Consider the following 72,089-nt stretch of genomic DNA (forward strand, 5'->3'; position numbering starts at 1 on the left):
CTTCTGGATTCCCGATACTAGGGCGGCATGCAGCAAAAAGTCCCCGCTCGCGAGACCCCAAACTGTCTGCAGCTCTTGAAATGGTAACAGGGCGCCTTCCCTATATAGGTCCCCGATCACGTGGAGTCCGCACTCCTCCCAACCCTCCAGCGCCAACCAGTCCCCACCATGCGGCAGGGCTGTGCACATGCCGAGGGGGATCTTCGGTGCATATGGTGTTGAAACTCCCGCCCGCCTCTGGCTGCGCAACCAGCATTGCCTGAGAGTATGCTCTTCAAGCGTTAATTGGTCCAGCCGAAGCTTTTGCTGCAATACTATGAAGGATAGCACGTGACGAGGGATCACCCTGCCCTGCGGCCCGTCCGGCTCTCTGAATTCGCGCGCCACCGCCTGAGTTAACCACTGCAGCTGCGCCGCCAGGTAATACCATTCAAAATACGGGTCTGCCACCCCCCCTCTGCTCGTGGCCGCATCAAAGTGGCTAACGCCACCCGCCGTCTGCCTGAACCCCAGATGAACTCAGTCACCACGGACCGTAGCGTCCTAAAAAAGGACGCCGGGATCCATACCGGCAGGGTACGGAAAGAATACAGCAACCGTGGCAAAACAACCATCTTCAGCAGTGCTATTCTCCCCGCCACTGACAGCGGTAGGGTCCGCCAGAATCCCATGCTCCCTCTCACACCTCTCAGCGCAGCTCCTATGTTCCCCTCGAAAAGATCAGAATGGGCATGGTAGACGCGAACCCCCAGGTACGGTAGGCACTCGGCTTCCTAGCGCAAATCCTCCAGCTCCGAAAGTGGAGGGCTGTGCGGCGTCAAGGGGAACAGGCAGGTCTTAGTCCAGTTAACCTGCATCCCCGATAGCCAGCCAAACTCCCGCAGTAGAGCCCGAGCCCCCAGCACAGAACCCTCCGCATCAGCCAAATACAATAAGAGGTCATCAACATAGAGAGAGATATAATGAGTCTCACCGCGTCAATAGGATCCCCTCATAATGCCGACCTTGGTGGGCCTGCGCCGCCAGCAGTTCGATTGCCAGAGCAAATAGGAGAGGTGAAAGAGAACATCCCTGTCGGGTACCTCTCTCCACCTGGCACACCGCCGACACGGAGCGCCCCGTACGAACCCTGGCCGTTGCAGAACTATACAACAGCTGAGTCCAGCGTATAAAACCATCTCCCAGTCCAAAGCTCCGCATCACCTGGAACAATTAGGGCCACTCCACACTGTCGAATGCCTTTTCATTGTCCACCGACAGCACCACCGTCCCAGGCAAGTCCTACCCTCTCTCCCCCATAATCCGTACCAGCTGCCGTATACACGCGGCAGTGTTCCGGGTCGGGATAAAGCCCGATTGATCTGGGTGCATGAGCGTTGTCATATGATCCGAAAGCCGCGCAGCCAGGATCCTGCTCAGCACCTTGTAATCCACCGTTAGCATGGAGAGGGGGCGGTATGCCTTCACGGACGTGGATGCCCCACCCTTCTTCAGCAGAGGCACTATAATCGCCTCTCTTGTAGACGATGGCAATCTGCCCAACTCCCATGCCTCTCCATACATTATATGTAACTGCGGTGCTAGGACGTCAATGTACGCCGCATAAAATTCCACCGGCAAACCGTCCCCTCCCGGCGACTTTCTCCTAGCCATGTGCTTTACAGCCACCCTGATCTCGCTCAACGCGATAGCGGCGCCCAGCGCGTCCCCTTGTGCCAGATCTAAGCGTGTCAAGCACGCCTCCTCCAAGAAAGCATCCAATCCCTCGGGCTGCTCCCGCAGTCGGCTCCGGTACAACGAAGCATAATACTCCAGAAAGCAGTCATTGACCTCTTTCTGGGTGTATACCAGGCCCCCCGCTGGTGTACCCAATGACAGTACCAGGGTTCCCCTAGCTGCTGGGTTGGCCAGCCAGGCCAGCATCATGCTCACCTTGTCCCTCTCAGCGTGCGCGCGGACCATGTATTCCTTATATTCTAAACAGTGGAGCCATTCCACCTGCGGAGCCACCCGTTCACGCACCTCCAGCACCCTCTCCTGGCTGGCCGTGGCCGCGTGACCATCCTTCTCTGCCTGGCGCAGGCTGTTCTCCTCCCATTCTATATCGCAGAGCAGAGTTCGACGTGCCCTTGCGGCGGTCGAAATACACAACCCCCGTACCACAACTTTGAAGGCATCCCACTCCTGCGCTCTAGATGACGCCGTTCCCGAATTTTCCCTAAAGTAATTCTCAACGCCTTCCCCAATCTCCGCCCGAAACACCGGGTCCTCCAGGGCCAGTGGGTTCAGTCGCCACGTGGGGACCGCCTGACGTTGACGCGACCAGAGAACCGTGATCATGCAGGGGTTATGATCTGATATAGTTTTCGCCAGATACTCACTGTGGTGCGTGAGCTCCTGTGCCCCCGGCGTGCACAGAATACCATCAAGTCGCGCATGAAGGTCATGGGGAGTGGAATAAAATGAGTAATCCCTGTCTGTAGGGTTGTGCGTTCGCCATGCATCCACAAGGCCCCACTGTTCCTGCCAGTCCCGCCGCGCCCTAGACGTTCTCCACACCACCGACTGGGCCAACGGCGGGTGTGACAGGTCCAAGTCCGCATCTGCAACAGAGTTGAAGTCCCCTCCCACGAACACCGTGCCGACCAGGGCGGCCGCCAACCTCCTCGATAACCTCGAGAAAAAGGCAGCCTGTTCAGAGTTTGGGGCGTAGACACTGCAAAGCGTGACATCCCGGCCATCCAGGCGGCCCAACATTGCCACAAAGCGCCCCTCCGAATCCACAATCGTGGACTTGGGCTGGAAGGGGATCCCCGCGCGCACCCAGATCAGGGCCCCCCCTAGCAAAAGTGTAAAATAGCTGCCCCCTCCATCTCAGCTGCAGCGCCTGCCCTCCTGCCTGCGTGAGGTGTGTCTCTTGTAAAAAGGCCACCTGTATCCCCCTGCGGACCAAGTAGGCATGCACCTTGTAACGCTTCCTCATGGAGTTCCTCCCTCGCACATTCCAGGTAAGACATTTTAGTTCAAGTCGGGTCGCCATAATCAAGCATACCACACCACTCGTACCCACTCATCACAGCGGGCACACTGACATCCCCCCGAACCCAAAACAACCCCAACAAACCCTCAGCCCACCTCGCCCCAGAACAGGCTCCAAACAGTCATCACCCATCCAAACCCAAATCCCCGCTGCCGGGGAAACTCTGATAACAACTAGAGACTCACAAGATATGTGAGGTAGAAGGGGTGACCTTACGCCAACCGTTCCGGACAGTGATCACTCCATCTCAGCACGCCAGCCAGATCACGGTCATGCAAACCATCTCACCCCGGTAGCATCGCGCCCCCCGCCCCTTTCCATTCGCAGGTGCCGCCTCCGGAACACAGCAGGCATCCTACCCGCTTACGTGGGCCCCCCAGCAACAGACCCAAACATCCCCCCCAGCAGCAGCAGAATTAACAGACCCCCTTACTGTATACCATGCGAAGTCCAGCAGGGTCAGGCATCAATCAGGTCATCGGCAGTTCGTGGAGTGACCTGTGGAAGGCCACCAGAGTCCCTTCCAGATTCACCTGACCCCCCTTCATCTGATCCACGTTGCGAGTCTGAGTCCCCCACCGGAATCGCCGCCACCGCTCCAGAAATAGCGGACACCGCCTGCAGAGCGGCTTGCCTCTCCAACTCCGTCTGCGAGGCAGATGGGGACCGCCTATCCAGAGTGCGCTTTCTGTTACGTCGGCTCCTGCGTGGCTTCGGTTGGGCCTCGGCCCTCCCTTCCCCTTTGCCAACGCCATCAGTTCCTGCTCGGTACAGCTCCAACCACAGGCCTCCTACGGCGTGTCACAGAAGGACGCCACCCCATCCACCATCACCTTCAGGCTGTCCGGGAATAAGAGGGAGTACTGGGGAGCCCATTTTAGAGCTCTCCCTAGCGAGAGACACTAGGGCTGCGAGCGTTTTTAACTGGAACCTATTTGCTGGCATATTTACGAGTGAATCTGTGTTTTAAAGCTGCTAAAAGATCGTTTTAGGAATTTTCACTTGGGGGTTTCTAAATAGAATTTTAAACTGGGGAATTAATGTAGGCACACTAATATTTCTTCAACACGCTGGTTTTCCTTTTCTCTGCCTCGCCCAGCCGTCTTGTGTGATTTGCTGTTGGCGGCGGTGGGCGCCATTTTAGGTGGGCTGGGGGTGCGCTCTAGTCGCGCCGCCCTCCCAGGCTATTTAGAGCTGCTTATTGAAGCCCTCGCTGCCCATTTTAGAGCTCTCCCTAGCGAGAGACACTAGGGCTGCGAGCGTTTTTAACTGGAACCTATTTGCTGGCATATTTACGAGTGAATCTGTGTTTTAAAGCTGCTAAAAGATCGTTTTAGGAATTTTCACTTGGGGGTTTCTAAATAGAATTTTAAACTGGGGAATTAATGTAGGCACACTAACATTTCTTCAACACGCTGGTTTTCCTTTTCTCTGCCTCGCCCAGCCGTCTTGTGTGATTTGCTGTTGGCGGCGGTGGGCGCCATTTTAGGTAGGGCTGGGGGTGCACTCTAGTCGCGCCGCCCTCCCGCCCTCCCCGGCTATTTAGAGCTGCTTATTGAAGCCCTCGCTGCCCATTTTAGAGGTCTCCCTAGCGAGAGACACTAGGGTTGCGAGCGTTTTTAACTGGAACCTATTTGCTGGCATATTTACGAGTGAATCTGTGTTTTAAAGCTGCTAAAAGATTGTTTTAGGAATTTTCACTTGGGGGTTTCTAAATACAATTTTAAACTGGGGAATTTATGTAGGCACACTAACATTTCTTCAACACGCTGGTTTTCCTTTTCTCTGCCTCGCCCAGCCGTCTTGTGTGATTTGCTGTTGGCGGCTGTGGGCGCCATTTTAGGTAGGGCTGGGGGTGCGCTCTAGTCGCGCCGCCCTCCCGCCCTCCTCCACCCTACATAATGTGTGTACCGGCCAGACGGCGCAGCGGGCTGGCGCAGCGGGCGCGCCGGATGCGCGCCGAAGCCGCGCCTAAGCCAAGCCCGTCTGCGCCCGTCCGCGACCGGACTCGGCCCAGGGCCCTCACCCCTGGCCCGGAGTGTAGACTCACCTGGAGTAGGAGTGAACTAGTAAGTTTTTCCTCTAATGTGTGTACCCCCGGTCACCATAGCGTAAGGGTAGGGGAGAACGAAGGGTGTAGTCATTGCCAATTCCGCTTCAGAACAGCGCTAGCAGACACCAGGGCCAGCAATTTTTCGCTGTCCTGCGGCCTCATTAATGTGAGGTCGCTTAGCTGTCATAAGCATGATATATATGACCTTCTCAGTGATAAACACCCTGATCTGCTGTTTATCACTGAAACGTGGCTTGATGCCAACTCTGATCCCGATATCATTCAGGCCCTACCAGATGACTATCAGATGGTGCGCCTGGACAGACCAGTAGGCAGAGCAGGCGGAATTGCGATCGCTTTTAAACAGCAATGGGCCTGCAAATTAGAACTAGTCAATCTGGCAGGATGTGAGGCGGGTGTTTTCACCATAACAATCGACGGAAGCATGACTATAAAGGGCCTACTAGTCTATCGCTCACCGGGACCTATGTCCAGATTTAAAGGCAATCTTTTAGAGTGGGTCACAGAAACAGCGATAAGGAGGGACAAGTTTCTGCTGTTGGGAGACTTAAATATACACCTGCAAGACTCATTAGACAGAGGAGCGGTGGAGTTCCGGGAAGAACTTCACACCCTACAGCTAGAGCTAAAAGGGCAGCTTCCAACACATAATCGTGGGCATCTGCTAGACCCTATATTTGCTAACTGGGAGGATGTTTTAGCCGCTCCCCCGGTGCCCCTGCCCTGGACAGATCACTTTTTTGTACCATTTATTATTCACTTGCCCAAGTACAAAGTTAGCGCTCCCACCCCTCTTAACTACCCTCGTCGCAGGTGGGCAAGATTCTCCCTGATAGAGTTTAATAAGGCTCTTACCGCGGAAGGGCCCCCAGGAGGCAACGACGTGGCAATGGCAAATAAATTGCTCAATGACCGCATTACGGCTGCTCTGGACTGCACTGCCCCACTGGGTCAGCCAATCAAAGGTGTTCGCAGACAAAGAACTGCCCCCTGGTTCAGCGAGGTGCTTCGCTGCGCTAAAAGGGATTGTAAACGAGCAGAAAGACAATTGAGAGTGGCATATGATGACCGGTTGAAAGAGGCCTATCTTATTAAGAGGCGTACCTATCATAACAAAATCCGGATAGAGAAAACCACATACTATGCTGACAGAATCCACGGGGGCGGAAAATTCCGCCAGGGAACTGTTCAGCATATATAAGTCCCTATCCACCCCAAAAAAACCTTCACTCAAGACGAAGACCACTCAGTAACAGCATGCAACCGCATTGCTAATTACTTTGGAGACAAAGTGTCTAAGATTTACTCTGCTTTTCCCGACATACCTCCTGCAGAGGAAGAGCCTGCTGACTCAGCAGGAGAGGAAGCCGATCAAAACTCGCTACTCCAGTTTACTATCCCCTTACCGGAGGATTTAGGTAAAATTTGTAGATCTGTTAAATCCGGCTCTCCTCGAGATCCTGCATCTCCAAAAAGGCTGAGTGACAGTCTGGAGACACTTGAACCCTACATCAGGCATTTGCTAGATGTCTCCTTCCGATCCTGCTCTATACCTGAGGATTGGAAACAGGCCGTGGTGCTTCCCCTCCGCAAGAAGCCCAACATTAGCCTTGAGAAGCTGGACAATTTACGCCCCATTTCTCTGCTGCCTTATTTCTCTAAGGTAGCGGAGAAGGTGGTAAATAAACAGCTAATGAAACATGTGGAGGAAAGCAACCTTCTTCACCCTACCCAATTTGGGTTTCGGCCTCGTCACTCCACGGAGTCCGCCCTTCTCAGGGCTACCGAAACCCTGAGGCAAGGTGCTGACGAGGGACAAACCATGGCTTTAATCCTCTTAGACCTCAGCGCAGCGTTCGACACTGTAGCTCATTCCATCTTGCTACAGTGTCTGAACAAAGGTGGGGGGAAAGGGGCAGCGCTGAAATGGATTTATTCATTTCTTGTAGGCCGAGGCTTCCAAGTGAGGCAAGGTGACCATTATTCCGAGCGAATCGTTTCGGACCAGGGGGTGCCGCAGGGCTCATCCCTGAGTCCAACACTTTTTAATCTTTATGTCGACCCAATTGCCACCTTGGTAGAGAGTCATGGCCTCCGAATGGTGTCTTATGCCGACGACACGCAGTTGGTCGTCTCCCTGTCGCGCGCACCCGGTCTTTCGGCGGACATCTTCAGAGCTTGCATGCAAGATCTAGCTTCCTGGATGTCCGCCAATTGCCTCAAGCTTAACGGAGGCAAGACCGAGGTGCTGGTCGTGGGGGGAGGACAATCGGCGTGGACGTCGGCATGGTGGCCACCTTGCCTAGGTCCAATTCCCACTCCGTGCCAGAAAGCAAAGAACTTGGGCATCTGGTTTGATTCTGACCTGACCTTTGGCACCCAGATCAATCAGGTGGTAGGATCATGCTTCGGGACACTCAAAAGTCTCAGGAAGGCATTGAAGTTTTTACCTATAAGAGCCCGTCAAACCCTGGTGCATGCACTAGTCACATCAAAGATGGACTACGGCAATCTTCTCTATTTAGGGACTCTGGAGAAGAATTTGAGCCGCCTGCAGGTTCTACAGAATGCCGCTGCCCGGCTAGTGCTTAGACTTTCCCGAAGAGCCGCATCTTCAGCGGCTCTCCGGTCCTTGCATTGGCTCCCGATTAGAAGCAGGGTAGAATTCAAAGCACTATGCACGTGCCATCTGATCATCAATGGGAGGTCTCCTCTCCCTTTGAAAGAACTGTTGACGTCTTACGAGCCGTCCCGCTCTCTAAGATCCTCCGGCTCAGGACTCCTGGTTATTCCTAAGGTGTCTAGAGCACGGATGGGCGGAAGATCCTTTAGGTACCTTGCAGCTTCCAGATGGAATAAACTACCCATAGCATTGCGACTAGAACCATCAGAACTAATATTTAGGGCCAAGCTTAAAACTGCACTATTCAAACAGTAAGGTATTCCACTTTTGTAGGTTCCAGTAAGTATCTGCTCCTCAGCGCGGGGACACGCCTCTTGGCGTCACCAAGCGCTTTACAAAACTCCCTAAATAGAAATAGAAATACTGCACCCCCTCCTCACGGAGGGCCCTTTTGACCGACAGGAACGAAAAGCGATTCCGCTGCACCTCCTGGGAATAGTCAGGATAAAGGGAGACGGAGGCATTATCCACCTTGTACGGGCCAGATGTCCGGGCCCGCGGCAGGATGATGTCCCGGTCCTTAAAATGCAGCAACCTCGCAACCACCGGCCGAGGTGGGCGGCCCGGGGCCAACGGGCGTGCCGGGATCCGGTGAGCCCTTTCCAGAGTGTAAAAGTGCGTCAGCCCCTCTGGTACAACCACATCTCGCAGCCAGGCTTCCAGGTATGAGACCATGTCGTCCCCTTCAACTTTCTCGGGCAGGCCCACCACCCGTATGTTGTTGCACCTGTTGCGCCCCTCCGCATCCTCGGCTCTCCTCTCCAGCTGCCGCACCCTGCGCGTGAGGGCTTCCACCGCTGCGTCCGTCGCCTTCTGGGCCGGCTCAAGTTGTTCCAGCACCAGTTCCGCACTCTTTACATGGTCCTTCAGCTTATCATGGTCCGCCCTTAACAATCCAAGGCCCATCGATACCTGTGAGATGTCATGATGTAGAGCTTCCCTCGTATCAGAGATAGCCTTAAGTATCTGGGCCATCTGCTGCTGTTGCAGCCCAACATTTGAGCTTCCGGGAGGGCCCTGCTCCTGGCTCTCAAGGGAGTCCTCACATGGTCCGCCTGTGCCGTCCCCGTTGCCTTGCGCGGCTTCCCCATCCTTTAATCCACCAGTGCCGACTGCAGTGGCCCAGTACCCTCAGTTGGCAGAGGTGCTCAAGCCGCCACCACTCGCCTGCTTTTCGAGGCCAAGTGTTCACCTCCAGGTGCCTGTCCTGCGCATCTCAATGGCCCCCATCGTTGGGCCCCCAAGCGCCTCTCAGTCAGTGAAGGAGTCCCGCCCGTGGCCGTCTCCGGCTGCCACCCGGGCCAGCCATCAGATGCGTTGCACTCTCAGGCAAGGGCGTCCCCCGACCACCACCAGCGCGGTTCCAGGACGTCTTCACAGCAAAATCGGCCTACTCTCAGGATTACGGGCCATAGAGCAGGGCTGAGGAGGCCACCACCATGGCACCTCGTGCCCCGTCTGCCGTGCTGCTAGCTCTGCTTTTCGTGGTCGTCCCCCACCTCCGACAGTCCCCCGAGCACTAGGCCCGGTGTGCTAGGCCCAACTAGCACTGAAGATCTCCGCCCCGGGCAGGCCCGCCGCAGCCCTCGCACTCCCTCCTCAGTGGCCGGCAACAGGCGATGACGGCAGATTGCAGTCCACTACTCAGGGCCCCCACAATGGGCATACCTCCAGGCCACCGCCGCCAGTGCTCATGCAGGCCTCGACGGCCCTCAGCCCCTCTCCGCAGTGTCACCCAGGGCTGGTTCCCGCGGGGTCCGGGAGCACCTCCGCTGCCCCAGGGATTACACGCCCTCCAGAACTCAGCCCGCTCCGCAGAGGCCCCGACTCCCAGCCACCGCGGCAGTCGTCCACCGGTCCGGTTCCCCTCTCCTCTCAAAACGCTCCCCCACCAATCTCGCCATTGGGTGTGGTTGGTAGAAGTCATGTAGAATGTTCAGTTAATGGTTACACGCTATGGAACAAAACTTTGTAATGCCAAGCTCTGTGTGTGGCATAATCACTTACATGCTCCGAGGTTGGGGAGGATGCCACAGTAGTGACATACACCAAATCACCCTTTGATCAAGTATCTTCCTCAAATCCCACAGACAGCTAACCTCCATGAGGTGAGCACTCCTAGTTTGCGCCATCAGTCTGCTCTTGTGAGTAGCCAAGACCGACTTTTGCCAGTCCACTATGTAAGTCACAGCCATTATTGTATCTAAAGCCATTACCTGAGGCCTTCAACTGTTTTCCATTGCAATAAAGTGTTCCTGGTAACCAGTTTATGTGGTTAACTTGTTGAACAATATCTGCCCCAAGAATTTCCCCTGCCAATCCAGCAACGTTTTTTCTGGTGATTCCTGAATTCACTATTTATTTCAGTTCACTCATATTGCTAGAACACTGCTGAACAGTTCCAGTAGTCACCCTGAATGCCTACCTTTGAAGGCTGCATTGCTTCATTTTACCTGAAAGTCTGTGACCTTCAGTTGCGCCACCGTTTGGAGAAATGTACTTTGGAATGGAAGGGATTGCAAATGATGGTCCATTCTGGAGGCCAGTATTTTTTTGCCTCACTAGTTTGCTTTAGAGAGACATGGAATCTTGGCAGCTCCCAGTTTTCAGGCTCTAGTGGACTGTCTGAGTGCAGGCACTCTCTGATTGCTGCTATTAGTGATGTGCTGATATCTGTCCCATTCTATTTCTTTATTTCCTCTGTCCCTTTAAGTAATTTCTCTACATGTTATTTATGTTTGAATTTCTATCTTTAATCTGTTACTATGGTGCATGGAGATTCCATGTTCCATGCAGCAGAAGCTGTGAAGATTACTTGTCGTGTAGTTGGATGTGCTGTGCTGCCTTCAAATAAACTACAAGTTAGTTTTTACGATTTGTATTGGTCTACATCCTTACAATATCTTTGGTGCTTTCAGTCGTCCCCATACTTGCTTGTTTGGTGTTTGAGCCTTAGATACAACTCTATTTGTATGCCACATAGGCCACTTGTCATATATTTTGGTCATGGGAGTTTTCTGGATACTGTGGGCTATCAGAGGGTTTCTCAGAGCAAGAGCCTCCCTCCTCTCTTTCATCTGCTGCTTCTCCACAACATAAGTGCATTTGAATTTACTGGTGATAGTTCCTTTATTGTCCTGCTTAACGTCATTAGAGTGATCTTCAGGTGTGGGCATGTTGGGTGTGGTTGTTGAATTCAAAGGAGAGGCAATTCTATAGTTTTTTTCTTGAGGTGGCAGCATCTTGACTACCTATTAGGTCAGGAGTCTTCCAAGTTAACTTTCCTTTTTATTTTAATGAATTTGAGTGTGCAGCATGACATAGCGTTTGTAGCTATATTGCAATTTGATTGAAATATGACTTCTAATGTGTTTTCATTGCCCTAGATTCTACTTCACCCTATCCCAAGATTAGAGTCTTTCTAATGCTTTTGATCTGGACATCTGTTTTTCACATCTACTAAGTCACAGCCGGTGCAGGTCAGAAAGTGGGGTGGGGTGGGGCTCTGCGGCAATCGCAGTGTAAGTGGTTTTCTTTTATTTTTATTTTATTTTCCCTATTCTGCCATCTGTCGACTCCCCCCACTCGCCCGCCCCACCACTCGTACCTGTGCAGGCCGCAACTGCATCTACTGTGGCTGTAGTCTATAGATATGGTCTTGTCATATGTGCTCCTTTAAGTAATATGTGGTTTTGCCAAAATGACATAACTGTCACACTTAAAGACAGCTATGTGTGTATAGGCACCCTACATAGTGCCCAATATTACAGATATGGGAAGTGGTAGCAAAGCATCAAATGTTCTAATATTTAGTTCAGAGAGGTCAGTAATGCGATTTATTTGTTCCTACCATTCACAAATAATTGAGGTAATGTAATGATTAAAGTTCTTTCTTTTGTAATAGTTATTCACAATCAACCTGCAAACAACATGTTGTTTGATTTCATAGTTCGTAGCACTCTCGCTCAAAAATAATGATCTTTGTTTTGCTAGCATTGCTTACAAGGTCGTTCTTCGTGTGATACATTTCCAATGCATTGAGTGGTTTTTGCAGGCCAACCTTCGTGGGATCCAGAAGCACTAAATCATCCACATGTTGCATGAGATGGATTTCCTGTTATCTATTTTTGGGGTGACTAAGGTCACACCTGCATGGGCCAGGCCTAAGTCAGCAGTGTACAGATTGAATAGGAGTGGGGCCAAAACACAGCCCTGTTTTAGCCCTCGGTCAGTGGCTATTTTAGCTCTTGCTGTCTTGCCTGTAAGCTTGACCCTTACCAAATCTTTCTACAGAGGGACCTGATGGCATGCAATAGTATGGGACAGATGTTCCACCTGTCTAGTTTCTGCCAGAGAATGTCCCATACAACTCTGTCAAAGGCTCCAGAGTAATCAATAAAACAGGGAAAAAAGAGGGTTGTTGCTTGATGTATTAGGTATGAGAGGGCGACAAGTTTGTCCACTGTTCACCCTCCTGCTCAAAACCCTGTTTGGTAGAGGGGCAGCAGCAGTGGATGCCCAAGTTGCTAACTCCTGCAATAAAGTGCCGACATTGGTTTGCCCTAAGTGTTTCAGGAGTGCTGTTAAGCGATAAAACTGTGGGTTGGTGTTGTCTTCTTTCTGAAAAATGAGTTGCAACAAGGATCCCTTCCATGCCTCTGGAACATCTTCAAAGAGCGTGCAATCGGTATAAAAATAAGTGAGTACCGAGGCCCCAAACTGCGTGTCCTCTCTTAATAATGACCCAGTAGTCTATTGGAACAGGGGGCTCTGTCCCATCTGATCACTTGGGATGTAGTACTCTTTTGAGGCCGTAGGTGTCTCCATATCTGATGCCTGATCACCCATCCTCAAAGCTGAGCTATTGTCATGTAGGTTGTCTGAGGGCTCATTGTAGACAGACTTGACATGCGCAATGCATTCTCCTGCAGAGACCGAGCTCCGTCCGTTGCAGGTCCCATGGCAGAGAGTGTTAAGGTATTGCTAGAATCGTTGGAATTGATTGGCAGGTAACAGGTCATAAATTTGAATCCACTTTACTGCCTGATCTTTTCTTCTGTGCTCCCATACAAGATGTTTGTGGTTCTTGGCAGCAGATTAAATTTTTGTGTGCTCTTTTTGTTTTGCCCTTATTACTGTGTGCTTTTTTAACTTTCTGGGGCTGGTCTAAACTCGTGAGTTGCATTGTTTTTACTGCAGTCAATGGTTTTCCTTGTAGAAGTGCACACAATTTCGATGGTATCTTGGACCAGCCCTTAATGGGTGTGGATGTTTCCTCAGAATATCTTGAATTGAGCTGGCCACTTGTCTGGTCCTGAGCCTGTAAGGCGTGATGGCAACAAGGGCCATGTTGGCTTCCCTTGGAGGACCGAGCCGTTGTGGTACCTTGTGAAATCTTGGATACATTCATATAGAGTGACCAGTGGCGGTTTGGTTTCCTTTACTTCAATTAGATGACAGGCCTTCTTAAGAGCTGTCAGTGATGCTATTTTCATTGTCTCTTTTTTCATTTGATTATTTTTCCCCTTAGTCAGTTTCAGTTTAAAATGCTTTATTCGGTTTATAAGACATAACCATATAAGCAAGACAAGTACATAACATTTCGATGAATGAATTATTAAAAAAAGTCATCAGTTAACATTAAGTTGATATTTCATTTATAAATATTTTTAACACGACATTTCATAAACAGTTTTCCATTTGATAATCAAAAAGCAATTTATCTCGCGTTAAAAACCCTGGAATACATTAAAATTTGTGTCATACAAATGTAAAAAAATCCAAGAAATTACCAAAAAATATACCCTAAATCAAAATGTACATACAATTTAGAATGTACAGACAGGTCAAATTTCATATAACACATTTCAAATAATATCAGATGACTATGGATTTCCTGGCAGCTGTACATTTCAATATATATGTCGCGACAAAAAAGCATGTGTCTGGGCTTTCCAAAGAACATAACAGGTTCATTGCTGTTTTTGTGGAACGAACATGGTTTTTCAAGAAGACAGGTTTTAAATAAAATTTCCTATATGAGGAATAAAATTTGCAAAATAATAAAAAGTGGCAGCAACTCTGTCTTGAAATGTTGTCACATGGGCATACAGAGTCTGATCGAGATTTCATTTTAGGAAAAGCTACTAGATGGTGTGCAATACCCAATCTTAAGCGCATTAAAACAAAACGGTGGGAGTTTCGAGTCACAATGGAGAGATAAGATTGAAAAACAATATTCAGTTGTAGGTCCGGGTAAAAGGCCACGCTCGATAACTTTCCAGACATCTTTTCACGGTTCTCCTTTTTAAATATGAGAAACCTTGTTTTTATTTCTTTTTGGGAGAATAGAACTACATTCTCAGGTTCAAGAAAAATATTACAATGAAACAAGAGATTATACCAGTTGTATATATATTTGAGCCAAGAAATACGGGATACATGGTCCAGTCTCAGGCAGTCGCGAATAATCTCTTTTGTGAACTGTGTTTCTGTTTTGGCCCAGATGGAGCGCCATAGCAGCAGGGGGCGTAGTGCAGCTATATCAGAGATATATTTGATTCCTACCTCCTTGTGTACTAATTCAGTGGATGACGAGGTAGGTGCACAAAGTAGCTTTTTTAGAAATTTATTTTCATCTCCCCGAAGAGTTGGATTGTGTTGGTGCCCCCATACACCAGCACCATATAAATCCGATGAGGTGCATCGTACGTTGTAGATTTGCCATCATATCTTTTATACTTCTGACCCCCAGTTTTGAGGAAAATCTAAAAATACTACTGGTATTCCTACTCATCTTTGAACTTATATTATCAAACTCATGTTGCCATTTACCATCCCCTGAGAAAGTAATCCCGAGATACCAAAAAGTTTTGACTTGTTGCATTTTAACCTTGTCAATGAAAAAACTCGATCTTGCTGTCTTGGCCTTACTCCCACAAGTCATCACAAAAGTCTTAGTTTTGTTCACCTTAAGTCTCCTACTTTCGATGAATATCATGAAATTATCAATAAGTAGTTGTAGGCCAATCTGTGTGCGTGATATTAAAACAGCGTCGCCCGCATATAATAATATAGGGACCGCCTTCCCTCCTATGTGTGGTGCATCCGCAGGAATCGGGCTCAAAGTTGAGTCGATCTGATTAATAAATAATGAAAATAAAAAAGGAGCTAAAACACAACCCTGTCGGATGCCTCTTGAAACTCTAAGGGAGGGGTACATTCAACAGAGGGTCCATAACGTACTTTACATGATAGTTTCTCGTAAAGCCTAGATAAAATGTGTATAATTTCATTGGGTGCGCCTAAGTCAATTAAAATGTGCCATAATATAGAGTGATCGACAAGATCAAAGGCACTGCTCAGATCCGCAAAGCAGAGAAACAGAGATCCATCCTTAGCAGTGGTATATTTGTTAATTATGAGATCCAGGTTAACACACTGCTCTAAGTCCCCAAGCCTTTTCTAAAACCATATTGCACTTTAGTTAAAATTGCATTTTCATCGGCCCAGGTTTCTAGCCTTTTCAACATTATCCTGCTCATGATTTTGATTGATGCATCCGAAAGGGAGATCGGGCGGTAGTTGCATGGTTCAGATTCTGATCCCTTCTTAAAAATGGACAGACTTGACGTGCGCAATGCATTCTCCTGCAGAGACCGAGCTCCCTCCGTTGCAGGTCCCATGGCAGAGAGTGTTAAGGTATTGCTAGAATTGTTGGAATTTATTGGCAGGTAACAGGTCACAAATTTGAATCCACTATACTGCCTGATCTTTTCTTCTGTGCTCCCATACAAGATGTTTGTGGTTCTTGGCAGCAGATTTAATTTTTGTGTGCTCTTTTTGTTTTGCCCTTATTACTGTGTGCTTTTTTAACTTTCTGGGGCTGGTCTAAACTCGTGAGTTGCATTGTTTTTACTGCAGTCAATGGTTTTCCTTGTAGAAGTGCACACAATTTCGATGGTATCTTGGACCAGCCCTTAATGGGTGTTGATGTTTCCTCAGAAGATCATGAATTGAGCTGGCCACTTGTCTGGTCCTGAGCCTGTAAGGCGTGATGGCAACAAGGGCCATGTTGGCTTCCCTTGGAGGACCGAGCTGTCGTGGTACCTTGTGAAATCTTGGGTACATTCATATAGAGTGACCAGTGGCGGGTTGGTTTCCTTTACTTCAATTAGATGACAGGCCTTCTTAAGAGCTGTCAGTGATGCTATTTTCATTGTCTCTTTTTTCATTTGCTTATGTTTTCCCCTTAGTCATTTCTTCACTCTTCGAGTGAGTGACAATGTTGTTGAGTGGGCAACCCCCGCCTCTTCGTTACCCTGGACCGCTTTATCTGTGCCCGACACTGCTCTTGGTTTTTTTATATGGCTGAGTGGGGCAGTTTGGGCAGTCAGTTCATCCTCTGTTTATTTGCCATTTTGTGATTTGCTGCTTGGACTGCAGTAGATATGTGTCCCTAGCTCCCTGTATATACGCTACTGAGGGGGCTCATAGGTTTACTCCCAGGTTTTTGTTGATTGATTTGCACTTTGTTGATGGTTTTCAACCCTGCGACCAATGTGGCAAGTACAGATAAAAGTGAGGCCAATGTGTCCTCAACATTAGAGCACAGTCAATCTGATGTTAAGTTAATTTTTTTTGTTGGCTTCATTGATTTTGTCAATCTTTTTAGCCATGTCCGCGATGGTGAGTGCAATTACTCAGGAGCGTTTCCATCTGTATTTCAAGCTTTTGTGACTGTCTTGTTAAAGCATTTGTGGATGCTGTAAAAGAGGCATTGGAGGACCTTATCAAGTTGTCATGGGCATAAAAAAGTTCGAATGGTAGGAGGGATGGACATTTTTAGAGATAGTCCAATGACTGGTGGGAGAGTGGATGCTAGGATTATATCATTGCAGTGGGAGAGAGGTCAAGGATTATGGAGGACCCTCGTGCTTGGGGTCTCCGGATGGCGCCTTGTCCTTACAGGAGTTTCCTTCCTTGCCTCCTTGCATATGAAACTTGCGGTGAAACTGAACAGGGACTGGCTCCTTATAATGTACTAGCCAGGCTGGATGGTCCTGACTGACTATCTCAGGTATGCCAGGAGGATCTGATGCAGTTAAGGAAAGTTCAATGGTTGAAGTTGGGCCACTAAGGTTGCCTAAGTTAGGGCATGAGAAGGTCCTTTTCCTTCCACTGGGGTCACCAGCTTCCCTAACATGCCTTGAGGTTAATTGCACTTGCTGTAGGGGGGCACATTTCAGGCTCAAAAATAAGTGCCAGGTCTCTCATCACCATTTGTCCTGTTAATGCCGCCTAAAACAGAACCAACTACTAGCCATGAAAGTGGGGAGAGGGTGTGGCTTAATGACCAGAGCTGCAGTCTTCAGAGAAGTGAAACCAGGTTCAAGTCGCGGTGTTGTCTCAATATCTAGTTATTCTGGGCAAATTACTTAATCTCCCCATGTCTACCATAAATGAATGTGTGCTTAACTAGTGCTCATGAAAAGTCCCAGTGTTGGTGATTAAGTGCTGGTGATAGAGCGCGCGAGGCCACCCGACCAATAGTTTTCGCCGTTTCCGGCGTCAGGGCCCATATACTTTTCAAATCACCATATACATCGATCGGGTGACTTCACGAGCTCTACCAGGTTGGTGTGTGTGTGTTCCCTGCTACCAAATTTCGGTGCACCCGACTTACCATCCACCGATGCGGGTACCTAATGACCACAATGAATCAGGGAGCTAGCTGTAAAGGAAAGGCAGCAAAATACAAACCCAACCAATAACATTCAAATACTGTTTAAATGACCACGGACAACTGGAAGTTTTAAAATGTTTATCTAAAGTTCATTATTTTCTTGCATGAGGTACAATAAAACAAGGCAATCAATAACCAAGATAACGTAAATCACATAAGCATAAAGAAATAATGACAGAGTAATCATCAAAGTACTAATAAAATGTAATGAGAAAAGATACTATGCAAGTCAGTATTATCTAAACAGGGATAGCCTAAGTGTGAGTGACTATAGGAGAGCTTATAATGAATAACACGCTTCACTTAAGGTGAAGGGGCCTTTGCACAATCTAGGCAACGAAGTTCTAGACCATATCAGGAAATGACACACTGCTATGCAAAATATAATTTCTAACAAATGAGAAGACATAGGAATAAACTTATGGAAAATATAAATGACTTTCAATAGTTGCGGAAAGGCATGGAAAATATAACATATGCAATGTTGAACTTTATTAAAGCAAAAGTTAGAAATTCAGAAGGTGCAAGAATTTCAAGAGGTTCAGAGCAATATTTACCTAGAAAGGTGTGGAAACCAAACCCTGGCCACGGGTCAGTTAAGGACAGGAAACCCTCAAGGAAGGATACCCCTCAAAGGACAGCAGGTGCAGAATGGACACCCAGGACAGGACAGGATACCCTCGGAAAAGGAATCAGGACAGGACCCTCAGGACAGGACAGCAAACCCTCAGGACAGGACCGGAACCCACAGTTCGGAAGCAACGCCTGCGCTCCACCCGCTCTGCAGCTATCGATCAAGACCCCGATTGGGTCAGCGAACTCCCAGCTAAGTGCTTTGCCAGCACTTTAAGGTTCAGTAAAACCTTAGTCTATGGTCAAATTCGGACAGAGTGCTCCGCAGCGCTCTGTATCTTCAGTCACCTATTGAGTACGATGGGTCAGTGACAGGTCAGCTAAACCAGACAAGTCGGACGGTTCACTAGGTGAACCCAGGGTAGATATACAGTTTGGGACAGTGTACCACCCCCCAATGTTGCAAAGTGTCAGAATCCCTCAATTTCGATTGGTCCTAAGGTAGGATTTGGGTAACACACCAATCACAATACACGATTTGAAGCCTTCATTAACATATTTGGGTACCGCCTAGCAGGTTTGGGGTTCCCATGAGAAGTTACACGGCAAACAGTAGCGCAACATTACAATGTATCATATAAGGAGCCACATTCGCTGTTCTCGCAGGGCAGAGGTGACTTTCTCAGGAGCATCTTGCCCATCACTGCCAACTGGCGGTGTTCCATCTGTCAAGGTCCCTCGTGCTGCCGAATGTCGCACAGGCGCAGAAGGGACCTCCAATATGGCTCTCCTCTCACTCAGACCCCCATTTCCCGCGGTACATGAAAAGTAAGCGAAAACAAATTAATACATAATAATGTCATTATGAAAACACATCACAGGGTTTGTACTTTTAACTCATCATCAAGAAATAAACTTATTGCATCTAAATGTTAGCTACATTGATACGGACACAAGAGCAGTGGCACGAGCAGTACCACATGATAAGCACAGCTATGAATTACGCATGCGCATAACTTTCCCTCCACTTCTGCAGACGCGTCAGGACACGTGAGTGTGGCTGACGCATGCGCAGTAACTAAAATACAAGCGGCGGCCATTTTAGAGGACATGGATTAAATTCATTAGAAATACACATAGGCAAGCGTCATAAACTTTACTCAAACTTAATATAAATGTTAGTAAGACGTACATTTATTACCTTGTTATACATAAACGAGGTTCTTGACTTCGGCAAGCCGCAAAATATGCGAAGCTTTGCTTCATCAATCCCCTCTTTGATGATATTTACTATCATCACAAAATATAATGGAACCAGATGCCAACTTTCTTTCACACCTTATAAAGTTCTATTTCTTCCAGCAGCCGTTCTAACTTTTCTCTCTCAGTTTTAGCAGGGTGAGAAGTCTTCACTTTTTTGTATATTTGATCATTCACTTCCTCTAATTCAATCTCATCCACACTTCGTTTCACTCCTCTTGCATTTACCTCGTGCTTTTTGGTGCGCTTGCGGCATTTACAGCATAAGAAAATGGAAAGTATAATAAGACCTATAATACCAATTGGCATCAGAATTTTGAATAATAAGCTTTTACCTATGCTAGCAAGCCAATGACCTACATTTGAGAGACCATCTACCAGTCTCTTCCAGGCACTATCAACCTCGAGTGGTTTGAGTTCCTTTGCCAAATTAGTAATGTTTTTCACATATCTTTTGATCTGTACACTTTTATCCGGAATATAAGTGCAACAATGTTGCGCCTTCAACATCCGGCAGACTCCGCCCTCTTTCGCTAATAAGGTGTCAAGAGCAAGTCGATTTTGTAAAACCATTGATCTGATCGCAACCATTTCGGTATTGACCAGCAGAAATCCATGAGCTGTTTCAGTAGACAGCACATCTACTATAGTAGACAATTTGCAAATTCTGTGAGTGTTCAGAACCACTCCCACTCCAGGTATCAGTGCACTGAAAATACTACCCATAATTTCACCTATACTTTCTCTTTTACTACGCACTAAGCCATTAGTATCTTCATTGCTTCCAGCTTTTCCATTCACATGGTATATTTTCGGGAAGACAATGCCAAAGTAGCAGCTTCCATACCAGTGATCCGGCAATTTGAAATAAGCCTTGTCCCCACAAATATAATAAATTCCAGGAAACACAGGCTCTGACCCATTTTTGAAACCCCAACCTCCAATTACCTTGTAATTATGTTCGCATTCACTGGAACCAATGAAAACATTATTATAATAGCTAGTCTTCTCGCGGTGAAGACATAGCTTGCCTTTCTTTTCAAAATCCAGCAACAGAGCAGGACCCGCTCCACCAGATGAGGTGCCTTCCATGTTCTCTGCCCACTTTGGCTTTTTCTGACTTTCGTCATTAGCCTTCTTTTGAATTTTAATTCTCCTTTTCTCTGCCATGTTCAGGAACATCTTTTCCTGCTCACGCAAAGAACAAGTCAAGTTATCTCTGTGTGCGTCTGCTATGTCAATGTTACCTATAGTCAGAAAGTAGTCTCCCATATATCTTATGGTGTCAGTTTTGGTATGTACAGGATTCAAGTTCCCACGTATAGGAAGTTCAGAAAAGATCACGTCATTGTTAGAGTAATAATACTGTAACGGTCCTCTTTTATAAAATAAACTAGCTAAAATGCTACAGGAGATTCCATATGTCAATGGCAGATGATGGTATGTCACGCCTTCAGCCACAGAAGTAGGTAGCTTCATGCAGACATAGCAATCTTCAATTTCCATAGTCTCTACATAGTGTATTAACAAGTTTGCGAAGACGTTTAAGTGTGTCCTGTTCTTCATTCCATGATAATGTAGTCCTCCCTCATCTGATGCTTCTAATTTCTGTTTTGTTTGTCTCAAAGCTCTCTCATGTCGTGCTACACTCTGTGTTGTTAGCTCCTCATTGTCAGTATTTACAACTTCAGTAGGGACAATGTTAGTATCTTTACTTACAGCAAAGGGAATGAAAATTGTTAATCCTATCCAGATAACTATCAGTACTACTACACTACATATACACACCTTGCAACACGTCTTAAAACGGCTGCAACTAGGTCTACCATTCACTGTTGAATCAGACATTTTGGCTCAGAAGGAGTGTTCTCACCCCTCTTTTTGGCTTTTTACACAACTAGCTTACTTTGTGCAAATTCACGGTGGTTCGTCTTCCTCTTCAGCTGAGTACTCTGGGACGGGTTCTCCGTCGCTCACGTCAGTTATATCAAGATCTTCAAGCTCCTCCAATACCAGTGTCCATTCAGGAGATTTGTACTTTTTGTTTTGTCTTTTTATTCGCTCACTCCTTCTTTTGGAAGAGTCTTCTTCTTGCTCTGCTATTCGAGCACTTCTTCTTGCTTCTGCACGTTTTTCTTCCACTGTCTTTATCCTTAGTCTCAATCTTTTTACAAACCTAGGTTCAAGGTTGTTTCTTTTCTTTAGTCTCTTAGTCGGTACTTGGACTTCACTTTCTTTTCTTATTCTCTTTTTCTCTTTATCTTGTGGTAATTCTTCTCCACTTTCTTCTCCTACTTCCCTTATCTGACTAGTTCCAGGGCTAGCATCAAATTCTTCTGCCTGGTTGCTAATCTGACCTTGTTCAGGAATATTTTGTTTTTGGCTTTCGATTGTCTCTGTTTCTGTTTCTGTTTCCTGAACCCGTTCTTTTAACCCTCTCTGATCCTGTTCAAGCACTTCGATCTCTTGATTTTCTTCTGCTCGAACTATCACTCTATTTCTAGTCTCTTCCTTATCTGCATCAGGTGTTCGCGGTGGTGTATCGAATACCTGCTCTGTCCCTGTCTGACCTTCTCCTTCCTCAGTTTTGATGTGAATCTCAAGCGGCTGAGGTTCTTCGCCTGTGCCTTGCTTTTCCTGACTAGTCCACTCTCTACCTTCACTAAGTCGTTCTCTTGTTCTGATAGGATCTTCGGTCAGATCAATCATCGGTATCCATTCTTCTGGCCATATGCTTGGCAGCTCGTCTTCAGCTACTCCTGGCTCAGTTTCCTGGACCTCTTCAGCAGGCTGGATTCTTGGCAGTTCGTAGTCAACTACTCCTGGGCCAACGTCTGCTGTTCCTGCAACCTGACTGGTGCTGGGCTGCTCGTTGTCAGTTGCTTCTGGTCTGGCTCCTTCAGGGTCCTCTGCTGGTTGCCCTTCTTCTTCAAATCCTTTGTCTGGCAATACCTTCTGGGTGTGTCCAGCGTGGATCCACTGGGGAACACCTGCGACTTTCACTGCTGTGGTTGTTACCAGGATTACTTGGCGTTTCTTTCCCCACCTTGGTGCCAGACAGCTTGATCGAGTGTGCTTCTTTATTTTGACCCAGTCTCCTGGAACCAAGCTGTGGAGAGGAGTCGTTGGATTGAGGATGCCGTCGTCTCCAATCTGGCGAGAGATAGAACGCACTTGGTCACCCAATCTTCTGCAGTATTCAAGCACCAAATCATCAGTAATACTCAACAGTTTGCTTCCTGGCACCCATGCTTGTCTCATCACTCTTCCCATAATGATTTCATGGGGACTTAGGCCTGTCTTGCGGTCAGGAACACTTCTCAGTCCCATCAGGACCAAGGGCAGGGCCTTCACCCAGGTCATGCCAGTTGCATCAGTCAGCTTTGCTAGTCTGTTTTTGATAGTTCCATTTACTTGTTCCACTATTCCAGAAGCCTCTGGGTGGTATGCACAATGGAGTTTCTGCCTTATTCCAAAGGCCTTACACAGTTCAGCCATTATGTCATTCTGGAAATGTCCACCCTTATCTGATTCAATAATGTATGGTATTCCGAATCTAGGTATCAGTTCTTTTAGTAAACACTTCGCTACTGTCAGTGCGTCACTTTGAGGAGTAGGGTAAGCTTCTACCCATTTTGAAAATACGCAAACAATGACAAGGACATATCGTTTCCCTTCACAACGGGGCATGGTGATGAAATCAACCTGTATCCTTATAAAGGGACCCCCTGATCTCCCAATCCTGCTCAGTTCAACCATTGTCCTCTTGCCTGGGTTCATCTGTTGACATGACAGGCACCTCTGGCAGAGGGACTCTGCTACCTTCCTGAACTTTTTACTGTACCAAGTCTGTTGAAATACCAGAATCATGGCATCCCTACCAATGTGTGATCCTTCATGTATTAATCTTGCCATTGTGCCAAGCAAGTGTCGGGGTAACACAGGCATACCAGTTGGGCCCAAAATCACACCATCCACACGTCTCGGTCTACACCCATCCTCCTTCCATTTCTCTCTTTCTTGCCATGGAGCCGATTCCTGCCACTCTCTCACTTCATCCCACGTAGGCACTTCTTCAAACACCTGAAGCTGGCAGCTGGTTCCTGGCCCCCCTCGTTTTGGATTTACAATATACCGATCTTTAGCACACCATTGGGCCACTCGATCAGCATAATCGTTTCCCAGTGATACTCTGTCCATGCTCCTTTGATGAGCAGCACATTTTACCACTGCCAGTTCTTTGGGTAACTGGATGGCCTCTAAAAGGTCATGAACAACCTTTGCATTCCGAATGGGAGTACCTGAGGAAGTCATGAATTCCCTTTGTAGCCATAATTGGCCAAAGTCATGCACAACGCCATAACAGTACTGACTGTCAGTATACACTGTTATGCGTAAGTCCTTCCCAATTTTGCAAGCCTTTATCATGGCTATCAATTCGGCTACTTGTGCAGACTTGATGTTATATAGGTAACCTGCTTCTTCAATTTTGGTGAAAGACACTACTGCATAAGCAGCACTCAAGCCTCCTAGTTCATGTCTTAGACAGGAACCATCCACAAATAGTTCTTTATCATGCTCAGGCAATGGTACTTCTTTTATGTCTGGGCGTGGTTTAGTACTGAACTCTGTCAGGTCAATACAATCATGTTCATCATCATCCCCACCTTCTATTTCCAAGGGGTCGGGGAGTAAGGTGGCAGGGTTCAGAATACCGCACCTAACAATGCTTACATTTGCTGCACCCACAAGAATCCTCTCGTATTTAGTCAGCCGACTAGGGGTGAGATACTGTGTTTTAGTTCGGGTCAATAGAATTACCACTCCATGTGAAACATACACGGTCACAGGATGTCCCATGACAATGGACTCGCTCTGTTCCAAACTTGCACAGGTAGCAGCTACTGCTTTCAGACAGCCTGGTAACCCAGCAGCTACTGGGTCCAATGTGGCAGAGAAATAAGCCACAGGCCTTCTGGTCGTGCCATGTTCTTGAGTCAGGACTGACAATGCGCAATTATCGCGAGTGTCACAGAAAAGGGCAAACTCTTTGGAATAATCTGGCATTCCCAACGCAGGGGCTGTACACAGACAGTTTTTCAGTCTTGTGAAAGCCATTAGACTTTCATCGTCCCACTCTACAACATCTGGCATTCCTCTCGTGGTCATTTTTATCAAGGGCCTGGCTAAAGCTGCAAATCCCAGAATCCACTGTCTGCAGTACCCTAATACCCCCAGGAACATTCTGACATCTTTTTGAGTACGGGGCAACTGCATCTTTTGAATTATTCTCACCCTTTCTGATGTGACTTTCCTGACACCCTTTTCTATCTGGTGTCCTAGATATTTTACTGATTTTGCACAGAACTGTAGTTTGTCAGGGGCCACTTTATGCCCTTTCTCACACAGATGATTTAGGAGGGCAATGGTGTCAACTACACAGTCCCTGTGACTTTTAGACGCCAGTAGAAGGTCGTCTATGTACTGTACTAACACAGAATTCCCAGGTAAGATCAAAGTCTCTAGACATTTTTTCAAGATCTGATTAAAGATAGAGGGGCTCTCTGTATACCCTTGAGGGACCCGGTTCCAACAATACACGTGACCCTCGAAGGCAAATGAGAAAAGAAATTTGCTGTCGGGGTGCAGGGGTATCGAAAAGAATGCATGACATAAATCAATCACAGTGAACCATTCAGCATCCCAAGGAATCTGGTACAATATCACTGCAGGGTTCGGGACAATAGGGCAGCAAGGAACTACAATTTTGTTAACCTTTCTCAGGTCCTGCACTACCCTATACTTGCCACTAGGCTTTTTGATGCCCATAATCGGTGAGTTACATGGGCTGCTCATCACTTCCTGTATGATGTCTCCTTCTAATAATTTTTGTATTTCCAGAGTGACACCTGCTTTCACTTCAGCATTCATTCGGTAGGGCCTAGTGTTAGGATATACTGCATTGTCCTTGATGGCTATCTGTATGGGGTCCACATCTTTCATCAAACCCACATCTTTTCCAGTGAAATCCCACACCTCTGGCTTTACGGCTTCCTGTAGTTCTTGGGGCAAGTCCTGCAGGGTCAATCTTTTAATTTCTGAGTCAGGTCTAAGCAACAATAATTTATAAATGCCGTCTTCATCTGGGGTCTGTATTTCAACACCTTTTGGTGTGCAAAAGATGGTACAGTTCATTTTGCACAGCAAATCACGACCCAGTAGATTCACTGGACTGGTGTCACAGACGACAAATCTATGCATCTGTTTAAAATTTCCAATTGAAATCTCCATTGGTTCGGTAACAGGAGTACTAATCAATTGATTAGATACACCCACTACTTGGATATTTTCTCCCGAGAGGGGTAGGTTTGGAACGTCCACTGTTCTTACAGTAGAACGGGTAGCGCCAGTGTCCAACAGAAAGGTGACATCATTTCCGTCAACCTTTCCTTCAATATATGGTCCAGCCTGGTCTACCGGCAAGGAAGCGCCAAGTACGCACTCCTCGTCCTCCCCTCTCAGGCCCCGTCAGTCCTGATCATTACAAAGGAAGGTATCATTCAGCAGATACTGCGAAGTTGCTGTATTTCTGTTCTCCCCACTTTCCCAAACCTCTATTTCTTCATCTTCTGCCTGTCTTCCCCTGTATACCTGCTTGGGTGCTCGAGGCACCTGAACTGTTTTTACCTGGGGTTGAGTCTTTCTTGGTCTTTCTTTCTGCGTCTGTGGGGTTAAATCAGGAGTTTTTTCATTAGCATCGACTAATTGAGGACACTCGTTTCGCCAGTGTCCAATTTCGCCGCACTGATGGCAGGGAAATTTCTTCATAGCCTCCTCCCTGCTAAATTTGGGCCGGGGCTTTCCTCCACCCCCTCCCCCAGGACCTTTGTTCTCAGCATTTTTAACCATGTTACTCAATTGTTTTTCCTGCTGTTCTGCGAGCTTCACCTGAGCCCACATAACCTTTTCCTTGAGGGCCTTTTTCTTTTCTGCCATCTCATCCTCGCAGTATTTAGCGTACCGCAGGACCTCATCCATTTTCTTAGTATGCCAACAAATTTTATTATCTTTTATCCACTGACAAATTTCAGGTCTTAAACCATTTACAAACCTGTAAATAAAGTGCGTCATATCCTTCAGGTCGATGTTATCAATACCGCTGTAGGTTTTAAATACCTGCAATAACCTCTCATAGAAGGAGTGCACTGTCTCGTCCCTTTCCTGTGTTGTTCTATCTATTTTTGTCCAATCAGTTTCCTTTGCGGGCACCTTTTCTTTCAAATGCTGAATTACCTGCTCATATTTTCGCATGACATCCTTTGATGGCTCTCCAGTTTCCTTGTTTCTGGGGTACTCTTCACTGGGCCAGTCTATGGCTATTTTACACTGGGTCCATAAATCTACTGGAACCACAATGTCGAAAAACCCATCCAGGTCTTTCCACAGACATTTCTGTACCTTCACGAACCTTTCCACCTGCCTGTACCAGTCAACTGGTTTCTCTCGTAATTTTGGAAAATCGTTCGTGAAGGACACAATATCCTGCCTAGACCAGGGGACATGCACATATTTCCCTCCTGGAACTTCGCGCATGGGGCATAACTGCTCAGGTTTTTCTACCTCTCTTAAAGCAAACTCAGGAGTCACTTGTCGGGAGCGAACCTCTTCTCTCTTTTTCGCCCACCTGCTTCTCCATCTTTCCACATCTCCCCATTTCTGCAGTACCCCCATTAATTCTTTAATCTGCAACTTCTTCCCTGCCACATTCAGGTGTTCTATATCTTTGTCTGAGAAGTCTGCTCTGTACGGTTTCTGTAAGGGCTTGGATTTTGAGATATCTACCCCCATACTTACTGCTGTTTCGGTCAGTTTTTCGTGGAGCACTCTGGTGTTCCTTGTAAAGCTTTTACATATGAACGACAATTCTTCTTCAGAGTAGGTATTCAATCGATCCAACCCCACATTTCCTGCCATTAATTCTTCTATTTCGACCCTCAGCTTGTAGAGGTCTAAAGGTTTTGTTTGCGGAGTCTGCTTCTCTAATTCACGACTCCAACTCTCAATTTCATCCGGAGTTACCAGAGAGACATTCCTAGTACCTGTTGCTGTTTCTAACTTAATTTCTTTTGTATTAAAAGGGTTATGCCTCTGCTGTATTCCCTTTCCAGTCTGTTTGTTTGGCAATTCCAAAAACGCAACTTCAGACTCGCACTCACTGGACTGATCATCTATGATGATCGGTTCCTGTCTAGGGGCTACCATGACTGAGGTCATAACTGGAGTAATCGGATTTCCTTGACCATTTCCGTATAACGGGACCACCGGTCCAATAGTTACTGGAATAGTCAATGCCTCAGGACTGGTATTTAACTGGGAAATTTTCTGAATTATTTCTGTTCTTTGTCTAGCTAGAGCCTCTTGCTCTTTTTCCACTAGTACCCTTCTTAAAGTTGTGTCATGTAATATCTGTGGGGTCAACGGAGGAGTAAAACTCGGGGCAGTAGGATGCGTTTCACTTGGTCCTCCCCCATAATTTGGTTTCGGGAATAAAGTTCCAGTATTAAAGGACCTGCGCTCTTCCCCATATGGAGGTTGAACAAAAGGCAGTCCTGAATTCGATGGTTTCTCTTCGCTTTCATACAAGGGTCTGGGAAAAAAGATTTTCGTACGTGAATATTTTTCTTCCTGGCTCGCGGGCACTTTGGGATATATATCCCTTGTTTCCGCCGGTTCGGGTTTTTCAGGATAGGGCAATACTTGACCACCCCCTCCCAGTCCCAGGGACCTGTCTTCTTCCTTTTGGAAGTGGCGTCGGGAAACATCTCCTACACTGGAAGGTCGGGTTCCCTCATTGTAAGGTGGCGGACTTCTGGTACAGATGTCATCTATTAGTTCATCATCTGAATCCCCCAGGGCCCCCCAATGCTTACATTTTTCAGTACTTTTCTCACCCGCTCCAATGTTATGACATGCCGGCATCATGGGAAACAGACCCTCAACAATCATGCTCTGCCTCCACTGTTTCATCCTTTTATCCCTGGATTCCTGTTTCTGCCTGGGGTACCACTTGGTCAAACCCTTGTCCATTCGGGGTCTTTCTCTTTCAAAAGCCTCAATCTCCCATTCCTCTAATGCCTCATACTGCGTTAGTCTCGGTCTGGGATGCAGTTCATTCATTCGGGTTCTTAAATTAAATAAGATCCTACCATTGAAAGTACCATCTAACGGAAAAGCCAATACTCCGTCATCTTTTGTGTACTTCACCCAATTCTCCAGCCACACACAGGTATTGTACCCTCGGTCAAACATCATGAATGAGGCGGGAGTATTGGGTGCTGGGACAAGAACACCTTCCCTAGATTTAATCGGTTTGTCCGTTTTAAAATAATTTTTCACCTTACTTACAAGGGACATTTTTCTCTTGGTTCCGTACATAATATCGTATCTATTAGTCTTCCACTGATCCCTTTCAAACCCTAGGTGCCTTGGATCAGGTCGAGTTCCTGTAGTCTGCGAGTGCCACATACGACTTCTGCGCTAAACTTTGTTTACAAACTACCTCCAATCAGAACGCGCTTCAGAAATTCGTGCAACCAATGGGTGCGCGACACTAAATAAGCTCCGCCAATGGGTGCGCGGCCCCTTCGTGAGACAGTTCCCACACTCCGGCGCTCACCCCTCCTTTACAATTCCAGCTCCGCTACCCGCCCGCTGCTTCTACCAATCCCAGCGCGGCACAGAGTGACGTCAGAGGCGCTTCGCGACTGACTCCCTCCCTTCACAAGGTAACGGAAACTTTCTTTCTTTTAAAGTGCTCAGTGCTTGGTTATTTTACAACGAATACACATTCGCCACAGTGCTCAAGTGTCTAGACAGAGAAAGAATTGTTTTACTGCAAGTAAACTACTTCCATTTACTTTTCACTCGCTGCGGGCAGATCTCTTCCGCCTACCCTTCACTCTAGCATCGGTGAACCTGTTATTCCCCTAAACTCATCCACTTCTTTCCGGGATATATTCCGAGTTTAAGGTTTCTCAGCGGACCCCTCTGCTTTCACGCTAGCTCCGAGGAACCTGCTACTCTTCCGATGTGACCCTTACTAGGTTACGCCACTATGGGAATTTTGCCAATGAACCCCGTTACTGTCATTTATTCACACATGTATTCAGAAAACCCTAGTTAGTGCTTCCCGGTTATCCTAACCTGCACCTAACTTTCCTCGAACCTGTGACCTCAGGACAATGGATTCTATTCACCACTTGCCCTTTCAATTCCCCGGGGAGTTCGGACAACACGAAACAATTCGGTTTACAAATGCATGGATTAGTACATATAACAATATAAGAACAAGAATAATAACAATACAAAAATTCATAAATTTCAGCAGCGTATTCACAAGAGAGTGATCAGTACCCTTAGAACAGCCGCTCTTATAGCAGCATTAATATAATAGCAGCTTCCGACTTAACTAGTCCAACTAATCCCTGCCTTACTCTCAACTAGTCCCTAACCATCCTCTAGCTACCAGAAAACTGATAGAGCGCGCGAGGCCACCCGACCAATAGTTTTCGCCGTTTCCGGCGTCAGGGCCCATATACTTTTCAAATCACCATATACATCGATCGGGTGACTTCACGAGCTCTACCAGGTTGGTGTGTGTGTGTTCCCTGCTACCAAATTTCGGTGCACCCGACTTACCATCCACCGATGCGGGTACCTAATGACCACAATGAATCAGGGAGCTAGCTGTAAAGGAAAGGCAGCAAAATACAAACCCAACCAATAACATTCAAATACTGTTTAAATGACCACGGACAACTGGAAGTTTTAAAATGTTTATCTAAAGTTCATTATTTTCTTGCATGAGGTACAATAAAACAAGGCAATCAATAACCAAGATAACGTAAATCACATAAGCATAAAGAAATAATGACAGAGTAATCATCAAAGTACTAATAAAATGTAATGAGAAAAGATACTATGCAAGTCAGTATTATCTAAACAGGGATAGCCTAAGTGTGAGTGACTATAGGAGAGCTTATAATGAATGACACGCTTCACTTAAGGTGAAGGGGCCTTTGCACAATCTAGGCAACGAAGTTCTAGACCATATCAGGAAATGACACACTGCTATGCAAAATATAATTTCTAACAAATGAGAAGACATAGGAATAAACTTATGGAAAATATAAATGACTTTCAATAGTTGCGGAAAGGCATGGAAAATATAACATATGCAATGTTGAACTTTATTAAAGCAAAAGTTAGAAATTCAGAAGGTGCAAGAATTTCAAGAGGTTCAGAGCAATATTTACCTAGAAAGGTGTGGAAACCAAACCCTGGCCACGGGTCAGTTAAGGACAGGAAACCCTCAAGGAAGGATACCCCTCAAAGGACAGCAGGTGCAGAATGGACACCCAGGACAGGACAGGATACCCTCGGAAAAGGAATCAGGACAGGACCCTCAGGACAGGACAGCAAACCCTCAGGACAGGACCGGAACCCACAGTTCGGAAGCAACGCCTGCGCTCCACCCGCTCTGCAGCTATCGATCAAGACCCCGATTGGGTCAGCGAACTCCCAGCTAAGTGCTTTGCCAGCACTTTAAGGTTCAGTAAAACCTTAGTCTATGGTCAAATTCGGACAGAGTGCTCCGCAGCGCTCTGTATCTTCAGTCACCTATTGAGTCGGACGGTTCACTAGGTGAACCCAGGGTAGATATACAGTTTGGGACAGTGTACCACCCCCCAATGTTGCAAAGTGTCAGAATCCCTCAATTTCGATTGGTCCTAAGGTAGGATTTGGGTAACACACCAATCACAATACACGATTTGAAGCCTTCATTAACATATTTGGGTACCGCCTAGCAGGTTTGGGGTTCCCATGAGAAGTTACACGGCAAACAGTAGCGCAACATTACAATGTATCATATAAGGAGCCACATTCGCTGTTCTCGCAGGGCAGAGGTGACTTTCTCAGGAGCATCTTGCCCATCACTGCCAACTGGCGGTGTTCCATCTGTCAAGGTCCCTCGTGCTGCCGAATGTCGCACAGGCGCAGAAGGGACCTCCAATATGGCTCTCCTCTCACTCAGACCCCCATTTCCCGCGGTACATGAAAAGTAAGCGAAAACAAATTAATACATAATAATGTCATTATGAAAACACATCACAGGGTTTGTACTTTTAACTCATCATCAAGAAATAAACTTATTGCATCTAAATGTTAGCTACATTGATACGGACACAAGAGCAGTGGCACGAGCAGTACCACATGATAAGCACAGCTATGAATTACGCATGCGCATAACTTTCCCTCCACTTCTGCAGACGCGTCAGGACACGTGAGTGTGGCTGACGCATGCGCAGTAACTAAAATACAAGCGGCGGCCATTTTAGAGGACACGGATTAAATTCATTAGAAATACACATAGGCAAGCGTCATAAACTTTACTCAAACTTAATATAAATGTTAGTAAGACGTACATTTATTACCTTGTTATACATAAACGAGGTTCTTGACTTCGGCAAGCCGCAAAATATGCGAAGCTTTGCTTCATCACTGGTGCTAAGCACCAGAAGCCACCAGCTGAAATTAAGCACTGCATCCATGTCCATTTTTTGAAGTAAGCTATAATCCATGTGCTTTTTTTGTTGTCATTTTTTGGCTTGCTCCTCCTTGAGGGCTCCACTGAAGTTGACCTTGTTGTCATCCGCACCTTTCTCATTCTGTCTTGCGCTTTAACTCCATTCAAGGGGCACCTTTCTTCACCTTTTTCTGCCCTTGTATGTTGTTGTTGCTACTTTCTGCGTTTTCTTCCTGGTCATCGCTAAAGACCCCTAGTATATGAAAATCCTATGGTATATTTTACAAAACCATGGGTGAAGTGCCCTGGCAGCCTTGGTTCTCCTGGTGGTTCTACTGGTGCTAGCTTTTCTTATGAGGGCTTAGAGGTGGGCCCCCAAAGCCCTTGATGTATTTCTTGTCACACTCATCCTAGAGCTTTGTGCTTTTTGTGTGACGTTCAGTTTACTCTTTGCTGACTGCTCCTCGGTTGGTCTTCTCATCTGAGTAGTCCAACAGACACTGGTCACAGGTAGTTTAGCTGTCCCTGTCTTATTGGCCCACCTCTTGCTTGTGTAGGGTGTTGATTCAGGGTATCACAGTAGCCTTGCTTCTAGTATTTAAGTATTCTTCTCGCAGATGACTTAATAACAGACCAAAGGGGTGCTGCCTCAACCCCTCATGCATAACTTGACAATTGTTAACTTGTGGGGGCTTGAGTACTCTAAGTAATGTTTGATGGCTGACATCAGAGACCAGAAGGGTGAAGGAGCGGGGAGCACACCCGAGCTACAACCGCACCCGCGCCTGGGCCAGGCCATTCCTGCAACTTGTGGCGTTGTGTCAAACTGTGTGGCATTATATACAGCAAAATGGCTTTGTGCACCTGCACGCAACCGTGACGAGAGGGGGCCATGCCTTCTACTTTTCTCTGTGTCACTGCCTCCATGAAGGGTGTTTGAAGAGGGCTGAACACTGGTGCCAGCGCTAACATTGAGCTTAGTTAGATGTGGGGACTGAGGGGAGGTGGTAGGAGGAGCACTCACCCCAGCCTTGTTACTGGTTGCAGGTTGCTGGACTTTGTTCACTAGCTTTCCTCTAGTGACAGATAGGCCCTGGCAGGCTGCACCCCCGCAACCAGGAACCAAAGCAAGAGTATGATAGTGGAGAGTGGGAACTGTGTCTCGCAATGGTCCAGGTGAAGGCAGCTGGATGATGGAACTGCCCATCCTAGCCAAAGCCCTGCTCCCAGTTCACCACGTCACAGGTCACACCCCTGCAACTGAGAGCTTAACAGGATCCTGAAAATGGAGAGCGGGAGCTGTGTGTCGGTTTAGCCCGAGGTGAGGCAGCTGGAGGGTGGTGCTGGCCAGGGTGACCACAGCCCTACTCCCGGTCAGCCTCTGCACAACAGCCGACGCCGTTGCTACCTCTCTTGGCACAGGAGACTCAACCGAAGGGCAGGGGAAGTGCAGGTTAACAATGTCCACTATATCCACACGGCAACGGCTGCCTCTACCCCCTTGCGGTTCTCCTCGTCCGCTCACATTCCCACACGTCTCCAGCAAGACTGGACATGACGTATTGGCATATTCAGCAAACAGCTAGAGCACAAATCTCAGAGTGTAATAACCCTATATATTTTTGGGTTACATTGACATATGGAAGTCGCACTTCACAAATGTACCCCTTTTGCAGTGACCAATGTTTTAAAAGCTGTCAGACAGCAAGGGCAACCATGTCTTGGATTCTACCTTTTCACTTGATAATGACTTTTAAGATATTCCTCAAATAGGAAACCTTTTTAAAGTTATTTTTGCCGCGTCCAAACTTTTCAATTCATCATCACTAATATTAAACTGTAGCCTTATTTGCCAAGGGTCAGCTCCAAATTTAAAAATATGTTTTCATCGACTGGACAGTGAGAAGGATGGTTGAATCTCAGTGGTAATTGTGCCACTGTGGACAGAAAACTACACCTGAAAGGTGCCAAGTGTATCCATAAGAGGGTCACAGATAAGAGCAAATGGTAAAAACCATCCATGGCATTCTTGTTGATCTTGGTTTAAGAGGAGCATTAATATTGAAGTAATTAGTAAGGCAGCTAACGCTCCCTAACATAAGGGTGTCTGAACTATGTTGTCTGTAGCTCATCTTTTAACTCATACATTTCTTGAGTTAATGAATATGCTATAGACATAGCAATGTAAGAGAAACTGGTTGCATAGATGGCTTCTGAGTCTCTGCATGGGTACAGGTGTTCATAATATGGCCCAGGGCCACCATATTCAATTTTCAATGTTAGTAGCTCCAAAGTCAAGTGAAATTTGGGCCTGATGAGCCTGAAACCTTTGATGGCGCATTGTTGTGTCACATGCACAAACCAGTTTAATAATCACCAATCAGGCTTCAGAAACTGCCTTTGCACTTAAATCATACTTAAGGCCGCTACCAATGACATCTGTTTGATCTTAGATGGAGAAAGTTCAGTGACACTCATCCTCCTTGATTTGCCAGCCACCATCAATACGGTTTTTCATTCTATTTTACTGAAAAGGGTTTTTGCTATTGGACTTAGAGACACACCACTCAGATGATTCCTTGACCTCTGGGTCCAAGGTAGCACTCTCCCCTGCAGCTCCAGCAGGGTTCGAGCCGGCACCGTAACGTTTCTTTTGGTATTTTCCTGATGGCTGCTATTGTTTTGCCCTGACTGCTGCTTATTGTTTGCTTATTGTTGCTTTTCTCTCTTCCTGCATTTACTGTGCCCCGCATCTCGTTGTATATACTTTCCCGCCGCTGCAACCCCTGATCAAGCCCCGCTCCTGCCTCCCCACCTCTACGCTCGACCCTATCACCTACTAAATGGCGACTGCTGCGCGGTCGTGCGCAGCGGGTGCACCTAAGGCAAGCCCGTCTATATTCATCCGTGACCCGACCGCAACCAGCGCCAGGAACCCTGGCTCTCCCAGACCCCACTGCTGCGACTCAGCCACCCTCCACGCTCTCAACGACTGCAGAAGATCATTGCCAACCACGACCTACGGGTAGTTCTCGTGCAGATCCTGCGGAAGATCCTTTACCATCGGCAAGGCTCCCACAGTCGCCGAAGGGCCACCTACTCCACGCTCCACCAGAACCCTGACATGCATACTTCTCAACTTGCGCTCCCTGCACTGACACGCCATCGAAATCTGGGCCCTAATTGACACCCTCTCGCCAATGTTGCATTCTTCACGGAAACCTGGACGACTGCAACCTCCGGCCCCGACATCGCCACGGCCATCCCAGACAGCTACAAGATCCAGAGAAAGGACCGCCCAGGATGAGGACTCGCCATCACACACAAGACCTCCCTCCAGCTCCCCACATCCAGCATGAGTGACCCCCACTCCAACACAGAACACCTCCACTTACAGATTCAGACCAGCCTGAGGACCACGCTACGCAGCACCCTCATCTACAGACCGCCAGGATCTCTCGCCCATCCTGCAACCACCATCGGCGAGCACCCCACACCATCACCTTCATTGACTACATTCTACTCAGGGACCTGAATTTCCACCTCGACAACAGCAATTACCCCGACTCCACCACTCTCCTCAAGAACCTCGCCAACCTAGGACTGAAGCAGCTTGTCAGCACACCCACCCACAGAGCCGGTCACACCCTTGACCCCAACTTCACGGGAGGTTCAAACACTCGTTTCAGCCACACCACCCAACCCCTCTGGACGGACCACCACTGCGTCCATTTTACCTTCAACACCACCACCGCACCCAAGCACCCCTTGCGCCTGCCGTGACGGAACTGGGGAAGGTCACTGAGGAACACCTGAACATCTCCCTCCTCCAAGACCCCTCAGTGCCACGACCGACACCAAATCCGCAGCCAGGGAATTTCACTGCTGGGTCTCCTAGTGCACCAACCTCTGCGCCACCCTGCCAAACAACGCCCTCTGAAGGCAGCCTGGTTCACCACAGAACTCGAAGAAGCCAGACGCTCCTGCAGCCTCCTAGAGAAAACCTGGTGGAATCAGAAGATCACAGAAACACAGAACAACCCCAAGAGTGCCCTGAAGGAATACCACCAGCGTATAGGAGACACCAAACGGACCTTCATATGAGACAAAGGGCCAGATGTAGGAGAGCAAATACCGGTCGGTAACGGCCGAATTCGGCCGTTACCGACCGGTATTTGGGATTTCAGATGTAGGGGCAATTATTTTACAGAATCTGTAAATTTACCGATTCTGTAAAATACTGAATCGGTAATTTTACTGATTCCGTTAATCCAAATGTATATGACACTCCTGAGAGTGCCACAGACCCTTAAGAGTCGTTATTTTACCACACAATCCTATTGTGTGGTAAAATACCAAATCCAGGTGTGCATGCACATCTGTGCATGCACACTGCAATGTTACACACAGACATGCCCTTAGGGCATGTATGTGTGCCACATGTCAAACATGCCTTTACTTGGGGTGCTAGAGGGTATCTAAGTGACACCCCCTGCACCCTTGCAACAATCGGTATTTACCGATTCGGTAAATACCGAATCGGTATTTCCCATTGATTCCTATGGGCTTCCTATGGAATCAATGGGAAATACCGATTCGGTATTTACCGAATCGGTAAATACCGAATGTTACCGATTCGGTAATTCAAATATAAAAATTACCTACATCTCCTTCCTTCATATTTACCGAATCATAAATACCGAATCGGTAAAATTCAGTATTTATGAGTCGGTAAATTGAAGTTACCTACATCTGGCCCAAAGTCAAGACCAATGCATCCAACATCAAGGAACTGTTCAACGTCATTCAGCAGTTCGCAAAACCCTCCTGCGAGACCAAGGACATCACACCCTCCCAGGATCTCTGCGACAAACTCAGCACCTACTTCTACCTGAAGATCAAGGCCCTCTATGACAACTTCAGCGAGCCAACACAAGACAGCACCCCACTACCCACCACAGCCAAGAAGCTGACCATCACATCCTGGGCCCCGGCGTCGGTCGAGCTCATCACCGCAACCATGAAGAAAACTCACTCAAGAGCCCCAACGGACCCCTGACCCCCTCACATCTTCCAAAGGGCCGCTGCTGTCATCGTACCCGAACTAGAATGGACAATCAACTCCTCCCTCAGATCCTGCAACTGCCCAGATGATTGGAAGCGTGCAGAGGTGAAACCCCTCCTCAAGAAACCAATGGCTGACCCATCGGACCTGAAGAACTACTGGCCCATCTCTCTCCTCCCCTTCATGGCCAAAGTCACAGAGAGACTCGTGAACGCCCAGCTGACCACCTTCATCGAAGAGAACTCCATCCTAAACGCCTCCCAGTCTGACTTCCGCAGCAACCACAGCACCGAGACCGACCTCCTCACCGCCACCGACGACATCCGCATGCTGCTAGACCAGGGACAGACCGCGGCTCTTATCCTTCTAGACCTCTTGGCAGCCTTCAACACCGCCTCACATCGCACGCTAGCCGCCAGACTCCACGATGAAGGGATACAAGGAGCCGCCCACGACTGGATCCAATCCTTCCTCACCGGCAGAACCCAGAGGATCAGACTCCCCCCTTCCTCTCCAAACCCACTGACATCAACTGTGGAGTACCCCAAGGATCATCACTCAGCCCGACGCTCTTCAACATAGACATGGCCCCCATCACCACCATCGTCAGACAGCACAGGCTCAGCATTGTATCCTATGCCGACGACACCCAGCTCATCGTCTCCCTAACGAAGAACCCCAAAGACACCAGACTCTGCTTCCAGGAAGGAATGAGGAACATGGCAGCCTGGATGAAGGGCAGCTGCCTGAAGCTCAACTCAGAGAAGAAAGAGGTCCTCATCCTTGGACCCTGCACCTCTGCCAGCACCTGGTGGCACTCCTCCCTCGGGAGCCCACCCACCCCGACAGACCACGCTCGGAACCTCGGCATCATCCTTGACTCCTTCCTCTCCATGAACTGCCAGATCAACGCCGTCGCGTCCACCAGCTTCAACTGCCTCTGCATCCTCTGTAAGACCTTCAAATGGATCCCCCCCATGGCTGCAGAAGGACTGTGACCCAGGCACTCATAAGCAGCAGACTTGACTATGGCAACACCCTCTATGCCGGAATCAACAAATCTCTTCTACACAAACTCCAAACCATCCAGAACGCCACAGCCAGACTCGTCCTAGGGACACCGCACCACGAGCACATGACCCAACACCTACGAGGCCTCCACTGGCTCCCCGTCGAGAAGAGGGTCACCTTCAAACTCCTCACCCACGCTTACAAATCTCTCAACAACATCGGACCCAAATACCTCAACGACAGAGTATGTTTCCATGTACCCAAGAGGAACCTCCGCTCCGCCAACCTTGCCCTGGCAGAGGTCCCCCGCATCCACAGAAACAGAACCTGCGGGAGAGCCTTCTCCTACATCGCAGCCAAGACCTGGAACGAGCTCCCTGTTTACATCAGATGTTCCCCAACCCTGAACTCAATCAGGAAGGACCTCAAGACCTGGCTCTTCGACTGATCTGGATCTGCTCCCCCCCTGCACCTTGAGACCCTCAGGGTGAGTAGCACTCTTTACAAACCCATGATTGATTGATTGATGTTTTGAATCCTTTCTAAAAAATAGAACTCAGGCAGTACAAATGGCAACTTTTCGTTCAGTTTTTAAAGGTAATGCCCGTGGTGTTGCTCAGGGGTCTGACCGTGGTCCCACTCTTTTTAATATATATGTTGCTTCCCTGGCAGATTTGATTGCCTCTTTTGGCTTTCAATTATATGGCTATGCAGATGATACTCAAATAATAATCTGCATGGAGGACAACATTACCAAACTCCAGAAGAAGTTCAAAGGCTGTTTGATCGAGGTAACTAGCTGGATAAATGGCAATTCTCTACAGTAAAATCAGATAAAACTGAGGTTTTGATATTTGGTAATCCCTCACTCTGGTCATCTATGGGGTTGCCACAATTTCTAGGGAAATGTTTGGAACCAGCATCCACTGCCCATAATCTGTGCATGCTATTTTATAGCAAACTCTCATTTGAGTATCAGAATAATATGTTAATATCTATGTGGTTCCTGCTAATGAAACAACTGAAGAAGGTCCTCCTTTATTCCTCAACATTGTTGACAGTTGTTGGTGCAAGCCCTGATTGCAATGCTCTCTATCTTGAACTTCCAGATTACCTTATCAAGAGGTTACAACTTATAAAGAATGCAACAGTATGGTTGATTTTGGGAGGAGTGCGTTTGGCAGCATCTTGTCTTTACTTGGCCAGTTACACAGGCTCTCTGTTCGTATTATACGCTGGTTGAAGGCACTTTGTTTGGTTCATAAGGCTCTTTATCCTGTAGCATAGTCTTTGTATATATCCTTTCAGACTGCTTCACTCAACCTCTGACTGTCTGATCACAGTAACTAAATACCGGAGAGCAATATTGGGAGGAAGGTCATTTTCTGTGGTTACAGCTCAGGCATGGAACAGACTGCCACCCAAGCTATGCCTAGAGCCAAATATCTTAAAATGTTGTAAGGCTCTAAAACCCATTTATTAACATATGTTTTGCATGCACTAATGAGTATGTGAGTTTCTGCATAGAGCATATTAGTTTGCCTGTGCCAGCACACCCTCAGGTAATCGAGCACTCAATAAACTAATAAATAAATAAACAAGTATGACCCAAATATATGGCAAAATATTGTGCTGTGTTTTTCCCCTACAATGCAGAAGGAGCACTATAACAGTGAATGTTGGAAAACACATCTCAGAACATAAAGGCAGCATAGCTTATAAAACTCATATTCATGCTAATCAAGAGAGCTCAGCAGTTCCAGCACTGTTTTCAAAACATCACCGGCCCACATGCCAGCCAGATATCAATGTTTAGGAGCCATTATCCTAAAATTCAAAGAATCACAAAATTCTCCAGGTTTGACCCAACAATGCAAAATAAACATCAGTAAAAGGGAAAAAAGGATTCACAAAAGTACTGTCCGAGTGTTTTGAGTGGGAAAATAAAGTCTATTTTCTTTCCTTTAATTTCATTAATTTATTGGGCCTTTATTCTGTTTGTGCTGACAGCCAAAGAAAACATGGCTTTTCAAGCTGCACAAACAGATTCCTACAGATATGTTTTTTCTTCTTCTGTATTTATCCTTTTGATAAGATTGTCAAAATGGGATTCATGTCATGTTATTGGTCTTGTACTGCATCAATCAGAGTGCCTTTGGAGGAAACTGACAAGATGTTCTTTTATGCTGCAATAATCAAGGTTGTTGCTGCCTGCTGTCACAAGTGTGGGCCTTATTTATGAGCCCTTGCGTCACTTTTACCCTGCTGGTGTGTCACTTTTTGTGTATAAAAATGCACCCTGTTGAGTCATATTTACAAAGTGACGCTGTGCCACATTAAACCTGTGCTAGGTATAATGTGTGCAGGGGGGACATTCCGATGGCAGAAAGGGCTGTAGAAGTGACGCAGTGAAATCTATGAGATTTCACTGCGCCACTTCTAGGACGCAAATGCGTCAATATCTTAAGCCTGCCTCTCATGGCAGGTATAAGACTGACGCAGGCAGAATTAACATGGGACTTTCCCATGTGTAATGATCTATTGCTGGAATTGCGTCACTTTTGTGACACACTCCAGCAATGCGTCATTATTGCACCTACAGATACGTCAGAAATACTGACGTATCTGTAACTCCTTGCGCCATAATGCGTCATACTGTAAATATGACGCATCATTGGTGTCGCAAGGAGGGTGCAATGAAAAGTGGTGCATCGCTGTTTTCTCGCAGCGATGCGTCACTTTTCATAAATGAGGCCCTGCATTTTTTTCATTTTTAAATTGTTTATTGTTTAATTTTCTTTAAGAGCGCAATGTTAGGACAACGTACAGCGATGAGAGCATATAAATTTATGAAGTTACAACTCGATAAGGGAGGGTGGTCTGTCCTGAACATATCCTTCTATCATATGTTTGTTTATTGCAAAATATGCAGATTTTGTTGACAGGGGAATGTGCCAGGTGCAGAAGCTCTATCTATATATCAGTTATTATTAGGGGAGGAAGCCAGAAATGTATGAGTAAAATTTTGTGATCCAAACTACTATAAAAAAACAGTTTGAGGTCATGATTACAGGATATAAGGTATGGGAAGTGATATGCAAATGGCTAGTCAATCCACAGATTAATTATTATACACCTCTTAATTTAACTGTTAGGTTTCCAGCTGTATTTTGGGATTGTAAAATGTTGGGGTGGTGGCTAAAGGGGATTAAACAGTTGGGTGATTTATTCAAGGGAGGAGTATTATTTTCATTTGCAGAATTAGCTGAGACCTATGAAATTCAACATCAGGATTTTCTTTTATATTTGCAAATTTGTGACTTTTTAGTTAGACGTCATCTGCATGAGGGCATTATCGTGTTACCTTTAGTCGAGGCAATTAGGAAAAGGGCAACGATTGGGGAATTATATTCCATATTAATTGAGACACAACTGGATGACTTGGCTGCTCAAGATTCTAAATGGTGCATACGCTTAGGGTAAGAGGGAGAGTTTATGCAGAGCTCTATTGATACGGCAGGGAAGATATTGTTATCAGCAAATTTTATCATCAAGACTATATTTGATCTATATCATACACCAGAGAAGATGATGAAGTGGGGTGGAAATAATGATGGGAAGTGTTTTAGGTATAATACCGATAGAGCTGATATTGTGCATTTATTTTTTGTTTGTATGGCATTTTCACAATTGAAACAACAAATTCATCTGTTTTTGTTAGAGATTACAGGAACTACAATTTTTAGAACAAGAGAAATGATGTTACTGGGGTTCTGGGGAGATGTGTCAAGTGAGCAGCCAGCATATAAATTTAGGTATATGACATCTATTGCCGGTGCGGTGGCGCGATTATGTATTGCCTCATGCTGGCTTCAGAGGGAGGCCCCCTCATTTGAGATGTGGAGGGCTAAATTTTATAATATATATAATTTGGAATACAACCTTTATTGTACAAAATCACCCAGGCGGCAAAAGCTGGAGATGTAGATATGGGAATCATTGATACAACACGTAAGGTGATGGTCTGTTCTCAGCTGTTTTGGAAGGTTGTGATCGATGTATGTTTTTTTTGCTTTTTTCTGTTCTTGGTACCACAAGAGTAAAGGAAGGGATTTTTATGTGTTGACCAAAATTGATATGTATCCGTGCTATGCAATGAACAATAACAAATTATTTTTAAAACAAGAGCGCAATGTCAGTTCCCTTATTTATGGAATGAAGGGGATCATTAATAATAATTTAAGCAGTCCCTAAAGTAGCCTGTTTTTATGTAGCACAGTTTCTACGATGATGATTGGTTTATGCCATGTATCTTTGCTAGTACAGCCCTCTTATATACTTCACGCTATGTTGAGTGCAGTCTTTTTGACTCCTCTGAAACTATAGAATCTGCCTTTTTTGAGATGTCTGCCAGACTTTTCTTAGATTCATGCTAGACATTTTACTATTTTGTATTAAAGAAGACAATATAACAGTCAGTAATTTGATTTATACTTAACCCCTTCGGGGCTGATGACAAGCTCAGCTCGTCATGGGCGTAACCTGCGCTACGCGGATGACGAGCTGAGCTCGTCACGTAATGCGGGTTTTTTTAAAACGCAGCGCGCAGCGGGAAAACCGCTAGCGCGCATGCGGTTAAAGAGCTTTCCTTGTTTCCATACTGAGCAGTCACCATGTGTATCTTACTTCATAATTTGATTCTCCATTGACTTAAAAATTGAGCAGATTTATGCTAGTTCATTACTGAACTGTATTCTGAATATGGCTACGTCCCATAATGACGAATCCTGTGTGAAATGTAAGTCAGTTTTAAGGCTCCATCCAATCCAAGCACAATTTTACTGGTCAGCAATACGAGTGCAGATGATATACCTGTAGGAGTTTGGATGGTACTTTGACTAATACGCAGTGAGAGGTCAGTGTTCAAGGACATCCTTTAGAAGAGAATTAGTGCCAGATATATGAAATTCTTATTTTGCATTTGCTAGATAGCGATTCAACAGCTATTTAGGAAATTGGAAATAGGAAATTCTATTGCATTCCCACATAAGGGCCAAATAGAAAATGGTTTGCATGTCCTAAATTGCGTATTCCTAATGGGATATCGCAATTTAGGAAATCCAAATCCAAGGATGCCTTTGGGCTTAAGGCTCCCCTAGAGGCACCTCACGCGGTGTGTTTGGGGTGGTGGCAGCTCCCTGTTACTTCCGCTTTGCTTGTGGCCATATTACCTAGAACTGCGGTGATTTTAAGACTGTTTGTTCACTTTTAATACTAAAAATATCGTATCTCTTTTATTTGCATACTACTCTGCCTAACCCTTTTGTTGTGCAGGTACATCGCGGGCGAGCTCTGACTCACCTGTCTATCTTGATAAAGCCTCTCCTGGCCCCTTTTACCGCGGCTGTTATTACGGTTGTGGCGAGGGTGGGCGGCCATCTTGAGGGTAGTCCTTCTCCCCAGCAGAACTGGTGGCAGCGTTCTAGCTGGTGGAGAGAGGACACGGCATAAATTCAGCCGAGGCCGATAGTCTTTGCGGTGTGTTTGGGGTGGTGGCAGCTCCCTGTTACTCCCACTTTGCTTGTGGCCATATTACCTAGAACTGCGGTGATTTTAAGACTGTTTGTTCACTTTTAATACTAAAAATATCGTATCTCTTTTATTTGCATCCTACTCTGCCTAACCCTTTTGTTGTGCAGGTACATCGCGGGCGAGCTCTGACTCACCTGTCTATCTTGATAAAGCCTCTCCTGGCCCCTTTTACCGCGGCTGTTATTACGGTTGTGGCGAGGGTGGGCGGCCATCTTGAGGGTAGTCCTTCTCCCCAGCAGAACTGGTGGCAGCGTTCTAGCTGGTGGAGAGAGGACACGGCATAAAATTAGCATGCCTGCATCATCGCGCAGCAGTCGCGCATGGCGGGCGCGCCTCAGGCGCGCCGAAGGTAAGCCAAAGGTCAGCCCGTCTGCGCCCGTCCACGCCTCGGATGTGGCGGACGCAGGACGGGCTGGCTTGCAGTCATTGACTTCGACCAAGACTAATATTAGATACACCCGTGCGAGTTTGATGGAGCTTCGCCCCATATTCGACAAAAGATTAAAGTGTATTACTATTGACCCAGTAAGTCTTAATTCGTGCTCTGCCTGCGGCTTTGCATGCTGTACCAATAATACGATTTGTTTAGAGTCCGTCTCTGAGTTTGGCTCTATCTCAGCGGCTTTAATTAACGCTCGCTCTATGAGCAAACATGCTTCTGAAACTTTTTCTTTGCTCGAAGATGGTACACTAGACCTGTTATTCATCACAGAAACATGGTTGAATGACTCCTGTGCCCCTGATATTGAATTGGCCATTCCCAGAGGGTTTAAAATCTGAAGGAAGGACAGGTTAGGTGGTAGGGGTGGTGGGTTAGCTATTATTTTTAGAGACTCCTGGGTTCTTCATGTGGAAGACTCAGATGATTTAGCGGAGGGTGAGATTATGAATTTTTCCTTATATTTGTCCCCACATTTCACATTGGGTGGATCCCTTATCTATCGACCCCCTGGCCCCCCTGGTCCTTTTCTTAAAGCTCTTTTAGAGACTCTTGTTCCCCGAGCATTGAGGTTTTCTCGCTTTCTACTGCTCGGTGATTTTAATATTCATGTTGACTCTCAGGAACGGCAGGAAAGTAAGCTTTTACATGACTCCTTTGATCTGGCCTCCCTAACCCAATGGGTTTCCTCCCCTACTCATACGGGTGGTCACATCTTGGATGTTATATGTTCTAACTTTCCGCTGAAGGTTGAGGCCCCCCAAATAGTAACTTGGACTGACTATCAGCTCATCAGATTCTCATGGTCGGCCATGAAAGATTTACCCAAGTCCGCTAAGATTGTGGGCCCCCCAAAGATTAACGTGGGTAATTTTACTGCCTGGCTTGATCAGAACAGACCCACTTTAGGTGTTAAATTAGATTCTGCATTGCAGACTTATGATAGTTGGATAAGAGCGGCTGTGTCCACCTCTTCAAAGAGGGCAGATTCTGGCAAAAACAGGATGACCCCCTCGCAACCCTGGTATTCGCCCCAACTACGCACTCTTAAACTAGTCTGCAAGAAATTGGAGCGAGTATGGAGGGTAGCATACTGCCCACAAGCTAAAGCAGCTTATCGTTTGGCTCAGCGAGAATACTATGCCAGCATTAAACAGGCAAAAACGGAGTATTTTTCAAAAAGAATTGAGCGGGCAAAAAATAACAGCCGCAAAATTTTTGCTATAGTCAAGAGTTTTCTTTCTCCCTGTGCCGAGCAGTTATCAATGAGACCCTCTACCGAATGGTGTGAAAATCTCTCCTCCTTCTTCTTAACAAAAATTGCCAAAATTCAACAAAGCCTTAGAGCAATTGGTGGAGGAAATGGGATTGCTGATAACGGTGAACCTAAGATTCTACCCATCGTCACCATGGAGAGATTTATCCCCCCTTCGGTCGATGATACCTTGGTGGCAATCAAATCGCTAAAATCTGGTGCCCCTGGGGATATTTGCCAGGCCCGGGTGTTGGCAGAAGTGGCTGAAGTAGTGGTATCTGAGGTTTCTCAAATAATAGGACTATCATTTATAACAGCAAGGGTCCCCAACGAGTGGAAACAGGCTAAGCTTCTACCTTTGTTGAAGAAGACAGGAGCGGACCCTGCTGTGCCGAGTAATTACAGACCCATTTCGCTACTCCCAGCTATGGCAAAGATTGGTGAGAAACTTGCATTTGCCCAGCTTAATGCCTTTGTTGAATCCTCAGGGGCGCTACATCCAGCCCAGTCTGGCTTCCGTGCAGCTTACAGCACGGAGTCGGCACTGGTGGAGGTCACTGAGGCGATCAGGGAGTGTTTGGACAGTGGCGGCAGAGCGGCTCTGATTTTATTGGACCTCTCTGCCGCATTCGACACTGTCCCGCACTCACTCCTCCTGACTCATCTGGCTGACATCGGTATATTGGGTTCAGCATTGGATTGGGTGAAATCTTTTCTATCAGACAGGTTTCAGCAGGTCTGGATCCCACCTTATTCATCCTCGACCAAACCCCTTACTACAGGGGTTCCCCAGGGTTCTACATTAAGTCCCCTGCTTTTTAATGTATACCTTACCCCTCTTATTGTGTTGGCAGAACAAATGGGAGCAAAAATTATAGCGTATGCAGATGACACGCAACTTTTATTTACGTGGCTGATGCTGTCACTAATACTGAGGTCATCTGTTTGTGCCTTTCTGCTGTGTTTAACTGGTTGGCAGCAGCACAGCTGAAATGCAACGAAGACAAAACCGAAATTTTGTTGTATGGTCAGTTCCCGCCTAATTTTAGAGAGCTTCTATGGCCATCGGATTTTCCCCAACCAGGCTCCGTTACTATTCCTGCAAAGAATTTGGGAGTTTGGTTTGGAGAGGATCTGCGATTTGAGGCACACATAAAAAAACTTACTGGGGTGTGCTTCGGATCCTTAAAAGCCATGAGAAAGTTCTTTCCTTATTTACCATCTTCAGCAAGAGAGTCGGTTGCGAGGGCTCTAATTCTATCTCGGCTCGACTATGCCAACTCTCTGCTGTGCGGAACCCCTGCCTTTCTAGTCGCAAGACTGCAGATTATTCAAAATGCGACGGCACTCTTGCTATGCAATGTGCCGAGTAGAGAAAGTGTTCGGATACATATGAAGGAACTACACTGGCTGCCAGTTGCGCAGAGGATAACTTTTAAAATTCTTACTCTAGCATTTAAAGCAGTCCCTGATCTTGGGCCTTCCTATCTGAGGAAAAGATTTAGCCGCTATATTCCCACTCGGCCGCTTCGCTCAGCTGATTGCAATTTTTTAAGAGTACCCCGCTTTCAGCGAGTGCGGCTGGGAGGCCAGTCACTTGCTGTTCTTGCAGCTAGGACTTGGAACACTTTGCCTCTCTCCTTGAGACTGATTGAAAACGTTGTACCGTTTAAGAAGGCACTTAAAACTTATCTCTTCAGAATTGCTTATTAGTTTATAAATTCTTTCTATTGGCCACTTGCTTGTTATCTCTGTACGCGCCAGGACACTCTGGTAGTAACTGAGCGCGCTATAAAACAGCTAAATAAATAAATAAAATATTTGTAGTGCATGTGTAACTGCACATATGCCATAGAGGCATATGTGTGCTTTTTGTCACATTAAAAAAAGCATTTTTTTATTTTTCCACAAGGTTAGCATCAACTTTGAGTCAATGGTAATAGCATTTCCTAAATGCCTAGTTCGCATTTAGGAAATGCTTTGTACATGTGCTTTATGAATCGCAAATAGGTACTTCCCATTTGTGTTTACAAAATTGTGGTCGCAATTTGCATTTCTTAACAAGCCAAAATTGCAATTTATCCCATTAAAAAATGTAAAAAGCTTTCTTCAATCTGGCCCTTAAAGTCAAGTAAAGTAGAAGGAAAGGAGTGGAATTTGAGAAGTTCAAGACCAGAGGTCAATTACATCATCTTTTGATTCTTTGCCTGTGACACCAGCTATTTGGTCAGAAAAGAAAACAAATCAAATGTTCACTTTGGTTTAATGAGTCTTTAAAGTGTCTTAAAGGCATTACTCTAAATTCTAAACACAACTGGTGACACAGTTGTGAACCCTGTAAAGTTACAATACAAAGCTGCTTTGAAAATATTTTTTTAAATATCTTTATTCATCATTTTTTAAACATTACAAGCAGTACCATGTTTGTGGCAGCACATGAAATGGCATTTAGGACAGGTCGAGGGACGTTTAGGCTCTATCTTGGCCATGTAACTGGGCGTAACTGTATGTGCGCCAGAGAAATTTGAGGTATACCAGTTTGGGTCTGTGGTTAGGGGAAACTAATTTAGTTTGCTGACAGCAGTGATACTATACATCAACTGGTAAATGGCACTGCAGGTCTCCATCCATTCCCCTTGCAAGAGATCTGCCGCAGCAGTTAGCATATCACACAAGGTATAGTTGGAATACCTAGGCCCCTATTACGAAGTAAGTCGGAAAACCTCTGACCACACTTACATTGTTGGTTTCAAATTCAACAACCTAATTACAATGAAGGCTGTCAGTTGGAGGGCGCTCATAATTCCCCAGGTACAGCATTTTCACTGTGGGGGTTATGATGTCGGTTTCTGACAGGCTTTTCATGCTGGGCTTTCCGGAATGAAAAGCCTGACAGGAAATGACTTTGGAAGCCCTAGCAGTGCCCCCTTGCCACAGCGACCTCTGGTTGGAGGCTTGGGGGGCACCTAGGGTGCCACCTTGTTAATCCCTGCTCCGCGTGGCAGGCATCATTAGGTCTTTGTCCCAATTAATATTAATTCCTAGGTATTTAACAGTGTCTTCCTGCCACTGCAAAGGGTACTCTGAAACTGTTTCTTCACCGTTGTAAGCAAAATAGCTCAGAATTCTCCCAGTTAATTTGAATACTGAAGGAAAGGCTAAATCTTTGAATTTCCTGGATGGTGGGGTGCCTAAGGACGACTAATATGTTATCCATATATAATAAAATAAGCTGAGGACCAGGGTCAAATTGCAGTCTCTGCTGGCAGTATCACTCCTGCAAATGTCAACCAGGGGGTCCATGGTGATGATAAATAATAGCGGGGAGAGCGGGCACCCCTGTCTTGTGGCCCTGGCCAAAGCTTACAGGGAGGTCAGGGATCCATTGACTCAGATAAGTGTTGTCTGCTGATAGTAAAGGAGCAAAATAAGAGACGTATCCCCCATGGACGGCTGCATTTCTGAGGTGATGCTAATAGGAAAGCCCACTCAAAAGAGTCAAAGGCCTTTTGCACATCAAGCAGCGCAACTGCCGGTGGGATGTTAGGGGATATCTTATTAAAAACTGAAAATAGTATTTGAAAATTGATTGAGGGTGACTGATGTGGAATAAACCCAGACTGGAGAGAAGAGATAATGCTTTCAAGCAGGAGAAAGAGTCTGGTGACTAATATTTTACCAATGACCTAAGAATAAGAATAAGATGCTGACAAAAAGTGGAACAGGTAATGAATGATGAGATGACATGCAGAGTGGACAACACTGGTTGTCTGGCTCTGATGAAAGCAATTGTTGTTTTTTTTTGTTGTGCATGAAATGAATCCTATGTGTTCTGTTATTATTTAATCTTTTACATACTAAATGTAACTCAAGTCTACTCTGTTTTTACCTTGTTTAATGCAAATTGTACTTCTACTGCAGGGGCCACTACGTTGCATTTTCTAATATGGAAAATGTCCTTGGACTCGCTGTGTTTAGACTGTGACTGCATGAACAACATTGAGTTTGCCAATACCATGATGATGATAATGAGTCTTGATTATCAAAGTTACATAATATCTTTACAGTCACTCACTGGGATGGGTGGATCATCATTGTCGGTTTACGAAAGAACTATGGCCATTTCGTGAGTGCCAAACAGGTAAACAAGTCAACAACAACCACAGCAGAACTACATGTATGTCTAGTCGTGGTATGGAGTAGTCGAGCCAGTGTAGTGTTGTTATGCCAGAGTCCAGACAGCGGTTCATATAAAATTGTGGCTATGTGGCTTGCTGTATAATATTAGATCTGCTTTGTCTGTCTGTGTCAAAGAGGTATGCTACATGGAGGTTGGCTCACTCAGTGGTGCCTGCCTTGACCGTCTGCATGGCCCTGGCCTGCTGTGTGCTAATTATTATCCTTGAAAAGGAGACTCAGAGTACGCACTTTAGAAATTATGCTTGTATGTAATTCTGTCGCCTCTGAAAGTGAAAGTGTTATTTTTGCACTACACACTGTACCTTATATTTTTCCTCCGGGGTGTTTTCATATCCCTTCCTGTTTTTCCATCGACAATTACAGACAGGCTTTTACCCTGTGCGATGGGAGAAAAACATTAACTCAGGCTTACCATAGCAATCCGTATTTCCGCATCCACCAGGCAGGCAGTGGACAGTGTGGTCACCAAGATTGATCGGCGGAGCGTCAGATGGAATGGAGGAGTACCGCGAATAAGAGGAATGGCTGGATGCATGAAACTTCCCAAATTGAACAGAACAACTACAACATACAGTTACAGTATCCTCTTCACTTCTCCCTATCTTTTAAATAATGTTATTGTAGTGAACTTCTATGAGTGCGACTCTGTGCGTTTGCTTTCTGCTTCAAACTTATCCCTACAGCTATTTGATAAGTTTCTTTGCTATTTTTAAAACTAATTTAATGTAGTAATAAGTGTTTATTCTCTCTGAGGGCAGATAGGCAAGTGAAATTGCGTAATTACTGCAACCCTGTACTGCCAGATTGTTTATTCATAGTTAGTAAGTTGTAGTAAGTACTACTTTTCAGTAACTTAAGCATCCATTTAGCGAACAACTTCATGCATGTACTTTCTTTATGTCCCTTAAAAGATTTATGGATATCTTCGTATCCAAGGATTTGTTTTTCTTCATTTGTTGTTTGTCCATGCTGTGTTTTTTTTTTTCTCTTCACAAAACTTTCCCAAAAACCCCCATTCCCATCCAATTTTCAAACCCTAACCCTCTTCCCCCGGGTTGTGTGGTTTCTAAATGACAACAATAATTCCACACACTTGCTGGGGAGAATAAGGTCAAAAGCAACAGAAAATCAATTTCAAGGCAGGTCAAGGAATCCGAGGATATATTCTTATTCTGCTTGACACACACCCATGAGTATTTGCAAATCAAATCAAAATTTCATATCCGCCATCGAGTGGATTCATCATCAGCAACATCCTCCTCCTACACGTGACGAATGCTTACGCTGCTATGTCCTTCAGTACTATTTCTTGTAGTAGCCATACTCCTCGCAACTAGTAGTTATCTTTTGATGGAATACTTTAGCATTGCTTAGGCTACAATTTATGGCACTGTTCTTGTGTACTGTACTATCTATCGTACTGTTCTAATGCTCCTCTCAGGCCACTCAATGTTTCATTTCCTTTTTTTTCATATGCTGCTACTGCCAGTGTGTACCACTACTACTACCACCATAACAATGACATTTCATCCATCCAGGATTCCATAGCCAACCTTAATCGCCATTTCCCATGCGGCCAGCCCTGTGCCTAGCCCTATTCTCAAACACGAATCACAGGTAAGATAAGCATTTTGGGGGAGGAAGAATAATGGAGTAGGAGGAGAGGAGAGGCTGACGGTAGTACTAGTAAATTAGTAGGACAATTGAATTCACTAACTCTGTCAGAGGCACTTTTGTACAAACTTGGGCGATTACTTAGACAATTTAAATGAAGCAGCCAGTTAAGTTTCAGGAAAACAAACGTACAGTTAACGCCCTCACTCCCGCCTCCCACACAAAACAGTAAAAATATGTATGCTATGTTTAGGTGGAAAATAAATAATTATTTTGACCCAAACAAAAATAAACTATCCCGAAAGACCCGACCCACCCCCCTCCCTAACCCCAACCAATGTCTATGAAATCAAATGTCCCCAAAAGTCCAAAAACCCCAACGCCCAATTTCCATCCCCCCAAAAGGCTTTAAAAAAGGGGCAAGCGACAGTCTTTCTACTTTTGCCGGTGGTGTCCTCCTGTGGCTAGGTGGTCACGCAGCTCTCTCCGGATGTTCTTGAGCAGGGCTTTCTGCTTCGTCACCTCCTGCTCAAGGTAGGCCACTTGCAGGGTTAGTCGGTGGATGCGAGCCTTGCTGGTACTGTGGGGGGCAGCTTTTGGTTTCGCTGCTTGGTGGCGGCGGGTGGCTGCCGGGCCACGGTGCCGTACCGCTGGAGGATTGCGCTGGCTGTATGACCCAGGGGCAGCGGAGGAGGATGCAGCTGTCGTGGATGTTGACTGCGAGTCATCCTCCTCCTCTTGAGCCACCAGCCGCCGATATTCGGTGACAATTGCCTCCAGCTTCCGTTGCCGGGCCCGGATAGCCAACTCCCTCCTTGTTAGTTTAAAAGGAGTATCTATATGAAGAAAGAAAAACATACTGTAACCATTACTCTTTAAGATTAACACAAAATAATCCAACAGAAAGTTGTTTCACAGTAGCACTAGCAACTTGCAAGCACAGTACATAACATTTGTGGCATCTATCTATCTAGTGAAGTAGTGTGGCTCACTGGTTAGAGGCGGCAGACCCGAGAGCAGAGGACGGCCCAGGACCAGGGTTCGATTCCCGGCGCGGCAGGTTTCTGGACCAGGGTCAGCGGACTCGATAATTCTCTCGCCTCGGTGCCCACTCTGATCAGCGATCACACTCGGCAACTCTGGGCATTAGCTTGCCTCATCTTCACTAACAGCCCCACCAGACCGCCGGGGATGCCTGGTCTCACCCTGGAGATACCCATTAAGGGACCATCTCTCAGGGAAGCCAGGAAGGGTTTCGCAGCGGTCGAAGCGCCTTGGGACCCTACGGGTAAGTAGTGCGCTATATAAATGCCTATACATTTACATTTACATTTACATTTACATAACCTCCCACTTCGTCGGCCTCTGCTCTAACATTAGTGGGAGTTTCAGGAATTCTACTAGCACTATATGGACTCACTACATTAGACTCAGACAGTACACCAGTCTTCTTCTTCTCTCTTGTTTAGCGATATTAGTACGTAAACTTGTGGAAGCCGGCATAATGCCAGCGCAGTCAGCTTGCACCCAAGAAAAACAGATGCAAGCCATGATGACCCAGACTTGCGCTACTGTTACCAATCCAGTACATGCAAGTGGTGAAGCTCATACTTTTCTATTACGGGTGGCACTGGCCATACTCTGTTACAAGCGCTACTGCTCAATTAATTTAACTTTCACCCTGCCCTGCCCCTGACTACTACAAAAGGAAAAGAAGAAGATAAATAATATGATCATCTATCTCTTCACAGGATATTTGCTTATATAAGGGATGACTTTAGGTGCTTTGTTTTTATTGATTGAGTGAACACCGATAGGCCACACATGAATGACAGAGTTAAAAAAAAAATATTAACTGAGGTAGTGAGTGGTCCCCGTAATCGCCGGAGGAAGGCACTTTTGAGTTGTGACTTGACTTGATAAGGTGAACTATACAATATAGATACACAAATATATGTTGTGCTTGCAAACTACTGTTAGTCAAGGGAGTATTTTGAAAAATTACAACTTCTACTTTCCTCGGCTTTGCTACTCTGGCACTGACGTGCAGTGTTACATACTCTTCAAAGTAACACTCTTCATCCAGTGACTGTCTACTCTGTCTACATACACCTATGCTATCTATGAGGAAGATACCATCCAGGAATCCATCCATTCAAGTAAATGTCAATCATTCTTCTTAATGTCTCACCTGGACAAACCTTACTTTTTCTCACCAGAAAACATCCTTTTTATTTTATTTTGTAAACTGCCAGCCATGCATCCGTGCTTGACTTGCAATTGAATTTAAACCAAAGGATATATTGTGCACACATACAGTTTCTGTTTCACCCACCCAGGCAGTCCTCTTTTCTTTCTCCTACCACCCATCCTTGCTTCTGCCTTCAACCGGCCATGCATCAGATTCCCAGCCACCCGTGCCTGCATTTAAAAACACGTATCATTCTTTGCCAGTCATTAGTTTAACTCGCTCATCCTTCCCTACAACCTTCTTTCCCTTTTAGTTCATCCCATCCATTAAGTTCATCTCTGATATGACGTGGCTTCTCGATAAAACTTTCACAGCTGAGTTGAAGTCAAATTTAGAGGAGGCCATTGGTTACTCGTCAACTCCCACCGCTAATGCTATTGCTAATGCGAAGTCAATGGTGACTGCCTTCTACCTGGTTGACAAAAATTAGTTCTAAATTTTTAAGTCTTCTTAACAGTAAAGTGTACTTGTACTGTACAACATATACACACCTGCAGCCAGTCTACTCTGCAATCTCAATAAGTAAGGAATATAATAGCTTACCACTGCCCACCACTACCGTGGCATCCCCCACAGCAGTTTCTGCTGGCACCGTAACCGCCCCTGGAGTTACCACCTCCGCGCTGGCCCCGGCACTGGTGGTGGGCTGTGCCGATGGTGTTACGCCTAGAAAATACATTTCATATTTTTAGATGCCATATACACCACTCCCTATTTTGTCTAGGAATGAAAAAATATGTTACTAAATAAACAAATTTAATTATTTGTGACTCTAGTCTAAACTGAAAATTCCCCTTTCATAAGGGGAGGGTGTTTTTTATTTATGCTTAGCCATAACATGCTACACTTTTTGGCACAACTGAAGAATGCTTGTTTTTTAACACGCAACATTTTTCTCATAACAGACAAAAGCCTCCCTTCTATGAACAAGAGCAATATGTTACTCGGAGTCGTCATCACACCACCAAGACTTTAAGTTCCAACCAGGTGAGGGCTCTCCCACAATTAATGTGTAAAATCAGCCACTGGTAAGTTTTCAAGAGTTCACCGTTTATCTTACATGAAGTTGATTTTAATAAATATTTTTATATAATGCACAATTAAAATTTAATATACAGATTACACACAGAGCTAGTTGCTTTACTTTTAATAAAGCTTTAAAACTTACATAGACTCTGGTTTTTGGGCATGAGTGAGTGAGCGAAAGGGTTTGCAATTTGCAAGCATGAGTCCGTGACTCTGAGAGGTCCATAGTCTTATGTTCAGGGTTGTATAATCATTGGGGATCATCGCTGCATTCTGGAGCTAAATAATGACTCTGACACACTAGCTAGTCAGTAAGGAGATTGGGGGTTCAACTTCTGTTATGAATGAGGTATGTGGAAAGTCTAACTGCACCTATTATCACCAATGCCCTATTTCTTGTCCATAGTTCTGTTTGTTCAGATTAGTCCCTGCAACAGTAGTAGTATGTCGTCCTATCCAGTCACACAGTAAACTAGTATCTTATTCTTGGTGGCCAATGACATTTTATTAATGGGAATTGTCAAAGCATAAACATTAAGAAGACTTCAATAGACATTATGGACAACCCAGAGGACTGTACTCAGTGCCTAGAGCTATTGCTGTTGAATAGGAGTTTTGTTTAACAACTTTTGCCAACTGTGCAAGCTTAGCTAGCTACACAGACAGACTAATAATAATATAGTAGTAGCACAGAGAGTCATAGTAGAGGCAGGATAAGAATTTAAAAACCGTCTACAAGAAGATCAAAGACGATTTAGGAAAAAATAGAATTATGATGATCGTTTGGTAGAAATAGGTGCTGTAAAAGTTAGGGAAGTATAATTATTAATATTAACAGGAAAACTTACTGGGGCCAGCAGAGGAGCCCTTGGCGGACCGATTCTGGCCTTCCTGCTCCGCCGGCGCTGCTACCTCCTCTGTCCTCTTGCCCCTGGGAGGAGCTGATGTACATGAAAAAAGACACAAACATGGATGATTGTTGTCAACCAAATCAAATATTTCAAAAAAACAATAACAAATTATTTCGGGGAAATAGACGACAATTGCACTAAATGTATTGACCTATCTGATGTGGTCTACTAGGATACTAGTATTGCTGGATTCGCGGACCGTTTACTTGGAAAGTTATGTAACTCACTAAGCCAACTACAAAAACGTTCTACTAGGACTGGCAGGCAGCACTCCACAGCACGCGAAGTGACAGACACAGTCCGTCATGATTGCAAACCACTAAAAAGTTTCCCACTAAATAACCAGTCATAATATACTCAAACTATCAATCCACCACCACTATCTCTTCTTAGTGGCAGGCATACAAAGGAAGGACTGGACTTGAGCCTCTAGTGTCTAGCATTACGCAGTTCTGTGAAGTACACTCATACATAATCACTCGGCCAAATGAGCACAAAATTGAAAACAAGTAAGCATAGTTGCACCGCCAGTGAGCAGGCGAGCACCTACAATCACAGAAGCTTTTGAAACATAATTTACCTGCAATGTAATCTCTAGTGTCTAGCATTACGCAGTGCTGTAAAGTACACTCATACATAATCACTGAGGCCAAATGAGCACAAAATTGAAAATAAGTAAGCATAGTAGCACCGCCAGTGAGCAGGCGAGCACCTGCAATCACAGAAGCTTTTGAAACATAATGTACCTGCAATGTAATAAGCAGCATTCTTGCTCTTCAGAAAAAAAAAATATTTGTAATATCATAACACAGAGCAGAAGACAACAAAGTAGTGATTTAGGGCCATATGTATCAAGCTAGTTAGCATTCGCAAAGGCCGAAATTCGCAGAATTTCGGCCTTTGCGAATGCTAATTAGCAAAATGGTATGTATGTAACATGTTTGATGCAAAATAAGGAATCACACATTTTGCCATTCCTTATATTGCGATTGCACTTAAGGAATCGCAAAATTTGCGATTCCTTAAATGCAATGTATCAAAGAAATATTTATGCAAAAATGCCAATAAGGATTCGCAGATTACCACCAACTTCTAGTTGGTGGTAAGTTGCAAATTCTTTTAAAAATGCAATTTATTTAAATTCCAAAGGTGCCATATGTAGCTCATACATGCCCTTAGGGCATGTATGTGCGCCATATGCCCCGAAATTACATTTTCAGGGGTGCAGCAGGGTGTTCTTGAGACACCCCTGCACCCTTGAGAAAATTCCTAATTTGCGATTAGCATATTGCTAATCCCCAATTGGCCCTTCATTAATATGGGCCTCCTGGCCCATAGAAATAAATGGGTAGTTTGCGATTAGCAATTTTCTAATCGCAAATTAGGAATGGTAAGGAATCGCTATAAAAAAGCGATTTTGTACTTACATACCGTTTTGCGAATTCTAAATAGCGATTCCTTAAAAATCGCTATTTGGAATTCGCAAAACGGAACTATGATACATATGGCCCTAAATACCTACTAGTACTCACCAAGCCCAGAGATCTCCACGCCAAGCAGGTCGAGTAGGTCGTGTTCCCGGTCCAGTATGTCCGACCACCGGTGCGTCACCTGGTTGTAGGTGCGCCGGACCCCTGACTCCCAATACATAGCCCGGCACACCTTCCCCCATAGCTGGCGACGCTCCCGGAGGCCGTACCCGGTACCGGGCCTGCCGCCTGCCGCAACGGTCTTGGGGAGGTGGCGCTGCACGAAGAAGACCAGTCCACGCTGTTCCACCAGCTGAAGATCTCCCTGTGACTTACAGCCTCCCCCTTAAGCGCCCGCAAGGGAGCCGGCTACGGGTTTCGGGACCCTTCCCCTTCAGGTTTTTGCCGGCTCCCTTTGCCTGGTCCTGGACAGTTAAAGGAAAATAAAATAGGAAATAATAGGGAAAAAGTAATGAAAAGAAAAGAGAGTTAAAAAAAGTAGTTTTAGAGTAACGAAAAGTAGAAAAAAACACAAAATATAGATGTACAAAAATAGAGTGATAGATAAAGAGTAAAAAAGATTTAAAAAAAGTTCAAACAAACAAAGGATTACAAAGATTGAAGAAGGATTGAAAAAGCATGCCCAGAACCATAGCAATGAATGAAAAACAAGATGGCTGTGCCCATTACGGCCACGTGGGTAAGTTTGTGCGATATTTCCCCCACGAGCACGCAAAAACAGACGCGAACAAGCAATTACGCCCCACACATAGGAAATGCTTAATGCGAGCATGCAACTAGCGCCCGGAAACGGAAATACGCAACGTGAACACTGAAAATCAAGATAGCTACGCCCATGTACGACCACATGGGTAACTCCGCAGTAGCGGCGCTGAAAAAAATCCTGCGAACACGCAATTTTGCAAAAGTTCGCAAATTTTGAGGACCGTGAGTACGCTTTTGCGCGAATTCTCAAAATTCGCACATACTTACATAGCAGGCATAGGATAAGGAGGAACCAGGAGAGAGGCGGGTCTCTGTAGGAACGCTACTTTGACCCTGGGGCAGACAAGATATTGTAGCACTTGTTTGCCCATTCTGGTATTGTTACATCCTCTAATGTTTCAAGTCATAAATTGGACCTCCACCACTTTGGTCGCAGTGTTATGAGACCTTGGCATGCCCTACATTCTCCATGTAGAACCTGTGCAGTATATGCCATTAATGCCCTTCCAGTATGGTAAACAATCATATCTACAAAAACAACCCCCATCCAATTACCACCCTCTCACCCAGCCAGGCCAAAAGATGCCCATTCCAAAGCAAAATTAAAATATCAAAAAATGAGAACAAATAACCATTTCGGTGCAATGCATCGACAGCAAACCCCCATTGTATACACATAATAGCAATTATGAAACTGGATAAAGGATCTATGTGAGAATAAAGCTGTAGCTATAAGTCAGCCAACGCAGTAAGGACAGTGTAATGTGCCTTAACATTGTTTCGTTGCTGTGTCTCCGTATAAGCAACCCTCTGGTAGACATCCTGTAGGGTTGCAGCTGAGATCAATCAGAGGGGAACAGGTCCGAGCTGTCCATAGCCTGGATGTCCGGGGGATCAGATTGATGTTCCTTGGGGTATTTTTTGCAAACAGCCTGGACATCCACAGGGAAAATGAAAATCCATGATTTGCCCTGCACATCCACACAGAGGCGGACAGGGATAGCATGCCATAGCACAGCCCCAGCCCCCTGAGTGCAGCTGTCGCCTCAGCAAATTTTCAACAAGGCTCTTGGACCAAAAGGGTGAAATCAGGGTAGAAGGAGAGAGTAGTTCCCGATACTGAACTTGACCCTGTTCCCGTGCCAAATGAAGAGCGGTGTCAGTAGCCCTGAAATTCAGCAATCGGGAACTTATAGGCTGTGGCGGCACCTAGGAGGGGGCATAGGGTCCAAAAATCAATGGATCTGCTCCACCAGAAAGGCAGAGGAAAACTTGTGATGCCCAAACAGTTCCATCAGCAATATTTCTATGAATAGATCCTTTTTACCAGTAGCTATGGACTCTGCAATGCCAATTATGTGGAGATTTTTGCATTGTGACCTGGCCTCTAAGTCTTCATTTTTGATAGTAACAGTTTTTACCTGGTGCTCAAACTTTTCTATCCCCTTTAACATGTTGTTGGTTCCATCCTTCAGTGTGGAGATCTGCTCCTCTGTCCTATCAATCAGGGTGCGGTGTTGATCAAGGCGCTTGCTCATGCCATTCATTCTGCCTGATAATGCATTGAAGTGAGCGTCCATAGCTTTGAACCCAACTCGGATCTCCACCAACAGGTCCTCCGTGGTTGCGGTCTGTGCATCCTCAGAGGGACCCTCCGCCATCTCTGCCATTCTGACAAATATCGCCACCTTGTTTTGCTCAGCTGCACATTCAAATGGTAATTTCTGCTGCTTGGAGTCTGTGTGTCCCATTCTGTTAATGATGCAGTAGTAAGTGTGGGGGAGGCCCAGAGGTGAGGTGGGCGCACACCAGTGCCAGCAGCACTGCGCCAGAGATCCCAAACCGCTGGTCCAGGTAGGGCCTGGACTGACAACAGAGTCTCCTGGTGCCTAATTTGAGCTTTCCAGATTCATGGGGTCACAGCACCCCAAGCAGCTGAGCCCGCCAAGGCGGTGGAGAGGCACTACAGTCCCTGGCCTCCTTGGAACTCTCCGAACTCCAAATCCCTTGTGTATAGACTCGATGCTTTCACCAGTGCCCCCACCCAGGGTTAGAGGGGTGAGCAGGGCCTCAACTAACCACTCCTCAGGGCCATTCAGCCGCAGGTCACTGTGTCAGTGACAGTCTTGGCAAGGCTGTAGCGGTTGGCAAGTACAAGGGCTCAGGCAGTCCGGTGAAAGCAAACTAGCCGGTCTGCACACTGTGACCAGAAATGCCCTCTGAGGATGGCAGAGCTCTTCCGTCTCTCCGCCAGTCGCACTCAACAGTCAGGGGTTCGGTAGCCCGCTGCCGCACCCAACAGGACTTTGGTCAGTTGCAGTCACTCGGGGGAGGTCGTATGAGTGAGCTTGCTGCGGCAAATCATGCCGCGTCTTCTCGTCTGCTCTTCAAACAAGGCACGTGTCTGCTACGTCACTGGGAGGGCGGATGTGGTTACGGGCAGGGAGGATTCTCCCAGATCTATGGATATCCAGTTAATTTGGGGATGAGCCGGCAGAGCCTCAATGCTGTGCAGCCATCAGGGTTGTCAACTTGGCCACGCCCCCTCTGCTTTGAAAATGTATGAAAATGTAAATATTTTAAAATGAATGAAAAACCTTTCTCAACTGTGCCAGCTTTTCAACTACTCTGCAAATAAAATGGCATTTTTTTATATTTAAAACCATTAATACTGGATACCGTATTGCTACAGAATTCCTCCAAGGCACCTCCCTTTCCTTGTAAGATCTCTATTACTCATTAGACAGAGTTTGACCTATTGGTTTTATGCGAGTTGCCTAACTAATATAAGTTGGGTTATCACGTTAATTCTGTATCAATTCATTCCCTTACTGTGCATCCCCTACTTGAAATTTCAACTTGCCTTTATCCTTCACTCATGTGACTTCTCCTTTCAAACACTGGCAGTCTGCTGCTTTATCTTAAGAGATCTGCATTAGATTCATCTAGGACAACTATTGAGCTATCAATCTCCTCACTATAGATGCCAAAATTCAGTTCTGTTTTGTTCATTCTTTTAACTCCATGAAGTACAAGATGATGGCTTAGCAGGAACCCAGAAAAACAGAGGCATCAAATCCATCAGCATTTTAGTTTTAAGCAATCAATTCTTGGCTACTGAAGTGGACAGTGTCAATGCCTTTATTTTATTTAACCTGTATGTCACATAAGACACTGTTCAGCATGCTTTTGCACTAAATTAGGTGTGCAGAAATAGTATTAGAGTGATAGTCAAGGAAAGATTTCCGCTTACTTTCGAGAGAACACAAAAAGTGGCTCTTGTTTGTCTTCTTTCATTGCTCAGTAAAATCACATGTGGCATTCTACAGGGTCCTTCTCTTTCACCTTACTTATCAGTCTCTTTGATAGACCACTTGCTACTCTGGTACATTCACAAGGCCTTCAATTGTGTATGTATACTGTTGCTACTCAACAGTTGTTTTGAGCGGGCATACCAAAGATAATCTTGCTCGTTAGTAATGCTTTCATGAAGTCTCAGACTTAAATTTAGCACTATAAAACAGAGAATATGGATCCCAGAGGGAGCTTAGATTTGTGGCACCCTTTTCATGGCCCCAGGACATCAACCAAGGGGTCTAAGGGCACAGAGGGGTATGCAATGGAATTGATACCCCTTGCTACTCTTACATACTTATATAAAGGGACCAAGGGTTATGAACTGCAGTGAAGTACAGTGCAGATCCCGTAGTGACCTAACATAAGTATGTAAGGGGACCGAGGGGTATCAACTCCAGTGCATTCTGCTCAGTGAGTGCCCTTACATACTTATGTAAGTTGACCTGGCTTTACATAAGTATGGGTGTAAAGCACCAAAAGGTATTGTTAGACCTGGCATCCTTGGCATAGTTTCCCCTGTCTTTTTGCCTTTACCGCCTGTATTTATTAACTGTGTGCTTGATTTCGTTTTTGCTGGTTTAGCTACTCTGAGCATCTTTGCCTCTGCCGACCAATGCCTGTGTAAATTGCAATTCTAATTGATTCTCTATGATTGGCATATTTTAGTTACTGTTAGGTCCTTAGTAAAGTGCACTGTGTGTGCACAGGGTCTTTAAATCAAATGTTACTAATGGGCCTGCAGCCTTGATTGTGTTGCCCACACATGTAGTCTGTCAAAAGTGTCTCAGACCTGTGACTGCAGTGTCTGCACAAGCAATTTGTAATCGCATGCCGATAGCACCACACGGTCCATATGGGCTCGGCCATCTTAGTTTTCTGCTCTCTATTATGGTGCATCTTATCTCTATTTAATCTCTCTAATCCTCCTCCTTTTTTTTACTTATGTAGCCCACATTATTTTTTTTTATAATATTGTGTGCATTTGTGTTTGTGTATTCTATGTTTTTGGGGGGAAAATGTGTTTTTGTGACTTTTTGACTTTATTCCCCTTTACTTCCTTATTTCTCTCTTCTTTCCCTTCTTTTTTCTACTCCAACCACCGCCATGGCAGAGGGACAACTTCCTTGCCAGTGGTGCTGCCACCCAGGGGTGCAGCCCCAGGCAATCTTGGTAGAGGAAGAGGTGTCAGCTCTATTTTTTCTTTTTGCAGTGCCATCTCCCCTCTATCCTGACAACAGGCCGCAGGCCCAGTAGTGGATACCCCATGCAAGAGCATGGGCAGCGCTAGGTGGCAGTGCATTGATGTGTGTGGTGCACCAACTAGGTTCTGTGCATGGCCCAGCAGCTGATGCACAGCTGGGTGGACATTCTGGACCAGGGGCAGGACCTGCTCGACATGCTAGGCATTGAGATTCCAGGGCTCGGTGATTATAATAATTATTTGTTGAGCTTGTGTTCTACAATGCTAAAAAAAAGTATCAGAATAGCATGATGTTCAAACTCAGAGGTGAATTACATTTAGTTTACGCTGGTATATTATTCTACTTTCTGCTAGGCAGGTGCTCAGCGCTACCTAATCCTACTCTTTATTGGCACTTTAACTGATTAATTAAGACGGTTCTCCTGTCACTATAGTAAATCAGTGAGTAGCACAGTCTCTCCGTGACATTGTTTATGTAGCTCGCACAGTTCCAAGATATTTATTTCACAGCAATGTGTAGTATGCATCTATGCATTTGAAAAAAGGGAGACTGAGTTGGTCTATCAAGGGTGTTGAGAAATGGGAGTAGAATCAAAGACGATTCATTGCAATGTATTAGTTCAAAATGTAGTTTTTGTTAAGGAATTCTGGAATAGGGATTTATGGGTAACTCATCAACAGAACGACAGGCAATCTGTTGTAAAGCAGTATGTGACTGCGTTTGCTTGTCATTAAATATTTTGTGGAGATTATCAACTGAATCACCAATTTCTTTTTTTATCTTCTAAATTTCTTTCATCAGCACCCAAAGGCAAGAAGTGGTACATTTCTGAGGGTCTGGGAGCAGCTGGTCAACTGGCACCAACCACCAGCACCACTGCTAGGGTTCTGCTGATCCCAGCAAGTCATTATATGATTGTTGTGGACTGCTTAGGGTAGAATCTTGGGATATTGGAATGTTGGTGCTGTCTAATATGAAGTTTCAGATAGCAGGCCCAAGTAAGCTATTATTATGAATAAAATTCACCATGTATGTTTGTTGAGAAGGCTTTCCTTTTCCTGCTCATGCCTAGCTCGAACACAATTGAGTTAATGAAAGAGTGGCCATGGTCATCATGGACCACCCCCTGATGTAGTGTGCTGTTGTCTCATTCATTTATAGTTACAGTATATCAGCAGTTTTCAATGACAGTGCAGCATAGCTGGAAAAAAGTATGAGGTCCCACTCCCATTGTATTTGCCAACCAACACCATATGTCTTTCCTTGAACAATGTGCCTCCCCTGCCTTTTCTGACTTTGTGAGCCAACCAATCAAATGCCCACAGTGATATTTGGAAGATACTACAGTGCTAACTAAACCGTAGTGCCACAATCTAGTTTCATTTTGGGTTGCATATCTGGCATCTAAATTATGTGTAATGTTTAATGTAGCCACACAGAACATTGGTGATGCCAGCTCCAGTGCCACTGAAGGAGGAGCCGGGTCAGATGGAGGGGGAGAAAAGGCACTGGTAAGTCACATAATTTCTTACAATTACTATGCTCACTAGCTATTTCCATGGCATTGTCATGAACATATGACCGTGAAGTGAACCACCCCCCAGCCTTACCAGCCACAGCAGTGGATGAGTAAATATAATGGACTCTTCTACATGCAACTCAGCAAAAGCTCACCTACTTTGCTTACTTGGTTTATGAAAGGGGTTATCATTCAAAGCTATGGTTGTAAGTTGGCAGTATTTTTTCTTCTTTGTTCTACTCCCTTGACTCTCTGTATTTGTGTAGTGAGCCTGATGTATCCCACTCATCATTCATCATCACCCCCTCTCCACCCATGGCATTTTTGCCAACTATCTCTAAAGTGCAGTAAGCATAAATTCGTGACTGCAGTGTTTTCTGTGTAATTTACATCCGCTTCAGTTAATGCAGCATTTACAATGCTTTTATTAACCCTGGGCGTGGAACTACGCTACTACGCACTACGCGAATTGCACATAGCACAGTGCAAAAATGCGTAGCGTAGCGGGCATTTTTTGCTTGCTCGCGGTCCTCAACGTCAAGTTGGCGACGGCGAGCGAGCAAAATCAACATCCCGGGGAGACTTTTTCCTCATTCGCAATCAGCAGCATCAAGTTGCCGATCGCGAGCATGGAAAATAAACCTCCCAGTGAGATTCTCAATGCGGGGAGGTCAGATTTCTCACTGCGAGTGGTCATGTATGCTCGCGACCGCTCGCGATGGGAAACTTCCAGTCCATGTGGAGAAAGCTGGGGCTCGAGTACAAACCTACTTGAGCGGCAGAAAACGACCGCTTGCACTGTGCAATATGCCGTTTGCAATGATTGCACAGTGCGGACAAGCACCTAGCACTGTGCAATCAGTGCAAACAGAATTTTCCCTACCGCACTGCCCAGTTTGCATAGCTACACGTAGCGTGCGTAGTGTGAAGTGCACTTTGCGTAGCTACGCGTAGCGCTACTACACAAACTACAACCAGGTTTAGCTTTCAATCCATTTTGCAAGCCAAACGCACAATGAATGTTGCTTCCCATCGCCCACTCAGTCACCTTTTAGTACCTCATTCCTTTATTTCTTCTGTCCAGCCTACCAAATTGGAAAATCCATTCTTGGGATGTGCCAAATTTCATTCTGTAACCATGTGAAATGATTGAGTTCAGAATATATTTCGTTTTTAAGTCTGGTTGGTGAACTCAGCCCCGCTCACAGAGTTTGTGGAGATTTCCGCATTATGTGGAGCTCGAAGAGATCCCAAAAACTCCATCGGGAGCTGAGCGGTGTTTTTGCCCTCGCTCACCTTTGTCAGCATCAAGTTGGCAAGCGTAAGCGAGGAAAATCCACCTCCCGGGTAGATTGTTCCTCAATCACGATCGCCAAGAACAAGTTGGCGCACGCCAATGTGGAAAATCAACCTTCCGGCAAGTTTTCTCAATGCAGGTGGTCGGACATCTCATTGCGAGTGGTCTTGTATGCTCTCGACGGCTTAGTTAGAAACTGCCCATTCGCGTTGAGAAAGCTGCCGCTTGAGTAAAAATCTACTCGAGCGCCCACTTGTGCTGTGCATGGTGCCATTCGCAATGATTGCACAGTGCAAACAAGAACCTGGCACTGAAAATCACTGAAAACTGCATTATTCCAAAGCACTCTTCTGCTTGTGGAGCTCTGCAGAATTTTTTGCACTTTGGGGAGTTCAGTGTAGCAGAACTGTGTGAACTCTGCCCAGGCTTAATATCGTTTTCCATAACAGTTTGATTTTTCCCTTTGAATTGTACAGTGACTGAGTCACTGAATCCATGATCAGTGAAGTGGCCCCTCTATTATATATCAGTTCAGTTAGTCTTTATTTCAATTTATCAAATCATTAAAGACAATATACATCATTAAAAGGACATCTGAGAAAAAATTCATAATAGTTAAACCTAAAAGTCCATCATGTGTTAAAAGTATATTAAAGAAAGACAGAAATATGAGAATAATAAAAGTGCAATAAATAGGCTTGCCTAAAACCTTTTAAAATGAATTAAAAATGTTCCTGATTTAACAAATATCACTGCTAGGTCCATTGAGAGAAAGAAGAAAACCATGTACATGATCATAGAACAAAAATCCGATTATGAGTTCTTAATGCTAGTGCTATGTACATAGATGTTAGCTACTACAGGGTTCTTGTTAATTTAACACGAATGGCCCATATCCAACCCAGAAATGTTGCGAAAGCAATCGCTATAGGCTAACTAGTGTATGTCTTTAAAATCCTTAATGCCTCTACCCCTGTCCTTATGCCAAGATTTAAGCAGACTGGTTTAAGCCATCTAATTCTGGGGGCTTTGTAGGCCGGGCAGGCAAACAGAACATGAGCGGTTGTTTCTTTCTGAGATGGACATACAATACAGTAAGTCTCATTCAGAGGGTTCCATTTGCTTGTAAAAGACTTAATAAGGAGTGAACCCACTCTGAACTGATGCTACAGTTTCCTATCTTTTGGAGCAGTGATAAAATCCCAGTAGCTCTTGTTTGTTCACCAGGAAGGCCCGCGTCAGGGTAGGACTCGTTCTAGATGAAAAACATTTCATCTTAATCATGTTCCAATAAACTGACCTGAGCTCTTTCTTTGAAGGAAATGTAGTGCCTGTGGGGTTATCCCATAAGCTGATCATCCCCGTCTCACTCAAGGTGTCTTTCTAAACCAGGAGATCTTACTTGAGCAGTCAGCCCGCATGGTTTCAAGAAGAGCTTGGGCATACAGGGACAATTCAGGGGTAACCCATAACCTTCTCCAATACACCACAGGTCTGAATCGGGCTAGGTCTTCAAGTCGGTTACATCCCAAATCAAGATAAAGGGGCGTAAGTGGAGAAGAAGATGGAAGATGTAGCAGAGCTCTCACAAACTTATTTTGAGTTACAGTAAGGGATGTTAGATCTTCAAACCCCCACAAATCAGCCCCATATGGTACTGAGGTACTAATTTTAGTTTTGTATATCTTTATGATGGGGCCACTGGTTTGGAGAAGGAAAGTCATTGCTCCTTCATGAGGACTTCTGTCAGTTGGGCATGTTTGAGAGCCAACCTATCGATCTGGGGTTTCCAGTTAAGTTAAGTTTCCTTCCCAAGGGAATATTCAGATACGTAAAAACATTGATCTGCTCTAGCTGAACTTTATTCATAAAAACATTACCTTTGATAGCCTTGCGGTTATGGAGGACCATAAACTTTGTCCCACATTCACCTCAAGGTCATTATCTCTGCAGAACTCTTCAAACCTGGTGAGGGCTGTCTGCAGCCCTCTCTGAGTCTTAGATAATATCAAAGTATCACCTGCGAACATTAATAGGGGTATCTTCAAACCTGCCAAGATGGGGGCATCTGTGGGGCAGTCTGTATAGTATTCCACTACCCTATTGATGAAAAGAGAAAACAGGGTCGGGGCAAGAACGCACCCCTGACGAACCCCCTTGGCGATTGAAAACGTACCCGTAACAGACAATATTTCTAATGGCATCCCCATGTTAAAAAAGGCTCTCCACATTTTAACACTGGGCACCAGATCGAAAGCCGATTTAAGATCAATGAAGGCTGCAAATAAATTGCCCCCTCCTATAATTACCACCTTCCAATTAATTGTTACAAACCAAAGAACCTAATAAATAGTACTGGTGTGTAGCTGGAACCCTGCCTGCATTGGTGACAAAGGCAAGGATTCATCAAGCAAAAATCCACTCGCAAAGGGGCAGATTCTCAGAATCTGCCCCTTTGCGACCGGTATTTTTGCATTTGGGATGCATGATCCCAAATGCAAAAATCGTAATTTAAGAAATCGCAAAATTGCGATTACTTAAATTGCTATTCCATTTAAGGAACCTCAAATTGAGATTCCTTAAATGCAATGCATTAAAGTAGAAAAAATAGCGATTTTGCTAATAGGGCTCGCAAATTACCATGAAGTTGAACTTCATGGTAATTTGCAAAAACTTTGAAAAATGCACTAAAGTGCTTTCTTCAAAGTTTTATGTTGCGCACACACATGCCCTAAGGCATGTGTGTGCGCAACATATGTGCACATATGTGCACACACATATGCACATATGTTGCACCCTTGAAATCGCATTCTCAATTTGCGATTGCTAATTGCTAATTGCGATTCGCAAATTGAGAATGTCTTCCATTCATTCCTTTGGGCCTATAGGCCCATAGGAATTAATGGGGAGGTATTCCTTAATTGCGACTCGCAATTTGCGAGTCGTAATTAAGGAATTTTAAGAAATCGCTATTTTTTTAGTGATTTCTTCATGCATTGCATTTTGCTATTCCTTATTGGCGAATCATTATTTTCCACTATTAAGAAATAGCAAAATGGGTTCTTGATGCCTCTGGGGGTAAATCTCCCTTTTGTCCATCCATGTCTGGATTCTACTTAGAACCAGTCTAGCAAAAATCTTTTGAAAACAGTTGATGAGGCTAATGGGTCTATAATTACCAGGATTAGATCGATCCCCCTTTTTATAGACCGGGATGATCTCTGCTCCAGAACATGACTCCGGAATGGGGGCACCACTTGCTATTGCATTGGCAAGTTGTTGAAAATAGGTCGTCCAGTTATCCCCATCGTACATAAACATGTCCGCAGGTGTACAATCCAGAACTGGTGCCCTGCCTTTCGGATTAATTTGATAACTTTTGAGACCTCTAGTTTAGAGAAATGCAGGGTAGTGGTGGTATTAGGCATTATAAATTGGACTGTACTATCTTTACTGACAGCAAACCGGGCTTCGAAATGAGTAATCCACGTATTCAGTGGAACATGGTTTACAGGTGCTGGATTTAACACACCACTTCCCCATTTGACAAGATGCCAAAATGTAGTCAAGTTCTTTTCCTTGCTAGAATCCAGTAAATTTTGCCAATGGTTTTCATCCCAATCCTTTTTGCCTGTTTAAGTGCTTGCCTATACCCAACCCTTGCCTTTTTAATATCTTCCATGTTTTTTAATCTAATAGCTCTTGATAGACTCCTATGAGCCTCTCTACATTGTTTGTTATACCACAAGGCTGCTTTGGAGCATGGTTCATTCCTTTGTTTTTTAACTTTTAAATAAAAAAGCATTTAAGTTTAGAGAAGAGCTCGTTGTGAACCTGCAGAATGATTGAGTTTATATTCTCCTGGGTATCATAATTTTGGAGAGTAGCTAAATTGAGCTCTACCAAACTCTTCATCTGTATTAAATGCCTTTCATTACCTACAACCCTAGCCCATTTGACACTTCTGGAGTCATTGGCAAGCTCCACTTCCCAATTGGCCTTTGCTTTTTCCTCATGGTCGTAGATGAAAAGACCAGGAACCTGCAAAGAAAGTACCAAAGGGTTGTGGTCACCTTTGAGCCGTTCATAAACTGCCATGTCCTGTAAGAACGACCAGAATTCCATGTTAAGAAGTATATAATCAATCCGGCTGCATCTTATGCCATTATTAAAAGTATGAGTTCCCCGCCTGTCTGACTTGGACCTCCCATTAACTGCCCTAATCCCCTGTTCCAAACATAGCCCTTTCATTTGTAATGCCGACTCTGTACATTTTTTAATGGGAGGAAGATCAAGGGACGGTATGTCCCATTGTACATCCTCCTCAATACTGAGATAGTCATCTTCATGATCCAGGGGCTCAAAAGTGCAATTAAAGTCTCCTGCAATTATCAAATTGCTACGTCCCCTATGTTTGCTTAAGAACCCTCCTAAAAATGTAACGGTGCTGGACCCTTTGTGTCAAGGAAACCCTCTTGCATAGACACTGATAACCATTAACTCTGCAGCCTTTCCTGTCCCCAATTTAATGGCTATAACATCCCCATTATCAATCTTAACTTCCTCCACTGTATAGCATCCTTGCTGTCTGATCCAGATGACAAGTCCACCTTTGGATCTGCCCCTCTGTCCCCCCAGGGCTGGTTTATTGAAATATAAAAACCCTGGGTGACAGATTGGTTCTAAAGCCTAGGTTTCCTGAAATGCCAAGATATCATAATTTTCAATAAATATTCAATCAAGTGAATTTTAGAGGAGAGACCTGCAATATTCCAACAAACTAGTGTTAAGTTTGGATTATTAAGCCCTTGGATGTGAATGCTGGAAATATCAACAGACGGGCGAACAATATCCTTATTCATAACCGCCTGTCTGCATCCATCACTAAACGTAGGGAGCCCTGCGGGTAGGGGGTTAGAAAGATGGTCCTCCTCTACAGCATTAATACAATCCACCCCACCTTGGTCATTTTCCCCCCGATCCGGGGTACCATCCGCATGTCCCAACCCAACATGTAGGTGGTCCCCAGATCGATTAGGTTCATTCATGCTCAACAGGAGTGGATCACATCCGTTCTCGCAAGTGCCCCAAAGGTCATATGGTCTTGTTGGCGGTGAATCAATATCGGAACCGAGTCAGTCAATATCTTCAAGGGAGACAAGAGCGCCAAAACGGTTGTATATGGGGATTTGATAGGAATGTACATCACAGATTTGGGGTGCCCCCTCCCAGTTTAAGTTTGATCCCCTGGTAGCTATGGTTGGTTGGTAAAATGAACCCAAGGGGAGGATGTTTATATCGTCCAACCTTATTTTGCGATTTCTGGACCTATTCAAAATATGTTTGACCAACCCTGGGGACCCAAAGCTTAGCACCACACAGTCCCCTGTAAGGGACTTGTGTGAGCTGCCAATCCATGGAATTTGTCAGCCATTTTGAAGTTGGAAAAAAGGTCATTTGTGATACCTGTCCTAGCGGTCAGCAAGTGTCATGCCCTATTTCTCAGCGAGGACCAGTGTTCCTGTACAGCAGGCTGTAGCACTGGGACATTGCCCAAAACAACAGTATAGTGTGTTGCCTCAGGAGGGAGATGAAGAGACATATACGTTTTGGAATTACTAATTCCATTATTTTGCATAGCCCACCTGTGTTGGTCCTCTACAGGCGGAACATAAGTGGAACGTGTATCACTGCTACTCAGATGCAAGTATGCATGGTCGTAGATGCAACCAGGACTGGGAGAGGGTGACAGTGTGCAGTATTAGTACGTTCCTCCGAATACGGTCTTCTCACCATCTGAGGAGCTATCCCTTCGCACTGTTGTGCGTTAAAATTGATTTGCAGGGCGTTCGAGATGGTCAGCTCTATTTTGGTCAACCTGCCTTCTATTAGGTTTAGTTAATCAAGGAGCGGAATCATCAGGGTATTGAGTTTTTTTCTACCCGAATAATAAGAGCATCCTCGAATAAACTAGATGATAAATCAATAGTTGCAGTGGCAGTGGGGGTGGTGCAATTATTACTGGTAGTGATGTTGTTGTTTGAACTAACTATGCACCCATTATCACCCGCCTTACGTTTGTTTAATCTGGATGCCTACTGGGCGGGTATAATGGAACCCCACAATTTCCTTTTCTTAGATTGTGGCTCCCCTCCACGGGCCTGACTACATTTTTGGCTCCTCGTAAGCACCATGGAAGTAATGGGAGTATGGGCGTTAATCCCCATGCCTTGGGGGGGTGAATTAGATGATGCCGGAAAGTCCTGGCTAATCAGAGGAGCTACATCGGTGGTGACAGTGCCCTTGGAGAGGGGTCTCAGCACCACATTAGTCAAGGGAGGTGGGGGTTCCAGCGATAGTCTGCGTTCAGTGAGCTGGATCTCATGAATCAAAGCTGATTCAGCTCTAGAGAGGAATGCATCTAGTGTCCCTACAACTCCAGAACTCACACCCACTTTTGCTTGTTCATATTAGCCTATATATGAAAGCGGTAACAACAAAGTTATAACCAGTATAAGGCTTACAAGTTAGATGTTAAGGGGGTGGCCCAGCCCTGTCACTAACGGGCTCAAACGGGCCTGCCCTTGGTCCGGGCTTCGTCCGGGCGTCGTCCCGCACGCGTCCTGCGCCGCTGGGGTAGAGGCAGCTCTTTATGCACGGGCACCATGCCTCCCCCTCACTCGCGGCAGCTGTGGGGTTACTGGTGCACCCTGGAGGCTGGAGTCCTCACCCAGGGTATAGGTTCAGCAAAGCGTCCTTCGGAACCTTAAGCAAGTGGCAGGAAAACAATGAACTCCCAGAAGGGGATTAGCACGGGATTCAGCAGGTCCAGGAGAAAAGAAGGTAAAAAGCTTCACACCACTGGGAGAGAGGCAGCGCATTAGGCGCGGTCACCACACCTCCCCCTCACTTGCAGCAGCTGTGGGGTTACTGGTGCACCTTGGGGGCTGGAGTCCTCAACCAGGGTATAGGCTCAGCAAAGCGTCCTTCACAACCTCCAGCAAGCTGCAGGAAAACATTCAACCCCCAGCAGGGGATTAGCATGGGATTCAGCAAGTCCAGAAGGGAAGAAGGTAAAACGCTATAAAAGATGCTCTACCCTATCTGTCTAATCTCTCTACCCTTACCTCTGCAGTAGAAAAAATCAAGTTTCCTTTCCTTGCTTACTACACAGTGAACAAATTTGTTGGAAAT

This window comes from Lissotriton helveticus, chromosome 6 (genome assembly GCF_964261635.1).
Source record: "Lissotriton helveticus chromosome 6, aLisHel1.1, whole genome shotgun sequence".
Classification (NCBI taxonomy): Eukaryota; Metazoa; Chordata; class Amphibia; order Caudata; family Salamandridae; genus Lissotriton; species Lissotriton helveticus.